Source organism: Aegilops tauschii, chromosome 6 (assembly GCF_002575655.3).
Source record: "Aegilops tauschii subsp. strangulata cultivar AL8/78 chromosome 6, Aet v6.0, whole genome shotgun sequence".
Classification (NCBI taxonomy): domain Eukaryota; kingdom Viridiplantae; phylum Streptophyta; class Magnoliopsida; order Poales; family Poaceae; genus Aegilops; species Aegilops tauschii.
Window position 1 is genome coordinate 57,595,482 of NC_053040.3, and position 72,089 is coordinate 57,667,570.

At 47.4% G+C, this 72,089-nt stretch overlaps 1 protein-coding gene across 1 annotated transcript; it reads left to right on the forward strand.

Moving 5' to 3' along the window:
* The first annotated feature begins 26,335 nt into the window (after window positions 1–26,335).
* LOC109756424 (protein FAR1-RELATED SEQUENCE 5-like) lies at window positions 26,336–37,649 on the forward strand. Its single transcript, XM_020315264.1, has 3 exons — window positions 26,336–26,363; window positions 27,430–27,852; window positions 36,613–37,649. The coding sequence occupies exons 1-3, from the start codon at window positions 26,336–26,338 to the stop codon at window positions 37,647–37,649; spliced, it is 1,488 nt and encodes a 495-aa protein (XP_020170853.1).
* The last annotated feature ends 34,440 nt before the right edge of the window (window positions 37,650–72,089 follow it).

Below are 72,089 nucleotides of genomic sequence, written 5' to 3' on the forward strand. Positions count from 1 at the left end.
CGGCCAGGGCTTGACGCCATGCCGGAGTCTGTGGTCCCATGGCAGGCTCGGTGTCCACTGCAACGTCCTTGCCGGCGGCTCCTGGGAGCTCGGCGGGAAAGTACTTGCCGGGGCCTAACTTTCTGCGCTTGTTCTGCTCCGTCGATGGTTCAATGGATGGTTGAGTTAACTAAAGCACAAAAGTACCTGGCTCCACAGGTAGTTTGAGCGCAGCGCGTTTTGACAGGTAATCGGCGGTGTTGTTCTCCACTCGGGGAACATGCTCCGCTTGTATACCGTCAAAACGCTCCTCCAGCTTCCTCACCTCATTCACATAGGCCTCCATCAACGGGCTTTGATAGTCTTTGTTAACTTGCTTGACGACAAGCTGCGAATCACCCCTAACGATGAGCTTCTTGATTCCGAGGTCTGCCGCGATCCTGAGACCGGCGAGCAACCCCTCGTACTCAGCAGTGTTGTTTGTCGACATCTCTCTGGGAAAGTGCATCTGGACTACGTATTTGAGGTGCTCTCCGGTGGGTGCCACGAGTAGCACACCAGCACCGGCGCCTTGCAGCGAGAAAGCCCTGTCAAATTACATAATCCAGTCGCGACTTGTTTCCTTGTCGGGGAGAGTGGTCTCCTGGATCTCTTGATCGGGCGTTGAGGTCCACTCCGCAATGAACTCTGCCAAGACTCTGCTCTGGATTGTCGAAGTACTTTTGTCGTGGTTTTGTCACGGCAGATGTCCTAGAGAAAGGACTTAGGCATGGAGCCATCGCTACGGGTTAGCTTAAAGGGGTTAAAGCGGACAAGGGACGCAAAAGAGTTTTATACTAGTTCGGCCCCTTACGATGAAGGTAAAAGCCTACGTCTAGTTGTGATGGAATTGATGGGGTTTCGATGACTAGGGAGCGAATACGCTTTGCCTGAGTCTCGAGTTGTTGTTTTCTGTTCTCCTTGAACCGCCGCTGGGTCGTCCCCTTATATACATGGGTTGAGGCCGGCTCATAATCGTGTCCGGCTCGGTCTCTGCTACTTCTATCTTACAACACAAGTTTACATATCAACGCCGGTTTATGTCTACAGGCCTTAAACCGGCTTTGGGCCCTGGGCTTTCATAAAGCGTCGCCATCTGTCTTCATGGACTTCAGATACAGATGAACTACTTATGGGGTTAGCCCGGCCTCTCCTGGCCGGTTTATGCCCAGTGGTAATATCCCCAACATTAGGCCCCAGATTGATTTGAACTGGTTCATGTCAATCCTTAATACTTAAGAAAACTTCTTCTTCAACATCTTCACATAATCTTGTAAACCGCCGTGACATCATCTTCTAGGACCATGATAAACCGCCGTGACGTCACATGTTTCTTTTAAAACTGTGTATAATCCACCTTCATTAATGAGCCTCCGACAATCGAGGCGACAGCTCCGCCTCATATCCAAAAATTCGGCTCCTCGATTTTCGCGCCTGACGTTTATCTTTCTGCCCTTATAAATAGGGTCAGGGGTCTTTCCATTTTCCCCCTCGTGCCTCTTCGCGTCATCGTCATCCTCGCGACGCCTGAACCTTCGACCTCGGCCGCCGCCGTCAACCTTCGACTGCTGCACCAACCTTGGCCGCTGCATCGACCTGAACGTACCAGAGCTCCTCCGCGCGCCGCCGCTGCTCAACAGCCTCAATAAGTCTCCCCTTTCTCTTACCATAGATCTGCACTTAGGGTTTCTGTCGTTCATCAGTGTTCGTCGCCGCCCTTCTTTATCCTTATTTATATCCATGGATTAGATCCAAAAACCACATAGATCTCGCGCGTTAGTAGTTTTAGCACCTGTTTGATATCCAACTCATCTCAACTTGGTGAACTTTTAGTACGCTGGAAATTAGGTCAGAATATATTTTGTTTTTCCAACGCGCGGTAGATCTGAAATTACCATAGCAAGATGTGAAACTTGTTTCTTCCTTCACTTACACACTTTGAATACCAGATTGGGCAGTTTAACTTCACAGAAAAAATGATGACCCGGTAGATACCATTAGTCCCCTGTTGAACCGTCAATGCATTGCACCGTTCCCATTGTCAAACTCTGGTTTATGAATAACCAAATCCGGTTTATCAATATGCTTGTATCCTTATACCGATGTATAGTTGTCCACTGTAAATCTTAAACCGGCAATAATCATGTTTCAGATCCTTCATTGCCATGGCCAAGCAAGTCTATGAATGCAATTGGGCTCCTTCTCGAGTAACCGAAGAACAGTTAAACAATCTTGTTAAAACGGGCGCTTTAGCCAAGAAAGATGTCATCCACTGGAGGGTCCCTGGCCCAGAAAATTCTCCTACACCCAAGGATGGAGAGGTAGTCGTGTTTGTTGATCATCTCGGACGAGGTTTTAGCCCTCCCGGTTCAAAATATTTCCGAGATGTACTAGCCAATTTTCAGCTGCGCCCTCAAGACATCGGTCCCAATTCTGTGACCAACATCTGCCGATTCCAAGTCTTCTGTGAGGTTTATCTGCAAGAGGAACCTACTATCGAACTGTTTAGGGATTTCTTTCACTTAAACTGTCGCACAGAGTTCTCGGATGGACCCAACATGGAACTGGGCGGAATGGCGGTTCAGAAAAGGAAAGAAGTCACCTTCCCTCATCCCAAACTCCACAGTCACCCCAAAGAGTGGAACCAGACTTGGTTTTATTGCACGGATACATCTCCACCTGATGAAAACCCCCTGCCGGGTTACCGCCCTGAACGCCTAAGCAACACACATCCTTTTCCTCAGAGGTTGACTGCAAGAGAAAGGGCCAACTATGCTCCTCAATTATCAAAGCTTAGAGCCTTCATGGCAAACGGTTTGACAGGAGTTGATCTTGCCCGTTGTTGGATAAGCTGGAGTATTCTTCCCTTAAGCCGGCGCTCCGGTTTGATGTGTGAGTATACAGGGAGTTTGAAGGATGCTCAGCAGCACATTGACATTCAGCTTACAGATGCAGAAGTCACTGAGGCTGTAAAAAAGATACTGAACGAACCGGAGGCTGTTTGTGCCCAAACCGGACTACTCCCTTTCTGCACCTTCAACAAACCACCAGCTGTAAGAATCATATAATCTTTTTATTTGAAGTTGCTTCTGTCCAAATATTTTTTGAAACTGTGATTATTTCTGACAGGGTGATGATCCGTTCTGGAACAAGAAACCATCACAAGACAAACCGGCGAAGCCGCAAGACAAACCGGTCAAGCCAGTTCGTCCAAAGACCAAGGTTGCTAAAAAACCTGCCAAGAGAAGGACCACTGCATCCTCTGATCCACCAGCTGATGACGATGTGGGTAATCCGGAACCAGAGGTAGAACTTGACTCTCTTGGTTCATTTTTCGTACATCTCATTGACAATGATTATTATCAGGACGACGCTGAAGGCAGTCATGCTGAGGACATAGAGGTAACCATTCTTTCCTCCGATTCAGATCCTCTGCCAACATCAAAAATCCGTCAAGCAAACCGGAAAGTACAATTTTCTCACCCTCTTGCTTACTTGGACCCAAACTTTCTTTTGAAGACGCAGTAGCACGAGGCTCACCGTACAACCCGGCACAGCGGCCAGGTAGTTACCTTCGCCGGTTTACCGAACAGTCCGGTTCGGAAATGCCGATCAGAGGTCTCTTATCCCATTGATACTTCATGCCCAAAAGCAGGTTGTTTCCGTTAGCCTCTTAACCCGTCTGATTCAAATTATCAGGGTACTTCTCACTCATCCTCTGGCGAGTCATCGGCCACACAGCTTCCACCACTCAAAACAGTTCCTAGGTGAGCTATGCACGTGTCTTTATTCTTGATGTGTTATCTTTACATACTGTACTGATCCTTATGTCTATCTTTTCTAAGCGCCAAGCCAAGACCCAGCAAGAAGGCTCGGTTAAGCAAACCGGCTGATGATAATGTAGCTGCTGAACCGGAAACAACTCCAGATCCGGAAGAAACCGACGCTGACGCCATGCTTAACGATCCGCCGCCTCAAGACCATGACTTCCTTGCCGAACAAGTGCAAGTTGACGCTACAAGCCATGCAGACCGGCCAACCAGCCCTGTCCGAACTGATGATAAACCGGCCAGTCCAGTTAAGGATACTGACAAACCGCCTACTTCAATGAAGGCTGCTGATGACAAAGATGATGACATTATGATTACTGGCACTGGCCACACCACTCCTGGCAATCCTGTCGCTTTGTCAAAACATACTGCCAAGGATGAGCTCTCTGCTATCGGCAAAGGCAAATGGAATGTCGATTTATCAAGCTACGCCCATCTCAATGCTCAAGACATTCACTCTGGCTTCTTGAACCGTCTGTATACCAGCCGTGACTATGAAGCTAGTTTGGTAAACTTGATGAAGGAGCAATATGAGGTAACTACTATTTTTCTCTTTTGTCCAATTGCAGTTTATCAACTCCTAGTAGCCCCCAAGTAACGGTTTATGATATCAATCTAAACCGGGACTTTTGTCATAACTTAACTTTGCATATTTAGCCTCCAGGGACTGGATTACCTTTTTAAGATGAACCGGTTCCTTAAAATTTGCCATACTGCTCTTTCACCGGTATAGCCCCCAAGGGCCGGTTTAACTTTATAAAGATGAACCGGGACTGTAGAAGAATTACCATACCAACAGTTTTTTTGAGCAAACACACATTAGCCCCCAAGTGCCAAGATTAATACTTGTATTGTGCTTGGGACTTGTAGAAATTTCTGATAAGGAGCAAATATGCATTAGCCCCCAAGTATCAAGGGCATAACTTGTTATGAGCTTGGTACTTCAAATATGTACTGTTAACTCATTATGTATATGTCTCTTTATAGGCTGAACTGAGCAAGAAGGAAAGTCAAACCGCTGATCTACAAGAGAACATCAAGTCCCAACAGGCCGAAACTTCCAAAGCAAAAGATGAGCTGACGAGCGCCTTAGCCGCTATGGAAAAACTAAAGGAGAGCTTCGCCAAGGAGTGGGCGGATTGGAACACAGAGAAATCCGCTTTGCGGAAAAGAGCTGAAGACACAGAAGCAGCCCTCAAACCGGTGGTAGACGAGCTGACTGGTGTAAAGCGGCAAGTACATGCTATGACTGCTGCTGTGTTTGGTAAGCATCCTTGCTTTATAGTTTCAACATATCTTCCCATGTGTGGCTGGTTTACTGACATTTATAATGATGTAGGAACTTGCATTAGCCATATGGGCTCTGATGTACAGAAGAAGCTGAAAGCGGCCTATACTCTGATAGAGCAGCTGTATACCGGCGTGCAGTGGATCATCTCTATCGCTTCACACAATAAACCTCCTCCAACATTGATCAAGGACACCTTAGAAAGGCAATCCATGCTCCCTGCCCGGGTTGAAGAACTAAAGAAAGCTACGGCAAAGGCCGGAGCTCTGACCGCTCTAACCTGGGCAAAGGCGTGGGTGCCTGATCTTGATCCGGTGGACGTGGCTAAAGGCTTCCCAAGCTTAAAAGAAGACGGATCAGAATTTGGCCAGGAGGACCTCCGCGCCATAAACCGGGAAGTACGTCCACTGGCTTGTCAATTGGCTGAAGAAGTTGATATCTCATACTATCAGGCAAGTTATGATGATAAGAACAGACAGGTTGCGGCGCCAATTCCAGAAGCGCAAAATCTGATCCCTCCAATCCGTAAGCACACTTATGCCCCTGATATTGAACCGTCAACCCTTATAAGCGACGAAGCTGTGTTCCAAGCTTTAACTGGGATCGACGGGACAACTGTTGACTTCGAGTCGCTGGGTAGAGACGAAGAAGATGAACCGGTGCAAGATGATCCGCAGCCGTCAGGTCAAGCTGATAAGCAATCATAATCCGGGGGGCGGTTTAGTCTTCCACTTGCTGCAATGCTTATTGAGAAACAATTATCCCTTTGGGCACTAAAACGCCTTGTAATAGGCTAGATAAAACACTTGGTCTATTATGCCTTCGTGCATATTTATCTGCGACTGATGCGTGTTAATCCGCCATGCTTAAGATACAATGTTTGTAATCCGTAGCTATTTATTCAAGTTGTTCCTGCAGATAAGAAGCTTAAAGCGCCCTGGCGGTTTACCACCGGGCGGGTCATGATACCCAAATATATACATGACCAAGGTTTATAACCAAGGTTGTAAAAGATAACCAAATATGGAAATATATGATACCTGTGACCTTTAGGCATAGTGTTGGCTGACCAACTTTGTAATGAGGGTAATAACCCTAATCCGGAGTAAAAGTAACTCCTGTTATATGATGCCGGTTTACAATAAAACCGCTCCGGGTTGTGATAAACACCGGTTTATTCCATACTAGTGACTTTGAGTCAAAACCAGACCGGGTTGATAGTCTCCGGATTATAACTTGATCGTGTACTGACAACTTGTAGTTGACAGCCTAACCGGGTTGATAAACGCCAGTTTGAAAACATCACCAATCTTATCAAAAGAAAGAGAAACTTAGCAAAAGGCAAATAAAACCGTTGTAGTCGAGGCTTTTCACGGGCTGCCAGGCCCTAAATTCGACAGCAAAAAATCTCCAAATAACATTGTGAGCTGTGCTCAGTGGGTGCCTATGTTTGAGCTGTTGTTTTACAACACTCTCTTTGGCCCCGGATTGATGTGGCTTTGAGCCGATCAAGAGGTGTGACTGTGGTTCGGATAAGACCAAGCCCCCAAGTGATGCTGTGGCATTGCACCGATCAAGAGGTGTAGCTATGGTTCGGGTAGGACCAAGCCCCCAAGTGATGTTGTGGCATTGCGCCGATCAAGAGGTGTAGCTATGGTTCGGATACAACAAAGCCCCCAAGTGATGATGTGGCATTGCGCCGATCAAGAGGTGTAGCTATGGTTCGGATATGACCAAGCCCCCAAGTGATGCTGTGGCATTGCGCCGATCAAGAGGTGTAGCTATGGTTTGGATACGACCAAGCCCCCAAGTGATCTAATATGAAGCTTTGAGAAGCTAAATCAAGGGGTAAACCGGACGCCGCTTCGTAAGCTCCATGTAACCACACATGATGTAAGAAAAACAACAGATACCCCGCTTTAGCTGAGGTTCCGGTTTATTATATTGATCATAATATATACAATGTCATAATATGTACATAAGCAGAGCCTATAGCTCAAGTATAGTAAGGCCGAAGATGAGCAATATTCCACGGCCGGTTGGTCTCCTCCTCCGATTTATGTGAGTCTTTGCACTCTCGAACATCGATTAGGTAGTACGACCCGTTGTGTAGATTCTTGCTGACCACAAAGGGTCCTTCCCAAGGGGGGGGGGTAGCTTGTGTATATCCGTCTGATCCTGTATGAGCTGAAGCACCAAATCACCTTCTTGAAAAGTTCTGGTTCTAACCCGGCGGCTATGATAACGACGCAGATCTTGCTGATAAATCGCCGAACGGGCTGCCGCCATGTCACGTTCCTCATCTAATAGGTCAAGAGCTTCCTGTCGTGCCTTCTCGTTGTCAGCTTCAACATATGCCGCTACACGAGGCGAGTCATGACGGATGTCACTAGGAAGAACTGCTTCCGCTCCATAAACCATGAAGAATGGTGTGTACCCTGTCGATCTGTTGGGTGTGGTATTGATGCTCCACAACACAGAAGGTAACTCCTCAACCCAACAACCCGGCGTCCGTTGCAAAGGAACCATAAGCCGGGGTTTGATACATCTCAAGATCTCTTGATTGGCCCTCTCCGCTTGACCATTGGACTGGGGGGAGCCACTGAGACACGTCAAGCCGGATGTGCTCACGTTGACAGAACTCCTTCATGGCACCCTTTGACAGATTGGTACCATTGTCTGTTATAATGTTGTGTGGAAATCCAAACCGGAAGATCACCTTTTTGATGAATTGAACCGCCGTGGCTGCGTCACACTTACTAACTGGCTCTGCCTCCACCCACTTCGTAAACTTATCAACCGCCACCAAAAGATGGGTCTTCTTGTCCTTGGACCTCTTGAAAGGCCCAACCATATCCAGCCCCCAAGTTGCAAACGGCCAGGTGATTGGAATCATCCTCAATTCTTGAGCTGGTACATGAGCGCGCCTTGAGAATTTCTGACAGCCATCACATCTTTTGACCAAGTCCTCGGCATCAGCATGAGCTGTCAACCAATAGAAACCGTGACGAAACGCCTTGGCCACGAAAGATTTTGAACCAGCATGGTGACCACAATCTCCTTCGTGGATCTCACGCAAAATTTCACGGCCTTCCTCAGGAGACACACAGCGTTGAAACGCCCCTGTCACACTGCAATGATGTAACTCTCCATTGATAATAGTCATGGACTTGGACCGCTGGGTTATCTGCCTGGCCAAAGGTTCATCCTCTGGTAACTCGCCCCGGTTTATATACGCCAGATATGGAACCGTCCAATCCGGGATAACATAAAGAGCCGCCACCAACTGAGCCTCCGGATCAGGAATAGCCAAATCCTCTTCACCAGGGAGCTTGACGGACGGATTATGCAAAACATCCAGGAAGACATTAGGTGGAACCGGTTTACGTTGGGAACCCAGGCGGCTTAAAGCGTCCGCTGCTTCATTCTTCTGCCGGTCCACATGATCCACCTGATAACCTTTAAGGTGACCTGCAACAATATCCACCTCATGACGATATGCTGCCATTAGTGGGTCCTTGGAATCCCAAGTGCCGGACACTTGTTAAGCCACCAAATCCGAGTCACCGAAGCACTTAACTCGGCATAGGTTCATCTCCTTAGCCATCCGAAGACCATGGAGTAAAGCCTCATATTCAGCTGCATTGTTAGTGCAAGGGAACATTAAACGGAGGACATAACAAAACTTATCACCTCGTGGGGAAGTTAATACGACTCCGGCCCCCGAGCCCTCCAATTGCCTGGACCCATCAAAATGAATAGTCCAATAAGTGTGATCCGCTTCTCCTCTGGCGCTTGTAATTCTGTCCAATCATTGATGAAATCCACAAGTGCCTGAGATTTGATCGCCATTCGGGGTATGTATTTCAACCCGTGAGGCCCGAGCTCGATAGCCCACTTAGCAATCCGACCAGTTGCTTCCCTGTTCTGGATTATATCCCCCAAAGGAGCGGAGCTGACCACCGTGATGGGATGACCTTGGAAATACTGCTTAAGCTTCCGGCTTGCCATGAAAACCCCATACACCAATTTTTGCCAATGCGGGTACCTCTGCTTGGACTCAATAAGTACTTCACTGATATAGTAAACCGGCCGCTGAACCGGATATTCCTTTCCTGCCTCCTTGCACTCCACCACAATAGCCACACTAACAGCCCGAGCGTTAGCTGCCACATATAGCAACAATGGTTCTTTGTCCACTCGAGCAGCGAGAATTGGCGGATTAGCCAGCTGCCGCTTTAAGTCCTCAAATGCTTCATTAGCGGGGTCACTCCAGACGAAGTTATCCGTTTTCTTCAGCATCTGATATAAAGGGATGGCCTTCTCGCCAAGGCGACTGACAAACCGGCTCAACGCGGCAATCCGGCCTGCTAGGCGTTGAACATCATTGATACACTTCAGTTTAGCCAAGGAGGTGATGGCTTTGATCTTTTCCGGATTAGCTTCAATGCCCCTGTTAGACACCAAAAAGCCCAAGAGCTTGCCTGTAGGTACACCAAAGACACTTGGCCGGATTAAGCGTCATTTTATAAACCCGCAGGTTATCAAAGGTTTCCTTCAAGTCATCAATCAATGTATCTTTCTTCCTTGATTTTACCACAATATCATCCACATAGGCGTGAACATTGCGGCCGATCTGTTTATGCAGACAATTCTGCACACACCGTTGATAAGTCGCCTGGGCACTCTTGAGCCCAAAGGGCATGGACACATAGCAGAAGGCTCCAAAGGGAGTTATGAAGGTTGTCTTCTCCTGGTCCTTAACTGCCATTTTGATCTAATGATAACCAGATGCATCCAAAAAGCTTAAACGCTCGCAACCCGCCGTAGCATCAATAATTTGATCAATACGGGGAAGGGCAAAAGGATCTGCTAGACAAGCTTTGTTGAGGTCTGTGTAATCCACACACATACGCCAAGTGCCATCCTTCTTGAGGACCAGCACCGGATTAGCCAACCACTCAGGATGGAATACTTCAACGATAAATCCAGCTGCCAAGAGCCTGGCTACTTCTTCTCCAATAGCTTTGCGCCTTTCTTCATTAAACCAGCGGAGAAACTGCTTGACCGGTTTATACTTGGGATCAACATTGAGAGTGTGCTCAGCGAGTTCTCTCGGTACACCTGGCATGTCAGAAGGCTTCCATGCAAAGATGTCCCGATTCTCACGGATGAACTCGATGAGCGCGCTTTCCTATTTCGGATCCAAGTTAGCGCTGATGCTAAACTGCTTGGACGAATCGCCAGGCACGAAGTCAACAAGCTTAGTCTCATCAGTCGATTTAAACTTCAGGGCCGTATCATGCTCTGTAGTTGGTTTCTTCAACGAAGTCATATCTGCCGGATCAACATTATCCTTGTAAAACTTCAACTCTTCTGTTGCACAAACCGACTCAGCATAAGCCGCATCACCTTCTTCACACTCCAGAGCAATCTTGCGGCTCCCATGCACGGTTATAGTTCCCTTGTGACCCGGCATCTTGAGCTGCAGATAGACATAACAAGGTCGTGCCATAAACTTAGCATAAGCTGGCCGTCCAAATAGGGCATGATACGGGCTGCTGATTTTCACCACTTCAAAAGTCAAGGTTTCTGATCTCGAGTCATGCTCATCTCCAAAAGCCACCTCCAGAGCTATCTTACCAACAGGATATGCCGACTTACCAGGCACCACACCATGGTACACCGTATTGGGCGGTTTAAGATTTTTATCTGTTAACCCCATGCGATGGAAAGTTTCATAATAAAGGATATTGATACTACTCCCTCCATCCATGAGTACCTTAGTGAACTTATAACCTCCCACCTGAGGTGCCACCACCAGAGCCAGATGACCCAGATTGTCAACCCGGGGTGGATGATCTTCTCTACTCCACACAATCGGCTGCTCGGACCAACGCAGATAACGGGGCATCGCTGGTTCAACGGCATTCACCGCCCTTTTATGAAGCTTCTGATCGCGCTTGTCCAAGCTTGTGGTGAAGACATGATACTGTCCGCTATTCAACTGCTTCGGGTTGCTCTGGTAACCCGACTGTTGCTGTTGTTGATTGCCCTGATGATTATAGCCACCTTGGTTACCCTGATTACTTTGATTGTTATGTCCACCCTGATTACCGTGGAAGCCTGAACCGGAATTTCCTCCGCCATAACCCGGCCCATGAGAGCCGGGGCCCGAACCGCCTCCTGGTCCATGATCATACCGGAAAGAATCAGAATTTTTGAACTCTTGCATGATGTAACAATCTTTCCAGAGGTGCGTGGATAGGTCCTCCTTCGTCCCATGCTTTGGACAGGGCTGGTTCAACAGATAAGACAAACGGTCCGGATTAGGACTTGGCCTTCCACCGCGCTAGGGCGGTTTACCCTTACGCCGCTGGCCCTTGTCATGTGTATTAGTGTTAGCCACAAATTCAAAACCGTGGTCCGCCTTACGCTTGCCGCTGTTTCCATGACCCGCCGGCTTGTGGTGCTGCCCCTTGGCGTTGCCGCTCTTCTTTCCCTTCCCTGTCTTATCATCGTCAAACTCGGGATCCTTGGTACTGTCAGAGTCGGCATATTTCACCAGTGCAGCCATGAGGGTTCCCATGTCATTACAATGATGTTTGAGCCGTCCCAACTTCAACTTCAGGGGTTCAAACCGGCAATTGCCTTCCAATGTTAAAACTGCGGTGTCAGCGTTGATGCGGTCCGATGAATGCAAAATCTCCGAAACCCGGCGCACCCAATGGGTTGTTGACTCTCCTTCCTCCTGGACACAGGCAGCTAAGTCCACAATTGACATGGGCTGCTTGCATGTATCCTTGAAATTCTGAATAAACCGGGCTCTCAACTCGGCCCATGACCTGATAGAATTAGCCGGTAAGCTCTTTAACCAAGTGCGGGCTGTCCCTTCTAGCATCATGGTGAAGTATTTTGCACATGCAGCATCATCCACATCCAGCATCTCCATGGCCATCTCATAGCTTTCGACCCATGTTTCGGGGGATAAATCGGCGGTGTAATTCGGCACCTTGCGCGGGCCCTTGACATCCTTGGGCAGGCGCACATTGCGCAACGCTGGGACAAGACATGGCACTCCCAAAGAACTAGAGATAACTCTTGGTTCCACCTATGTGGTTGGACGAACCGGAGTAAGCTGACGGGCTTCATGTTGCGCCTCTAACTCGGCCTCTCTGCGTGCCCGAGCCCGGTCCACCACCTCCTGAGCATCACCAGCACCACCCGCCGGGTTATTGCCACGGGGCGGATCACGGTTCCGCGCATTGCTTGACACTGCCGGTTCATCCATACGCCTGCTGTAACTCCGGCTTGGACGGGGAGTGGAATGAATCCGATCGCGACTATATGAATAAGCCTCCTGTTAAACCAAGGCTGTCTGAAGAAGCTCCTTAACCCGACGCGTCTCGACCGCCGCTGGAGAATCGCCTTCGATCGGGATGGCCGCCAGCCGTGAAGCGGCAGCGACAATGTTTTCCATCGGGTTAGAGTAATGACCCGGCGGCGTGGGGACATGCGGTGTTACAATGTTGTTCTGACAAGGCGGATCTGCCAAACATGGCTGAACCGGCGCCCCTGCTCCAGGTGCCTCCGCCCGGTTTACCACCGGCGGATTACTGGTCCCTGCTCCTAGGGTGTTAAAGAGATTTCTAGCATCATAAACTGGCGGCAGGCGAGATCGGTGCCTCCTCTTCAAGACTTCGTTCGACGCACTCTGATCCAGCATAATCCGGTAAGCTTGTGCATCCAAAGCGTCCCGCTCCATGGCTATCCTGGTATCCTCAGCTGCTAAGTCGGCTTTGGCCTGGGTGATCTGATCTTTCACTTTCGCTATTTTCGCATTGTGTGCATCCTGATCTGCCGGGTTAACCTCCACTATCAGCGTTGCCAACGCGTCAAACAAATCAGATAGAACCTGAGATGGCGGTTGCACAGGGCCTCCTGCCCTGGCCGCTGCCGCCGCTGCCGATCCGGAAATCATCGCCGATGCGGTCGAAGAGTGGAGCGCCGGTTGCGTGCCGGCCATGAAGATCGCAACCCGGTTTGGCAGATCAAAGGGGTCCAGAATACTGTCGCCATCGGAACAGCCCCCAATCCGGCCATCTTGTAACTGATATAACGACTCGGTTTCTCCGGTCGATGACTCGTCGCCGGAATAAACGACGGTCTCACCACCAGATTCCGATCTATCCTCAGATTCCCCTCCATGGATAACTCCCACGAAGGCATGCTTCATGACAGGCTTGACCCGAGCAGATCTCGCACGCTGAGCCGTTTCGACGAGGTCGGTGCAGATGTCCGGCTCAGGGCCCGGTTCGCCGATCTTGCCAATGAAAACGTGTATGCCACCAAAGGGGACCCGGTACCCGTACTCGATTGAGCCGGCCTCGGGGCCCCAGCCTGCATCGTCGATGTAGAGCTTGCCGCGACGACTCTTGGTCATCCGGCCCACATCATAACCCTTGAGTCCTTCGAAGTTGCCCTCCAAGAACTTGAAACCATCGTGCGATGGCCCCACGGTGGGCGCCAACTGTCGTGGTTTTGTCACGGCAGATGTCCTAGAGAAAGGACTTAGTCGTGGAGCCATCGCTACGGGTTAGCTTAAAGGGGTTAAAGCGGACAAGGGACGCAAGAGAGTTTATACTAGTTCGGCCCCTTACGATGAAGGTAAAAGCCTACGTCTAGTTGTGATGGAATTGATGGGGTTTCGATGACGAGGGAGCGAATACGCTTTGCCTGAGTCTCGAGTTGTTGTTTTCTATTCTCCTTGAACCGCCGCCGGGTCGTCCCCTTATATACATGGGTTGACGCCCGTCGGTTTACAGAATCCCGACGCCGGCTCATAATCGTGTCTGGCTCGGTCTCTGCTACTTCTATCTTACAACACAAGTTTACATATCAACGCCGGTTTATGTCTACAGGCCTTAAACCGGCTTTGGGCCCGGGGCTTTCATAAAGCGTCTCCGTCTGTCTTCATGGACTTCAGATACAAATGAACTACTTATGGGGTTAGCCCGGCCTCTCCTAGCCGGTTTACGCCCAGTGGTAATATCCCCAACAACTTTCAAACTTCAAACCAAAGATCGACAGTTCCAGGGCCCACCCCACGATCCTCCCAGTCACGTCTGGGTTATGCAGTATCCGTTGCAACGGGAGGCGGGTGACGACGGTGATTTCGTGGGCTTGGAAGTAATGACGCAGCTTCCTCGAGGCCATAAGGAGGCCGAAGATCAATTTTTGCACACTGGAGTACCTTGACCTAGCCCCCTGCAAGAGGGAGCTGACGAAGTAAACCGGGTGTTGCATCATTTTCTTCTTCTGCACCACTTCATTTTGTCGCGCGGGCCCCGTCCTGATGGCGTCAGGCTCTGCCGGGGGCCTTGCCTTGCCGGCACCAGGCCCTACCGGGGGGCCCTGGCTCGCCATCCGCCAGTCCTGCCATTGCCACTGCCTCTTCATTGACCTCCCTCTATGCCACTAGCACGGCGCTGACCACTTGATTCGTTGCCGCTAGGTACAGCAGCAATGGCTCTTGTGGTTTAGGCGCAACTAGTATCGGCGTAGAGGAGAGGTATTTCTTCAAATCCTGTAGCGCTGCTTCGGCCTCTGGGGTCCATCCATTGGTCCCGTCTTTTCCAAGATTTTGAAAAAGGGGAGGGCGCGCTCGGCAGACTTGGAGATGAATCTGCTCATGGCGGCAACGCAGCCAGTGAGCCGACGCACATCCTTGATCTGCTTGGGCGCCTCAATTTGCTCGATAGCCTTGATCTTGTCTGGGTTTGCCTCGATCCCACGCTGTGACACAAAGAACCCGAGAAGTTTGCTGGACGGAACACCGAAGACACACTTCTCAGGGTTCAACTTGAGGTTGATCTTGTGCAGGTTCGCAAACATCTCTTCTAAGTCTTGTATGAGTGTTGCCCTGTCCTTGGTTTTGACCACTATGTCATCCATATAAGCTTCCATATTTCTATGTAGCTAGGGCTCAAAACCAATTTGGACCGCTCTTGCAAATGTTGAGCCAGCACTCTTCAACCCGAAAGGCATTCACAAAAAGCAAAATGTACCACATGGGGTGATGAACGCTGTCTTCTCTTCATCTTCTCTTGCCATGAAGATCTGGTGGTATCCCGAGTAAGCGTCAAGGAACAATAACAGGTCACACCCGACCGTGGAGTCAACAATCTGGTCGATGCACGGTAATGGGAAAGGGTCCTTTGGACAGGCCTTATTGATATCTGTGTAATCAATACACAGTCTCCACTTCCCATTTGCCTTGCGCACCACCACCGGATTGGCCAACCACGTCAGATGTAGTACCCCTCTCACCAAACCTACCGCTTCCAACTTCCTGATCTCCTCTGTGATGAACTCTTGCCGTTCTAGAGCCTGCTTCCTGACCTTCTGCTTGATGGGCCGCGCATGAGGGCAGACAGCAAGATCGTGCTCAATCACCTCCCTGGGAACACCGGGGATGTCAGATGCTTGCCATGCAAACACATCGACATTCGCCCGCAGGAAGGTGACGAGTGCGCCTTCCTATTTGCTATCGAGGGTGGAGCTTATGGTGAAAGCCCCTCCCGTGCCATCCTCCTTGACGGACACCTTCTTGGTCTCTGGTGGTGCGGCTCTGGATTTCTTGCTCTTGTCGGTGGAGCTCTCTGGCACGTCCTCGACGGGAGCACTACACTCCGAAGAGGTGCGCTTGCCGGAGTGGGTGCAAGGGGTCTTGCCGGTCTTCTTCCCTCCCGGGGCTTCAGCGGCAATAGCAAGTGCCTTGGCTGCAGCCGCTGCAACTGCTTCCCGGTAGAGTTGATCGGCGTAGATTAGCGCGTCCTTCTTGTCGGAGGGGACGCTGATGATGGTCATCGGCCCAGGCATCTTCAGCGTGTTGTAAGCGTAATGCGACGCCGCCATGAACTTGGCTAGTGCCGGGCGGCCGAGGATCCCGTTGTAGGGCAAGGGGATCTCGGCTACATCGAAGACAATCCTCTCTGTCCCGTAGTTCATCTCGCCTCCAAACGTCACAGGCAGCATGACCTTACCCTTCGGCTGGCTCCTTCCTGGGTTGACCCCTTGAAACGTGCCCGTTTCCTCGAGGTCTCCATCAGGAATTTGCAGCCTTTTAATCACAACGGGCGAGATCAAGTTCAGACCGGCCCCGCCGTCAATCAGCATCTTGGTCACCTTGAGGTTGCGTATTGTTGGTGAAACCAACAACGACAAACACCCGACTACAGTTGTGCGATCAGGGTGGTCCTCGGTGTCAAAGATGATAGGCGTGCTGGACCACTTCAGCGGCTTCTGAGCGTCGAACAACGGCTCCGCTGCTGTGATCTCACGCGCCCACTACTTGAGCTGGTGGTGAGAAGTATGCAGTGAGGCGCCACCATCGACGCACATGGCCTTCGTAGCCTTCTGGAACTCATGCTCGCCGGACTCATCGTCCTCGTCATGCTCGTCATCTTCCTGCTTCTTGTCGTGGCCCCGAGCGGGCCTCTCTTGCTGGTTATCCTTGCCGCGGCGGCCTCCTTGGCTGCCACGCTTCTTGCCGGATCCTTCGGCACCATCCTGACCCTTCTCCTTGTCCCGCCTCTCATACTCGGCTCTTTCCTTTTCAGCGAGCAGCTCAACTTGTCAGCAGTTCTGGAGGTCATGGCCCTTGGTGCGGTGGATCTTGCAATACTGCTTGTCGGAGCCTCCTGGCTTGTCGGCAGCCGCCAAGGCCCGGCAAGCGGCGCACCCGGCAATCTCCTTGCCGGGGTTGTCTGCCTTGGCCTTCTTGGCAGCGCTGGTGTCGTTGGATCCCTCGACAGCAAGCACGGCCTTGCCCTTGCGCTTCCTGTTGCGACGCCGGCCCCTCTTCGTCGGGGCGGCGGTGTCTTCGTCTGTAGAGTCGGCTTCCGCGCCGGCGTCCTCGCCGGGGTACTTCCTTCCCTCTTCAGCTCGAGCGCATCTATCGGCCAGAACATAAAGTTCGGCCACATCCTTGACCTTGTTCATCGCCAGCTCTTCACGCATCTTGCGGTTGCGCACATTCTGATGGAATGCGCTGATCACGGCGGCAGGATGAACATCTGGGATGTTGTACTGCACCCGGCTGAATCTCTGTATGTACTTGCGCAGGTTTTCACCTTCCTTCTGGGAATGATATGCAAATCGCTTGCCTGGCCATGAGCTTGGTGGCCTCCAGTGAAGGCACCAACGAATTCATGACACAGATCCGACCAAGAAGAAAGGGAGTTCGCCGGCAAGTGCATCAACCATGACATGACATTGGGTTTAAGTGCCAACGGGAAGTAATTGGCGAGCACCTTGTCATCGCGGGCCCTAGCAGCTTGCATAGCAATGGTGTAGATGTTGAGGAACTCTGACGGATGGGTCTTGTCGTTGTACTTCTCGCCGACGTCGGGCTTGAACGTGCGGTGGGAGGGCCACTGGAACTGCCGCAGCTCACGGGTAAAGGCTGGGAAACCCACCTCGTAAGGTAGGCCGCCAGGGCCTCCTGGAGCTGGGTGGTCCATAGTGGGCCCCGCCCACCTATCTGACTGGTGGCGCGCGTCGCGCCGGCGCTCGATGGTTGTTCGAGCGTCTTCATGGGCTCGCTCCCGAAGAACTTGGCGCTGATCGCGGTGGGTCCATGGGTCGGACGACGCTATGGATATATTATCACCAGCGTCATCACGATGGATCGACACCCGCGGTGGCTAGCGTGGGGGAGGAGAGAGCACCGTGGCCGCAGCACCTCCAGTCTTGCCACCACTGGCATGCAGTGGCTCGACGGAGCGTCGGCCCGAGGGCCCCGCTGGCCGCGGCTCATCTTTGTTGGCCACGCCGAAGAGGCTTCGGATGGTGGCTCTCCACTCGTCGAGTTTTTCCGCAGGTGGAGGAAAATCGAGGAGCAACTGCGCGCGCGCCAAGGCTTCTGCTGGCGTGGGTGGCGGTGAAAGCTGCGTGGACCGTGACGCGCTCTGACTTCTAACCATGTTAGAAGGAGCTCTATCATGGCCTTGCGGCTGTGCGCCATTTCCGCCGATGCCTCGGCATGCATGCTGGTCTTCTACGTCCCGCGAATGAGGCACATGACTCTTTCCACGGCGGCGCCCAGGGTCACCAGCGTGTCGACGCTGCTTGTCGCGCACAACCTAGGAGGAGCACGTCATGGGCACCGACGTGGGCGTCTTGGAAGTCGTCGCGCCGCCCGTGGGCGGCACGGCGTCGCCCTTGGAGGGCCCCGTGCCGCCTGCGGGGGGGGGGGCTCCATCTTTGGATTTGGCGGCGGGCGGACCGTCGTCTCGCGCATGAACGACGCTGCTCGCCCGGCTTTGACTGCCGGAGTGATGCGGGTGTTCGCGGGCCGCGCCTCGGCTTCCGTCCGCGACCGCCTCGCCACTCGCCCGCACTGGTACGGGCCGTTCGGCTCCCGACGAGCCGATCGCCGTGATCGTCTTCTTCTTGGGAGCCATGGCGATGAAAAACTGCTAAACTAGCTGCTAGACCAGATTCTCACAACTGCGCCCCCTACCTTGCGCGCCAAATATGTCGGTGGAAACGACACCTATGGGATCACTGGGATCCCTTCTACGGTTGGCGGGCGCGGGGTTGTGCAAAGAGCAGGTCCAGGAGCTAGCACAAAGATCGTTTACCCAGGTTCGGGCCGCGAGGATGCGTAAAACCCTAGTCCTGCTTTGGTGTATGTATTTGAGTGTTCTTGAGTTCTTGAACTAGCTACGGTGCGTGTCTAGCCCAAAAGATCTAAATCCCTCCCCTGGTCGCCTCGGGCCTCCTTTTATAGATAAAAGGGGTTGCCACAGTGGCACACAGGAGGTGGAAAGGTGTACAGTGGATGAGTCGATCCTTTGGCACCGTCGGACAAATGCATTTAATGCGCTGCCGACGTGCCCCTCTTGCTTTATTGGGGAGCAAGGGTCGCACGCTGCCACGCTGGAGCATGCCCAGCTGGTTGAGCTAGCAGCTGCATGGGAGCGGCGGTGTAGTCTTGGTAGACGTGGGTCTGGCCACGGCCCCATAAGTGTCTTCGGCAAGGGCCTTGCCGGGGCCCTGGCAAGGGTCTTGCCGTGGCACCGTGGTCGTCCCCGGCAAGGGTCTTGCCGGGGGTCTCGTGGATTTCCTCGGCTAGGATCCCGCCGAGGATCGTCGTCTTCTGGTCCTCATCTAATCTTGTGTGTTTATGATCTTGACAAAGATCTCCATGCCACCACAGAGGTTCCTCCCGAGCCTTGCTTCCAATGTGGTTGTTGGCGGTGTTGGAACCCTCGGGCTCAAGGGTGGCTCACCCTGCTGGTGTGGGCAAGTTGCCCCGGCAAGGCACTTGCCGGGGCCGCGGAGGCCGCCCCGGCAAGGATCTTGCCGGGGGAGTCCACCTCGCCCTCTTGCTCTTTGTGTCTCTTGGTCTTGGCGTTGCTTTGGTTGCCTTGCGCTTCCGCTTCCCTCTTCTGCCCTGCTCAGTGTGGCCGTGGGCGCGGCTCCGACTGCCCGTGCACAAGTAAAGGGGTAAAAAGGAGTGCCCTTACTTTTGTACACCGACAAACGGAGTAACGCATTACGCAAGATGACATGATGTAGAGGGATAAACTCAAGCAATATGATATAAACCCCATCTTTTTATCCTCGATGGCAAGCATGTTAGTTCCCTTTCTGTCACTGGGATCGAGCACCGCAAGATTGAACCCAAAGCTAGGCACTTCTCCCATTGAAAGAAAGATCAATCTAGTAGGCCAAACTAAACTGATAATTCGAAGAGACTTGCAAAGATATCAAATCATGCATATAAGAATTCAGAGAAGAACCAAATAATATTCATAGATAATCAAATTCATAAACCCACAATTCATCGGATCTCGGCAAACACACCGCAAAAGAGTATTACATTGAATAGATCTCCAAGAACATCGAGGAGAACTTTGTATTGAGAACCAAAGATAGAGAAGAAGCCATGTAGCTAATAACTATGGACCCGAAGGTATGTGGTAAACTACTCACACATCATCGAAGAGGCTATGGTGTTGATGTAGAAGCCCTCTGTGATCGAATCCCCCTCCGGCAGATCGCCGGAAAGGGCCCCAAGATGGGATCTCACGGGTACAGAAGGTTGCGATAGTGGAAAAGTGGTTCCGTAGCTCCCCTGGATGTTTTCAGGGTATAAGAGTATATATAAGCGAAAGAAGCAGGTCGGTGGAGCTACGAGAGGCCCACGAGGGTGGGGGGCGCGCCCTCCTGCCTCGTGGCCGCCTCATTGCGTCTCTGACATCCACTCCAAGTCTCCTGGATTGCGTTTGTTCCAAGAAAGATCCTCGCGAAGGTTTCGTTCCGTTTGGATTCCGTTTGATATTCCTTTTCTGCGAAACACTAAAATAGGCATAAAACAACAATTTGCACTGGGCCTTCGGTTAATAGGTTAGTCCCAAAAATAATATAAAAGAGCAGCCCATTAAACATCCAAAACAGATAATATAATAGCATGGAACAATCAAAAATTATAGATACGTTGGAGACGTATCACCTACCACAGGAAAACCCCTCCTTATTTTGGGAGGAAATCAAATGAGTAAAGGTTTCTGCCGACTCCCCTCAAGGAACCACTCGCTACTCAACTTGAAACCACGGACCTACCTCCTACTTTTGACTTTCTTCTTTGTCCCAATTCATATTGCGAATGTCTTTGTCCATCTATAGATAGAGAGAATATAGGATAGGGGCGCTCAAATAAAATAGGATTATGTATCTAATACTAATAGGTACTAACCGCATTCAAGATTGACTTGACCTCTTATTTTGGATAGGCAGAAATGCTTACGCCCTAGGGGTTTAAAGGGCCCACTCCCTTTGGTTGACGCATCAGGCTCACCACCTTTTGGAGCTCATCCAACAGTCAGTCTACTTAATCATAATCATAATCAATCCGTTGCTATTGCTATCTATCGCCATACCCACAAGAGGGTTATTTATCCAACTCCACGTGCGAAAGCAAGTCCCGCGTCAGCAGTGATTCGAGTTGTTCCTTGAGAGCAGGCTTATGGCATTCCAGGTAAGCATAACAATATGAGAGAAAACTCCGTTCGGCTTATAAGTACTCGATTGAACCAATTGGTTTTTCATTTCCCAGTAGGTCACCTTGGGCCAGCTGCTGACTTTCTAGAAAGAGGCAAGGAAGTCGGTTCAACATAAGGGAAGGAAGCATATTTTAGGTTTACTCCTTCCATGTCTAGTAGGAGTGCGTGCTTCTTATTGCCTTTTGAGCAGTAGTTGTATACATTCCTCACTCGGTCTAATTAATTATCTTTCTCCCTACCCAAATACCAAGGGAGGTTTATGAGTCGTATCCTCCTTACGAGATAACGGAAGTAGCGTTAGTGGGAAGAGTAAGCTCCTTTTCAAGCCTTCTCTTTCGTAACATTTGATTAGTTGCTTAGATGCCCTTAGCAAGAATGATGCAGGAGCAAGAAAGTCTATTTCCTCCGCCTTTCAAGAATCTCGCTATTCAAATAGCACAGTATAAAATGCAATCCATAAGTCATGCTGGTCGATCAATGACAATGATAAGCTCTATAAAAGAAGAGTCTATTGCTCTTCGACACGTTTTATATCTACTTCAGTCATGCTTTATTGGAGTTATCTGACGCCAAGGAGGAAGGAATAGAGATTAGGATCCTAGCCTTGTTCCGTTTGAAGTTCCTAAGAGAGGTTACAAAAGAAAGGGATGCTCAAACCAAGGATCGGGGGTTATACGCTCTTTGCCTAAATTCAATAATAGATGAATTAGAAAACTCAACTGTTCTTTGTGATTCGGTACCACTAGAGATTTGATCACGCAAGGGCTTGATGAAAAAAAGCCCCTGCGTCGCCCTCTTTGGCGACACGAGAGTGATCAAATCTCCTCGTCTTGCTGCCGCCCGAGGCCCTGGCAGTGAAGCCCAGTTGGACTGGTGATGGTGGTGGCGGGGCCTTCCCCTTAATCGATGTCTCTTATCTAGCGTGGATCCCATCGGCAACTACCCACGGGATGCCTTGGCTAGATTAGCGGGAAAACAGCGGTGAGACTATTGTGCTCTTCCACGGGAGGAGGCGTGATGTCGCCGGCGATGGGATGCCCAGATGCGTGGCATGGCGGGGGCTACATGGTGCGCTCGAGGTGGCGGCGCTCCAGTCCTCCAACGTGGCATCTTCTTCAGGCGGCGCGTATCCCTGATCTCGTCGGGACGGGCCTTGGGACTTTGTGACCTGTAGAAATCATATCCTCCAACCGTGGTGGTCCTATGGCGACATTGGTGGACATGGTGGTGCGGCCTGGCTCGTTTTTCTCGAGGGCTGGAGACTGCCGACGAAAGCCAGACATTAACTGGTGTCGGAGCAAACGACGACGACGTTTGTGGGTGTCACTACCTTGCTGAAGGCGTCGACATGTATTTCTTGACTCCCCTCCGTAATACTTCAAGGGAAACCGCAGGTCCGGGTCTCCCTAGATCGGATGATAGCGGCGCTCGGAGTCGTGCTCCCCCTTGGGGGCATCATGTTGGAGTTGGGCCTTGCTGGCATGACTAATGGTTGATGGCTGATACGTTCATTTTGCATCATGTTTTCCTACTATTATTTATAATGTTTTGGGTCATTATTTCACTTAATGGGGTAATTCTAATGACTTTTCTCCTTTATTTTGCAAGTTTCACATGAAGAGGGAAATTGTCGGCATCTGGAAGTCTGGACCTGAAAAAGCTACAACACAGATGGATATTCTCCGGAGCTCAAATGACCTGGAAATTTATGGAGAATTATTTTGAAATTAATAAAAAAATACTGGAAGAAGAATCATCAGGAGGGGCCCCACCAGGGAGTCACAAGCTCGGGTGGCACCCCCTTGGGGCGCACCGTGTGAGCTTGTGACCCCACCAGCAGGCCTCCGTGGCCCCTCTTCTCCTATATGATGTCATTTTTTCTAGAAAAAAATCAGAAGAAGACTTTTGGGACGAAGCGCCGCCGTCTCGAGGCGGAACCTGGGCAGGAGCACATTTGCTCTTGGCGAAGCAATTCTGCCGGGGATACTTCCCTTCGGGAGGGGGAAATCAAAGCCCTTGACATCACCAATGTTCCTCTCATCGTACAAGGACCAATCTTATTCAACATCTTCACCAACACCAACTCATCTCAAATCCTAGTTCATCTCTTATATTCAATATTTGTTCCAAAACCTCATATTGGTACCGGTGGGTTGCTAGTAGTGTTGATTACATCTTGTAGTTGATGCTAGTTGGTTTATTTGGTGGAAGATCATATGTTCAAATACTTCATCATATACAATACCCCTCTGATCTTGAAAATGGATATGATTTGTGAGTTGTTATTTTTGTTCTTGAGGACATGGGAGAAGTCTTGTTATAAGTAATCATGTGAAGTTGGTATCCGTTCAATATTTTGATAATATGTATGTTGGTCTTTCTCTAGTGGTGTCGTGTGAACGTCGACTACATGAAACTTCACCATATTTGGGCCTAGGGGAAGGCATTGGGTGTAATGAGTAGATAATGGGTTGCGAGAGTGACAAAAATTTAAACCCTGGTTTATGAGTAATTCCGTAAGGGGCTGATTTGGATCCATATGTTCCATGTTGTGGCTAGATTTATCTTAATTCTTCTTTCGTAGTTGTGGATGCTTGCGAGAGGGGTATCTTAAGAGGGTTTCTTGTTCAAGTAAGAACAACACCCTAGCATCAGTCCTCCCACATATCAAATTATCAAAATAGTGAATGTGAATCAACTAAACATGATGAACATGACTAGACAAGAATTTTCATGTGTCCTCGAGAACGCTTTGCTTACTATAGGAAGTACTTTGGGCTTGTCCTTTGCTATAAAAAAGATTGTGCCACCTTGCTGCACCTTTGTTAGTATTATTACTTTTTACTTGCTACGAATCAACTTGCTACAAAACTATTTGTCACCGCTACTTTTAGTACTTGTAGAGAATACCTTGCTGAAAACCGCTTGTCATTTTCTTCTGCTCCTCGTTGATTTCGACACTCTTACTTCTCGAAAGAACTATGATTGATTCTCTATACTCTTGTGGGTCATGAGTGGCGGTTCGCCGATTCCTTGCGTGCCGGCAGGTAGTGATGATCCTTCGCTGCGGTGTGGCCTTGCGAACATGGTGCACGATGGAGGTGCCGGGCATGTCAACTGGCGGTGCAGATGGCCGTGTCATGTTAGATGATTTTCACAGCTTGTTGCAGCCATGGCAGTATAATGTAGGCTTTTGGTGTACTGTCTAGGGCCAATGGTCATGTCAGGATTTATCATCGACAAACACTTGCATCAAAGGCATGGAATTGCCAAAGTGTCTCCATGAGATTTTGGCTGTACCATCTCTTCTAGTTAGTCTAGTTGCGACTGGCGGTCGCTTGCATAGTGTATGCATGTTTAGTATGCATGACCGTGTCCATGTCCGGATCACGAGCGCTTGCATCATCTTCATTGGCTCAGCACCTGCTCCGCGTGGATTATCGTTGCTATTTTTTCTCTTTCTCTTTGTTTTATATCCGACTTGCCTTGCATGACTTTGCTGGTTGTCAGTGTGATTTTTGTGTGTGTGTGTGTTCGGCTGTGTGCATATTTTACTATGCAGATGCCGGCTCTGCGCTTTTTGTGTTTGTATCTCATTGATGCTGCATTTTGAGCTAATAAAATCCACCTCAAAATTTGTCCAGATTTTTTTACGAGATTTTTCCTTTTTTTAAGGACACCGATAACTGCCACACGTGTGGTGTATCGGGTGGTTGTGCCGCACGCCTCGTGTGGCATGGAGAAGAACCCGCCCGCACGACCGCGTCCGGGCGCGCGCAGCCACAGCCCGCCGTTCCGGTGTGTGGCAAAACCGCCCACACGTCCGGGCCAAACGACCGCGCTGCCCGCACGACCCAGCACGTCAGCCGTCCCGGGCTCCTTCCGATCCCCAGTCCGCCCTGCCGCCATTGTCTCACACCTCTCGTTCCACTACCTCTGTCGCCTTCCTTCTCTGGTTGCCATGGCAACCAGAGCAGATCCCTATCGCCTTTCGCACTGCTAACCACCCACCCACCCCCACCCCGCCCTCCCAAGACGACGAGCTAAAACAGGTGGATCTCCGATCTCCTTCTGTTTCTCGACCTTCTTTTGTCCAGAAATCTGAATTTGCAAATTTGCCCACGAAGATGGCGACTGGATCCACGCTATCAGGGCAAACACCCCACGAATTTGTGTGTCTTTGCATTTGCCCACCAACATACGCCAGATCTGCCATATACTATGCTAGACTTGTGCCAAGCTTCTGGGTTGGCTTGATGCGAGTAGTTGGTAGCGTAGTGATCACTATAAAATAGGGAGAGAAAGGAGGAATTTGGCATGGGGAGGGAGGAAAAATAATTGCCACTTGTATCTAACGTCAGTTGCCATCTATCGTTGTCCGTAGTTGCCACCATGTTATATTATTTGCTTGCCATCCTATTTTATTTTCTGTTGCCATCGCTTCAAAATGATAGATGGCATCCAGAATTCAGAAAATAAAATGGATGTGCATGTCCTACTTGCCATGAGGTGTTGGTTGCCTATGCAAGAAATGTTATGAGATCGCCGTGTTATCTTCTACATGCAAACAGCAAGAACGCTTTTTGCGGATTGTTGATGCGTTCTTGTTCATGCAGTGACTAAAAGCACAGTGGCAAAAAAGAAAAAGCAGAAGAATGAATCACGAAGATGGCACTGATCCTTGGCTTTCTCAAAGGCCGGAAATGCCACTTTGGGATGCAGCAGAGTACAATCAACTCATTTCTTCAGGGTCATTGCTGCCACTACTAGAGCACTACGCGGGCATCGGTACGATGCATGATAAACAAAGAAGAAACAGTTGCCATGTTCGTGACGATGAAGATGTCATTCTACTTATGTCCTACAATCTATTTTTTAGCAGGTTCTTATGACCAAACCACAATCAGGGGGGCAGCATGGCAAGTTTCGTCACAGGGCGCTAACGCTGACAAATGTACAGGCAACCAACTTCAGCTAGCTAATGTGCCAAATCAAGGTAACGCATACGAAAAAGGAACTTACTGTTGCGGACATGAAATTAAACTTGCAAGGATGGCAAAAGACTCGCGAGTTATATCAGAAAAAATGTAGGACCTTCATGCAGCACGTGGCATCAGGTAGCAACCATGTACCTACCATCAACGTCGTACACAGGTGAGTGCATGAAAGTGAAGTTGTGGACAGTGAGTTAGGAGAAAGGAACATATCTGACAGCTGCAGTTGCCATGCCTAGACAGCTTCGGTTGCCATGGCTGGACAAACTGCAGTTGCCATGCCTGGACAACTGCAGTTGCCATGTATAATCAAATGTGACTGCAATGTCTAAACAACCGTGGATGACAAGTGTGAACAAATCTGTGTGGCATGGTTGGACCACTACATGTGCCATATTGAACAAACTACAGTTGCCATGCAATGACCAACTGCTACCATGATCGCAGGTTGTTATGGTGGAACCACATCGGCAAACATCTCATGGCAAGCTTCACAGTTGCAGGAAAGCGCTATTGCAGATAGACCACATCAAATTGGAATGACAGACCACACAAGATTGGCACATGCGGCACAACAAGGTAAAAAAAGTGAAAACAGAAAACAGTACTGCATTTGCTTTTGTGGGGAATAGCATGTGAAGAAAAGTAGATTTGTAACGGTGGTGGTGGAAAAAACAAACAAAAAATGCTACCAAGTGGTCATGTGCAAAAGAGTCGTATATTGTCTTCGGGATTTGCCAATTGCTATAAGAGTGTGTGCAACATTCATGATTGTTCACATTTGCATATTGAGCTCAAGCCTAGAATACAAGTTTTGATGCTAGAGTATACTGGTTGCCATGTGTTGGCAACAGTAGTTCCCATGTATGTTGGACTGTATCTGCCATTGCTATGTGCTGCAAGTTCTGATGCTGAAAGAAGCTGGTTGCCATGTGTGGGCTACAGTAGTTGCGATGTGTGTTGGACTATTTCTACCATTGCTATATGCTACAAGTTCTGAAGCTAAAAGACGCTGGTTGCCATGTGTTGGCAACGCTAGTTGCCATGTGGTTGCACTGTAGCTGCCATTACTGGAGAATTACAGTTGCCATGCATGGCCATATGCAGATTCACGGATTGTTGTGTGAAATGATGTCATGCAAAATCACATGCAGTTGCTGTACTCTGTTATGATAAACATGACATTCAAGCAAAATCTTACGCTCGTACCTGATTTTTTAATGCAGGACCTTCAACTACAATTAACAGCGGCGCGGGGACATCTACTGCGGGGAGCTCTGAGCGCACGGAAGACGCGTTCCACCAGCCAGCCAACACTCATGCCACAAACAATGCCAAGTCAGTGTCAGAAATGGCAATCGTGCCAGCAATACCGACAAGCACACCTGTGCACACCAGCACAAGCAACACTCAAGCAGGTGAAACAGCCGCCGATACTGAAGTGAATGATGAAACAAATGACGAAGCACAAGGGGATGAAGATGGTGGGCAATCAGAAATCATGGTACCCCAGCCACCGTATCTTGGGCAGAGATTTGATTCGTTTGAAGATGCAAAGGAATTCTACCAGACATATGCAAAGTTCCATGGGTTTGCGGACAACACCGAATACCATAGGAAAATTAAAAAAACTAACGAGTACAGCAGAGGTGAGATGAGGTGCTACTGTTGGGAATCGTAGCAGAATTTTAAAATTTCCTATGCATCACCAAGATCATCTATGGAGTATACTAGCAACGAGGGGAAAGGAGTGCATCTACATACCCTTGTAGATCACGAGCGGAAGCGTTCAAGTGAACGGGGTTGATGGAGTCGTACTCGCCGTGATCCAAATCACCGATGACCGAGTGTCGAACGGACGGCACCTCCGCGTTCAACACACGTACGGAGCAGCGACGTCTCCTCCTTCTTGATCCAGCAAGGGGGGAGGAGAGGTTGATGGAGATCCAGCAGCACGACGGCGTGGTGGTGGAAGTAGCGGGGTCTCGGCAGGGCTTCGCCGAGCTTCTGCGAGAGGGAGAGGTGTTGCAGGGGGAGAGGGAGGCGCCAGGGGCTGTGGTCCTTGCTGCCCTCCCTCCCCCCCACTATTTATAGGACCCCTGGAGGGGGGGCCCTAGAACCCATCTACATGGGGGGGCGGCGGCCAAGGGAAGGGGGAAGGTGGCTTCCCCCACAAGCCAAGGGGGCGCCCCCCACCCCTAGGGTTTCCAACCCTAGGCGCAGGGGGAGGCCCAAGGGGGGCGCCCCAGCCCACTAAGGGCTGGTTCCCTTCCCACTTCAGCCCATGGGGCCCTCCGGGATAGGTGGCCCCACCCGGTGGACCCCCGGGACCCTTCCGGTGGTCCCGGTACAATACCGATAACCCCCGAAACTTTCCAGGTGGCCGAAACTGGACTTCCTATATATAATTCTTCACCTCCGGACCATTCCGGAACTCCTCGTGATGTCCGGGATCTCATCCGGGACTCCGAACAACTTTCGGGTTTCCGCATACTAATATCTCTACAACCCTAGCGTCACCGAACCTTAAGTGTGTAGACTACGGGTCCGGGAGACATGCAGACATGACCGAGACGCCTCTCCGGTCAATAACCAACAGCGGGATCTGGATACCCATGTTGGCTCCCACATGTTCCACGATGATCTCATCAGATGAACCACGATGTCGAGGATTCAATCAATCCCGTATACAATTCCCTTTGTCAATCGGTATGTTACTTGCCCGAGATTCGATCGTCGGTATCCCAATACCTTGTTCAATCTCGTTACCGGGAAGTCTCTTTACTCGTACCGTAATGCATGATCCCGTGGCTAACTCCTTAGTCACATTGAGCTGATTATGATGATGCATTATCGAGTGGGCCCAGAGATACCTCTCCGTCACACGGAGTGACAAATCCCAGTCTCGATCTGTGTCAACCCAACAGACACTTTCAGAGATACCCGTGGTGCACCTTTATAGTCACCCAGTTACGTTGTGACGTTTGGCACACCCAAAGCACTCCTACGGTATCCGGGAGTTACACGATCTCATGGTCTAAGGAAAAGATACTTGACATTGGAAAAGCTCTAGCAAACGAACTACACGATCTTTGCGCTATGCTTAGGATTGTGTCTTGTCCATCACATCATTCTCCTAATGATGTGATCCCGTTATCAATGACATCCAATGTCCATAGTCAGGAAACCATGACTATCTGTTGATCAACGAGCTAGTCAACTAGAGGCTTACTAGGGACACATTGTGGTCTATGTATTCACACATGTATTACGATTTCCGGATAACACAATTATAGCATGAACAATAGACAATTATCATGAACAAAGAAATATAATAATAACCATTTATTATTGCCTCTAGGGCATATTTCCAACAGTCTCCCACTTGCACTAGAGTCAATAATCTAGTTACATTGTGATGAATCGAACACCCGTAGCGTTCTGGTGTTGATCATGTTTTGCTCTAGGGAGAGGTTTAGTCAACGGATCTGCTACATTCAGGTCCGTATGTACTTTACAAATATCTATGTCTCCATTCTGAACACTTTCACGAATGGAGTTGAAGCGACGCTTGATATGCCTGGTCTTCCTGTGAAACCTGGGCTCCTTGGCAAGGGCAATAGCTCCAGTGTTGTCACAGAAGAGAGTCATCGGGCCCGACGCATTGGGAATCACCCCTAGGTCGGTAATGAACTCCTTTATCCAGACTGCTTCCTGTGCTGCCTCTGAGGCCGCCATGTACTCCGCTTCACATGTAGATCCCGCCACGACGCTTTGCTTGCAACTGCACCAGCTTACTGCCCCTCCATTCAAAATATACACGTATCCGGTTTGTGACTTAGAGTCATCCAGATCTGTGTCGAAGCTAGCGTCGATGTAACCCTTTACGACGAGCTCTTCGTCACCTCCATATACGAGAAACATATCCTTAGTCCTTTTCAGGTACTTCAGGATATTCTTGACCGCTGTCCAGTGTTCCATGCCGGGATTACTTTGGTACCTTCCTACCAAACTTACGGCAAGGTTTACATCAGGTCTGGTACACAGCATGGCATACATAATAGACCCTATGGCCGAGGCATAGGGGATGACACTCATCTTTTCTCTATCTTCTGCCGTGGTCGGGCATTGAGCCGTGCTCAACTGCACACCTTGCAATACAGGCAAGAACCCCTTCTTGGACTGATCCATATTGAACTTCTTCAATATCTTGTCAAGGTATGTACTTTGTGAAAGACAAATGAGGCGTCTTGATCTATCTCTATAGATCTTGATGCCTAATATATAAGCAGCTTCTCCAAGGTCCTTCATTGAAAAACACTTATTCAAATAGGCCTTTATACTTTCCAAGAATTCTATATCATTTCCCATCAATAATATTTCATCCACATATAATAAGAGAAATGCTACAGAGCTCCCACTCACTTTCTTGTAAACACAGGCTTCTCCATAAGTCTGTGTAAACCCAAACGCTTTGATCATCTCATCAAAGCGAATGTTCCAACTCCGAGATGCTTGCACCAACCCATAGATTGAGCGCTGGAGCTTGCATACTTTGTTAGCATTCTTAGGATCGACAAAACCTTCCGGCTGCATCATATACAATTCTTCCTTAAGGAAGCCGTTAAGGAATGCCGTTTTGACGTCCATCTGCCATATCTCATAATCATAGTATGCGGCAATTGCTAACATGATTCGGACGGACTTCAGCTTCGCTACAGGTGAGAAAGTCTCATCGTAGTCAACCCCTTGAACTTGTCGATAACCCTTAGCGACAAGTCGAGCCTTATAGATGGTCACATTACCATCCGCGTCTGTCTTCTTCTTAAAGATCCATTTGTTTTCTATGGCTCGCCGATCATCGGGCAAGTCAGTCAAAGTCCATACTTCGTTTTCATACAAGGATCCTATCTCGGATTTCATGGCTTCTAGCCATTTGTCGGAATCCGGGCCCGCCATCGCTTCTTCATAGTTCGAAGGTTCACCGTTGTCTAACAACATGATTTCCAGGACAGGGTTGCCGTACCATTCTGGTGCGGAACGTGTCCTTCTGGACCTACGAAGTTCAGCAGTAACTTGATCCGAAGCTTCATGATCATCATCATTAACTTCCTCCCCAGTCAGTGTAGGCACCACAGGAATATCTTCCCGCGCTGCGCTACTTTCCGGTTCGGAAGGGGTGACTATCACCTCATCAAGTTCCACTTTCCTCCCACTTAATTCTTTCAAGAGAAACTCTTTCTCCAGAAAGGACCCGTTCTTGGCAACGAAGATCTTGCCTTCGGATCTGAGGTAGAAGGTATACCCAATAGTTTCCTTAGGGTATCCTATGAAGACGCATTTTTCCGACTTGGGTTCGAGCTTTTCAGGTTGAAGTTTCTTGACATAAGCATCGCATCCCCAAACTTTTAGAAACGATAGCTTAGGTTTCTTCCCAAACCATAATTCATACGGTGTCGTCTCAACGGATTTCGACGGAGCCCTATTTAAAGTGAATGCGGCAGTCTCTAAAGCATAGCCCCAAAATGAGAGAGGTAGATCGGTAAGAGACATCATAGATCGCACCATATCTAATAGAGTGCGATTACGACGTTCGGACACACCATTTCGCTGAGGTGTTCCAGGCGGCGTGAGTTGTGAAACGATTCCACATTTCCTTAAGTGTGTGCCAAATTCGTGACTTCAATATTCTCCACCACGATCTGATCGTAAGAATTTTATTTTTCTATCACGTTGATTCTCAACCTCATTCTGAAATTCCTTGAACTTTTCAAAGGTTTCAGACTTGTGTTTCATTAGGTAGACATACCCATATCTACTTAAGTCATCAGTGAGAGTGAGAACATAACGATATCCTCCGCGAGCCTCAACACTCATTGGACCGCACACATCGGTATGTATGATTTCCAATAAATTGGTTGCTCGCTCCATTGTTCCGGAGAACGGAGTCTTGGTCATCTTACCCATGAGGCATGGTTCGCACGTGTCAAATGATTCGTAATCAAGAGACTCCAAAAGTCCATCTGCATGGAGCTTCTTCATGCGTTTGACACCAATGTGACCAAGGCGGCAGTGCCACAAGTATGTGGGACTATCGTTATCAACTTTACATCTTTTGGTATTCACACTATGAATATGTGTAACATCACGTTCGAGATTCATCAAGAATAAACCATTGACCAGCGGGGCATGACCATAAAACATATCTCTCATATAAATAGAACAACCATTATTCTCGGATTTAAATGAGTAGCCATCTCGAATTAAACGAGATCCAGATACAATGTTCATGCTCAAAGCTAGCACTAAATAACAATTATCGAGGTTTAAAACTAATCTCGTAGGTAAATGCAGAGGCAGCGTGCCGACGGCGATCACATCGACCTTGGAACCATTCCCGACGCGCATCGTCACCTCGTCCTTCGCCAGTCTCCGCTTATTCCGCAGCTCCTGTTTTGAGTTACAAATATGAGCAACCGCACCGGTATCAAATACCCAGGAGCTACTACGAGTACTGGTAAGGTACACATCAATTACATGTATATCACATATACCTTTGGTGGTGCCGGCCTTCTTGTCCGCTAAGTATTTGGGGCAGTTCCGCTTCCAATGACCACTTCCCTTGCAATAAAAGCACTCAGTCTCAGGCTTGGGTCCATTCTTCGACTTCTTCCTGGCAACTGGCTTACCGGGCGCGGCAACTCCCTTGCCGTCCTTCTTGAAGTTCTTCTTACCCTTGCCTTTCTTGAACTTAGTGGTTTTATTCACCATCAACACTTGATGTTCCTTTCTGATCTCCACCTCCGCTGATTTCAGCATTGAATATACCTCGGGAATGGTCTTTTCCATCCCCTGCATATTGAAGTTCATCACAAAGCTCTTGTAGCTCGGTGGAAGCGACTGAAGGATTCTATCAATGACCGCGTCATCCGGGAGATTAACTCCCAGCTGAAACAAGCGGTTGTGTAACCCAGACATTCTGAGTATGTGCTCACTAACAGAACTATTTTCCTCCATTTTACAGCTGAAGAACTTGTCGGAGACTTCATATCTCTCGACCCGGGCATGAGCTTGGAAAACCATTTTCAGCTCTTCGAACATCTCATATGCGCCATGTTTCTCAAAACGCTTTTGGAGACCCGGTTCTAAGCTGTAAAGCATGCCGCACTGAACGAGGGAGTAATCATCAGCACGTGATTGCCAAGCGTTCATAACGTCTTGGTTCTCTGGATTGCTGCTTCACCTAGCGGTGCTTCTAGGACATAATCTTTCTTGGCAGCTATGAGGATGATCCTCAGGTTCCGGACCCAGTCCGTATAGTTGCTGCCATCATCTTTCAGCTTGGTTTTATCTAGGAACGCGTTGAAGTTGAGGACAACGTGGGCCATTTGATTTACAAGACATATTGTAAAGATTTTAGACTAAGTTCATGATAATTAAGTTCATATAATCAAATTATTCAATGAACTCCCACTCAGATAGACATCCCTCTAGTCATCTAAGTGAAACATGATCCGAGTTAACTAGGCCGTGTCCGATCATCACGTGAGACGGACTAGTCAAGATCGGTGAACATCTCCATGTTGATCGTATCTTCTATACGACTCATGCTCGACCTTTCGGTCCTCCGTGTTCCGAGGCCATGTCTGTACATGCTAGGCTCGTCAAGTCAACCTAAGTGTATTGCGTGTGTGTCGAGGCCATGTCTGTACATGCTAGGCTCGTCAACACCCGTTGTATGCGAACGTTAGAATCTATCACACCCGATCATCACGTGGTGCTTCGAAACAACGAACCTTCGCAACGGTGCACAGTTAGGGGAAACACTTTCTTGAAATTATTATAAGGGATCATCTTACTTACTACCATCGTTCTAAGCAAATAAGATGCAAAAACATGATAAACATCACATGCAATCAAATAGTGACATGATATGGCCAATATCATTTTGCTCCTTTGATCTCCATCTTCGGGGCGCCATGATCATCTTCGTCACCGGCATGACACCATGATCTCCATCATCATGATCTCCATCATCGTGTCTCCATGAAGTTGTCACGCCAACGATTACTTCTACTTCTATGGCTAACGCGTTTAGCAATAAAGTAAAGTAATTTACATGGCGTTATTCAATGACACGCAGGTCATACAAAAAATAAAGACAACTCCTATGGCTCCTGCCGGTTGTCATACTCATCGACATGAAAGTCGTGATTCCTATTACAAGAATATGATCAATCTCATACATCACATATATCATTCATCACATCTTCTGGCCATATCACATCACATAGCACATGCTGCAAAAACAAGTTAGACGTCCTCTAATTGTTGTTGCAAGTTTTTTACGTGGCTTGTATAGGTTTCTAGCAAGAACGTTTCTTACCTACGTAAAACCACAACGTGATATGCCAATTTCTATTTACCCTTCATAAGGACCCTTTTCATCGAATCCGTTCCGACTAAAGTGGGAGAGACAGACACCCGCCAGCCACCTTATGCAACTAGTGCATGTCAGTCGGTGGAACCAGTCTCACGTAAGCGTACGTGTAAGGTCGGTCCGGGCCGCTTCATCCCACGATGCCGCCGAAACAAGATAAGCCTAGTAGCGGCAAGAAGAATTGGCAACATCTACGCCCACAACTGCTTTGTGCTCTACTCGTGCATAGTAACTACGCATAGGCCTGGCTCATGATGCCACTGTTGGGAATCGTAGCAGAATTTTAAAATTTCCTACGCATCACCAAGATCATCTATGGAGTATACTAGCAACAAGGGGAAAGAAGTGCATCTACATACCCTTGTAGATCGCGAGCGGAAGCGTTCAAGTGAACGGGGTTGATGGAGTCGTACTCGCCGTGATCCAAATCACCGATGACCGAGTGCCGAACGGACGGCACCTCCGCGTTCAACACACGTACGGAGCAGCGACGTCTCCTCCTTCTTGATCCAGCAAGGGGGAAGGAGAGGTTGATGGAGATCCAGCAGCACGACGGCGTGGTGGTGGAAGTAGCGGGGTCTCGGCAGGGCTTCGCCGAGCTTCTGCGAGAGGGAGAGGTGTTGCAGGGGGAGAGGGAGGCGCCAGGGGCTGTGGTCCTTGCTGCCCTCCCTCCCCCCCCCCCATTATTTATAGGACCCCTGGAGGGGGGGCGCCGGCCCTAGAACCCATCTACATGGGGGGCGGCGGCCAAGGGAAGGGGGAAGGTGGCTTCCCCCACAAGCCAAGGGGGGGCGCCCCCCACCCCTAGGGTTTCCAACCCTAGGCGCAGGGGGAGGCCCAAGGGGGGCGCCCCAGCCCACTAAGGGCTGGTTACCTTCCCACTTCAGCCCATGGGGCCCTCCGGGATAGGTGGCCCCACCCGGTGGACCCCCGGGACCCTTCCGGTGGTCCCGGTACAATACCGATAACCCCCGAAACTTTCCCGGTGGCCGAAACTGGACTTCCTATATATAATTCTTCACCTCCGGACCATTCCGGAACTCCTCATGACGTCCGGGATCTCATCCGGGACTCCGGACAACTTTCGGGTTTGCGCATACTAATATCTCTACAACCCTAGCGTCACCGAACCTTAAGTGTGTAGACCCTACGGGTCCGGGAGACATGCAGACATGACCGAGACGCCTCTCCGGTCAATAACCAACAGCGGGATCTGGATACCCATGTTGGCTCCCACATGTTCCATGATGATCTCATCGGATGAACCACGATGTCGAGGATTCAATCAATCCCGTATACAATTCCCTTTGTCAATCGGTATGTTACTTGCCCGAGATTCGATCGTCGGTATCCCAATACCTTGTTCAATCTCGTTACCGGCAAGTCTCTTTACTCGTACCGTAATGCATGATCCCGTGGCTAACTCCTTAGTCACATTGACCTCATTATGATGATGCATTACCGAGTGGGCCCAGAGATACCTCTCCGTCACACGGAGTGACAAATCCCAGTCTCGATCCGTGTCAACCCAACAGACACTTTCAGAGATACCCGTAGTGCACCTTTATAGTCACCCAGTTACATTGTGACGTTTGGCACACCCAAAGCACTCCTACGGTATCCGGGAGTTACACGATCTCATGGTATAAGGAAAAGATACTTGACATTGGAAAAGCTCTAGCAAACGAACTACACAATCTTTGCGCTATGCTTAGGATTGGGTCTTGTCCATCACATCATTCTCCTAATGATGTGATCCTGTTATCAATGACATCCAATGTCCATAGTCAGGAAACCATGACTATCTGTTGATCAACGAGCTAGTCAACTAGAGGCTTACTAGGGACACATTGTGGTCTATGTATTCACACATGTATTACGATTTCCGGATAACACAATTATAGCATGAACAATAGACAATTATCATGAACAAAGAAATATAATAATAACCATTTATTATTGCCTCTAGGGCATATTTCCAACAGCTACAAGGCACGAAGAAACAAGAAGGGCAAAGGTGATGTGCCTGTCGTTCCGGAACGAAAGAGAGGTATCATTGTCAAGACGGAATGCCCTATCCGGTGTAAGCTGAACGTAGATGGAGCACAGTGGGTGGTCACTGAATATTTTGATGAGCACAACCATGAGCTAATAAAGAAGTTTGACCTGGTAAAATTTCTGACCGCCCACAAAGGATTCACCCCCCTCGAGAAGAAATTCATAAAGCTGCTACATGATTGTAACGTCGGTCCATCAAGAATGGTGCAGATACTCTCCCTCATCCACGGCAAAAAGGGGTCTCTGAGTAGCATGCCCTACCTACCAGCAGACGTCACAAACCTAAAGGCAAAGTACCGTAGAGAAAGCAAGTTGGCTGACATAGAAGCCACCATAGCCTACTTCGATGAGAAAGCGAAAGAAGATCAAGATTTCTTCTACAGGATAAGATTGGACGATGAGGACCGTGTCAGGAACATGTATTGGGTGGATGGTGCTGCAAGAAGAGCCTACAAACATTTCCGAGACTGCATTTCATTTGACGCGACATATCTCACTAATATGTACAAGATGCCATGCGCTCCATTCATAGGAATAAATAACCACAATCAGTCATTGCAGTTCGGATGCGGGCTCGTTCGGAACGAAGACACGGATGGGTACGTTTGGCTGTTCAAGACCTTCTTGGAGTGCATGGGTGGACTTGCTCTGATGATCATAATAACAGACCAGGATTTTAGCATGCGTGCAGACATAGAGGAGGTCTTTCCGTTGGCAGTGCATAGGCACTGTAGGTGGCACATTATAAAGAAGGCTGAGGAGACACTAGGACCGTTCTTTGCTGACCGTCCAGACCTGCACAGGGCATTCGATCTATGCGTGGACCACAGCTTGACGGTGGAGGAGTTTGAAAGGAGCCGGATGGCTATGATAGAAACATATCAAGTCCAAGACCACGAGACGCTTGCTAGCTTGTGGGAGAAGCGAATGTACTGGGTGCCGGCCTAGTTCATGCAGTGCTTCTTCCCGTTTCTGCAGACTACACAGCGCAGTGAGGGGTTCAATGCTGTTTTGAAGCGGTACGTGAGCCCTGGCAACTCATTGCTACAGTTTGCCAAGCAGTACACCGCTTTGCAACAAAAAATACTTATTTGAAAATGATGATTGTGTTAAAAAGTAGCCATTAGGTACAGAGTAACCATGATATGTAGTTGCCGTGCTTAATGAACTACAGTTTGCCATGCTTAATGAACTGCAGTTTGCCACGTTTACTCAACTGTAGCTACCATGTTTGCTTAACTGCAGTTGCCATGTTTGATGAACTGCAGTTGCCATGTTTAATGAACTGTAGTTTCCGTATTTAATGAAATGTAATTCCACTGGCCATGATGGTATGGAATGCAAATGCCAAATTGAAGTTGTTATGTAGTTGCCATGTTTAAATGAACTGCAGTTGCCATGTTTAAATGAACTGCAGTTGCCATGTTTAATGAACTGCAGTTGCCATGTTTACTCAACTGCAGTTGCTATGTTTAATGAGCTGTAGTTGCCATGTTTGAACGAATTCTAATTCCATTGGCCACAACAAACAAAAGGTGCTACAAAAAACTTCACACAAGAGTTTAACAAAAACCACACAAAACTTGCAGATTCCAGGAAGAAATAAAGCGTGCCAGCATGTACACGGCTTTCCAGGTGGACGAACATACGTTCAAGGTGTGTTCTATCATGGGCATGTCGGATTCAGAACCTGAAGACCTAGACATGGGCAGGAACTACTTTGTGAAGGCATCGATAAGCGAAGGCGAATACTACTGCCAATGCTGCAAATTCAACGGGACGGGATTGTGTGATGTCACATTCTAAAAGTAATGGACTTGAACGCGGTGACACGAATGCCCCGCCATTTCATAAGGCGGCGATGGACTTGGGATGCTGACGACGCATTGGCGCCGCAAACATCAAACGCAGTTTTCGCCGTGCATGATGAGAGGCCAGAGTCAACCATGGAAGCCGTGAGGCACGTTGTGTTGACAAAGTACTATGCTGAACTAATTGATGAAGCGTGCAAGAGTGATGAGACAGCAAGGGTCGCAGAAAAACACAAGAAGGCCCTCAAAAGAGAGCTTGATGAGATCAAGAAGAGGAAAGCTGAGGAAGCCTTACACAGGTTCCCCCGCACATCAAGTGTGCCTTCGTCCACAGGGCCATCATCTGAAAACTCGGAGGTAGGATCTGGAACAGCAAGCACACAAACACAGGTTAGGAACCCGCCCCGTTCCATCACAAAAGGGCGTCCAAAAGAGATAAGATACAAATCGGGATTGGAGATTCAAGCAAAACACAAGAAACCAAAGAAAGGGACGGGCAATCCGCAAACAACATTGGAGCACTTTGACTTGGTCCATGGTGACATTTTTTTTGTAATCTAGATGTTCTAAATTCTGTAAAAACTGGAGAATGACTCTTCAGGTGCATCGGAATCTGAAGTAAAAATGCCATGAAGGAATAGCTACAGTTGCCACGTGTATGGCACTGAATTTGCCATGTTACTTGAACTGAATCTGCCATGCAATTTCTACTGAATTTGCCATACCATTTCTACTAAATCTGCCATGCCATTTCTACTGAATTTGCCATGTTATTTTTACTGAATTTGCCATGTTATTTTTTACTGAATCTGCCATGTTAGTTGTACTGAACATGCCATGTTAGTTGTACTGAATCTTCACCGCGTAGATTTCCATGTTCAGTCAGCGCATTTTAGTCACACATATTGTATTGTGGTGCAAACTATGGGAAACAAGTTGAAACGGTCTCGTGCAGCAACCGCACAGGTTACTGCTCTGTGATCAAACTACCATGCTAGCTGGTACAGTTACTAGTGCAAAAAAACCCAAAAAGCCAAACAAGAAAGAACGATAACTTTCACTAACCATGACTGATCAACTACATTTGCCATGTTTTCAGACATCAAGGACGCATTCAAAACACCATGCTGGTACTACCAACCCACAAGCACATAATAATACTGAAAACACATAAACGTATCTGCTGTCACACTTAAGTAGGTTCACATCCACACATATATTACAAACTATTCAAATGTCACTCACACGCCACCACTGTATACTAGGCTACGGGGAGATGCAGTCATAGCATATTACACGGACATAGTTTTGAAAAAACAAGGTAATACCTTACATTCCTCGGCAACAGAATGTAAGGTAGGCGTTCGGTCAGGAGCACCACGTGATCACTTGTACTTCTTGGCGGCTTTCTTCACAGCTTCCTCTATGAACTCACGTGCGTTGGACCGCGTGTTGAAATCTTCATTCATCAACCAGTTCCATGTGTAAATTTTGCGGAGCTCGACGACCATTGCAGCTGTGATGACAGGAACCCGTCGACCTTCCCACTTTGCAAGGTATTCCAACGTGTGGAAGCCGCAGTCGTGCCTAAACAAGAAAAGAGTCAGGTTAACTCACAAGAACATAGAGAAAAATCATAAACTTCAATTCAGAGGTGACAAAAAGAGAGGGTGAGCATTGGTTTGGAGGACACATGAAGAAAAGATGGGAAAATACCGGTTTCCTTGCTTCGTAGTCACCACGTACTCAATTGGAAATTGTCTCATCTGGACCTTGAGTTTTCATAGTGACGGTTCCATGTCTCTTTGAGGTTGTTGATGAAGTATTCAGCATGCGTAGTAAGGTCTGCATCAGCTTTCGAACGCATTGAATCAAGCACCTCAAAACGTTGGTTCTTCAGGTCAAGGCAGATCGCATAGTGGTGACCACACTTGTCGTGTGGGTCGTGTGGTGCAAGCTCCTGGAACATCGGGAACAAGACCTGCAAACAAAAATGAAGGAAAGAAAGAAGCAGAGCTCACATTAAGAACAGAAATGATGTAGTTGGGAAAATGACATGTAAAGATATCACCGGTTACACTAACAGGCACATGAGTGACTATGAAAGCATCAAGGGTCCAAGAAAAGTGGACCAACGTATAATGTTTAGTTGTAGTGGGTAATTAAAAGAAGTTGCCGTCCATGTATGAACAAAGTTGCCATGTATTTTAGTTTGAAGTTGCCACATAGGTTGTATTAAGAAAGCAAAACAGAAGTCATTTTACATGGCAGCTGTTGCCACATGAAACAGCTGTCACAAAACAGGGTGTAGCCCACATCTGAAGCATAGCTACTGGCAAAAAATAACATGGGAGGAAAAAAATGTGCAAAAAAGGAAGGAGTACTCACACATTTCTTCATTGTGAGCTTGAAATCACCATGTGCAGCAAAATGCTTCCTCAGGATTTTGTGGTGGAAGTCACCATCCCATATTTTGCACGTCACAGTGTACTGCATGATTGTTTTGTCGGGAGACATATCCATATGCCTGTTGATGAAGTCAATCCCACATGCAACTATATTCTTCGACATTTTACCGAGTGGCCTCACAGACTCGGCAAGATCACCCAGGTCAACGTACGTCGCATCACATTGTATGATCTTGGTTCTGTCCAAACATGAGCTGTATGAAAATGATATAACATGAAAGAATCATGTCTACTAAGTGAAAAAAATAAATAAAACGTAAACGGAGCATATCTAGAAATATCAAAAGGATGAATAGTAAAAAAGAGCAAAGCAAATGAGAGGTTTATGTGGGTGTGGTCATTACGCTTTCAGCTCCTTCATGTGATTGTTGTTGGACCTCGCATTTTCAAAGAGCTTGACAATTTCGTACAGCTGGTTCTGATCCTTTGTGGCCTTGACTTCCGGCTCATAATCATCCGCGGGTGGCACGTGAACTACCCTACACTGCCTCACAGAACCAAGGGTGGCACTTCTAATGGTATCCTCAGATACGGACTCAGCAGGCACATTGGAACTTGATTGGCCCTGACCTCGTGAGGACCTCCTCTGCAATGCTGCCTCCTCAATCCTGCGGTAAGCTTCATCAAGTGATGGCGTAATCTCCTTAGGGGTGGTTGCACGGATCAAAAAAGTGGGTTAGGAATCCTTGGAAAACAAAACAAATCTAGTTTGAAAGAAAGGTTGCAGAAATATGAGATGTAGGCACAGAAAGTAGGGAGTTTCCATGTGCAGGCAACTCTAGTTGCCATGTGCAATGCATTGTAGTTGCCATGTGACAACAACTACAGTTGCCATGATGTATCAACTGCAGTTGCCATGTGCTTGCAGAATGGAAAAATGGAGTATGGCAACAGAAAAATGTAGGTGACAGCGTGCAAGCAAATCCAGTTGCCATGTCCATCAGATAACATTTGCCATCACAAGTGAGAACCCAAAAAAATGCTTGGAACAAAAGTCAGACTAAAAAGATGTATACACGAATATGATAAACGCATAAAGAAATGTCCCTTGCACAACCGGCTCTGCGAACTTCACAGCCTTCTTGCCCTCGACCATTGGCTACGCCATCATTGGGGCCATGCCTGCCGGGAAAGCAAATGCAACTGGTGAAGGATCTTGCACCACTGGTTCATCTTGACTGCGATCAATGCCAAGGCTAAAGCTCGGTGGGGTGAAGGCCATTGGGTGCCTCTCCTGCCTACTGGCCGGACCGCGAACAGCTTGCTGGGCAGAATCCAAGGGTGAAAGATCAACAAACATTTCGGCATCGGCCGCTACGGAATATCAGGCTTATTCGTAGGACGGGGCGTGCTGTCAGCGGTATCAGTCGCAGCTTTCTTGAAATCTTCTTGTTTGGGCTGTAGGGGACACCTATGTTGACTGGGAGCTTAGAAGTGCGCAGATTTAAGCTGGGGTTATCCACTGCGGGTAAAGACGCAGTCTGCTCGGCACGTTCACCTCCGTCAGTCGTGCCCGGCTTGCCACCTAGGTCGGTTGTACTCCGGTCTTCCATTCTCTCCATAACATTGCTTCTGGCAGGTGGTGGGAATAGTGTGGACGCAGGCACATAACCAGAGTCATCTCTGCTGCTCCTAGCTACAGCCGGCGCGTTGGGTGTGTCTGCAGATTGCTTGCAGGGGCTACGACGCCTAGGTGGAAGACCAGCTCGCGTAACGGTCACCTTGGAAACCTCTGGAGCACCAGAAGCTGGAGCTGTTGTGCCAAGAGTCTCACCTATGGATGGCATATCATTATGAACTATCGCCTCAGCCCCTTCTTTCGTGGACGAAGAAGTGCCACCACCCACGCGCTTGGAATCCGTGTCAGATGAGCGGGAATCTTCCTTGCTTAGGTTGATCTTGGGGGCGTCCACTTCAACACTTGCTGATCGGGTCGCATGGCTCACAGCAGCATCCTTCATTGCGAGCAGAGTGGGCAATATTTCAGCAGTCCTGGCAGATACCGACTCGTCACTCCCAGATGTACGGATGCCTGCTGTCGTAGCCTGCACATCTGCAACCGGCGGAGATGGTCGGCCGCTTACATCAGAGCTAGTGGGAACAGTGGATGGTGCAGCAGCAGGTTTGTGCACTGGCGCCTCATGAACGTCTGAGTTGCCACCTGTCGACAGCTTTGAGTGTATGCGTTCGAGTGGGTCTCTGGGGTTCTGCTTCGTCACGCGTGTGGTAGTCTTCTTCACCCTGAAAAAAAAATAAAACACACGAACATTGTTAGATGAACAGATGATAGTTGCCATGTAGGTGGAATAAGAGTTGCCATGTGGCCCAGTTAGCAGTTGCCATGCATAACAAGCAGCAGTTGCCATGGTAGACATCTTTAAAAATGTAAGAAATGTGTGATGTGCCAGGACTGCCATTTCAAAACTAGGTGTGGATGAGTGCACAAACAGATGGAAAAGCTGGTAGTTGCCATGTAGGTGGAATAAGAGTTGCCATTTTGCCTGGTTAGCAGTTGCCATGCAAAACAAGTAGGAGTTGCCATGTAGTAAGAAGAAATAGAGCATGGGAGAAACAGCAGTTGCGATGTGGAATGATGGCAGTAGCCCATGTGGCAAGCTGAACAGCTGCATTGAAAGGCAAAAATATAGCAATATGGCAATGAAGAAAGAACAGGGATAACCTACTTCTTGACTGTCCTCCTCAAATCTGGCAACACGACAGGATCACCGGTGTTGGACGTCGACGTACAAGGAGATGACCTAGTGGAATGCGTGTCACCAGCAATAGGGGCACCCTTGTTCAATCGAGCAGAAACACGGGTTGGCGTTGGTGCTTGTTTCTTCATAACTGCTCGTCCACCAGCTGTCGCCTCACTGCACATATAAGAAAGAGGCAAAAAAAGGTGCCAAGTGTCAGACACGAAAATCATTGCCACGCTTAGCAAAAACAAATGGAAAAAGGGGGTCAGTCTGTTCGAAAGGATAGACAAAACAAAACACTAAAATAGAAGTCGAACCTCCTCCTAGCAGCTAAGGGATCGGTCCTAGGTCTCTTGACAGGAGAGCCCTGCCCAACCTCCTCTGGATCCCTCCCCCTCTTTGAGGACGACACCCCCTTGCCTCTCGCAGCTGTCTGTTCTTTGACTTTCTCCGGTGAGGGGACATCTGGTACACCCTTGCCCTTCTTACCACCTGCACGAACGTCGACATGTTCATCATAGTCGGTGTCATGTTGCACGTTCTCCATGTCATCGTCGTCGTCCTTGTCGAGAGCAGCATCTCCATCTAGTTCATCTTGTGTGTCGGGAAGCTCCTGCGAGCTGTTGTAGTCATACCGACCACGGCAACCAGTTGGCCGATGTGTCCTTTCTGCAACGAATGGAGTGAACTGCCTCGCAACCGCGTCGCTGTCAGAGCCATTCAGGGACGTCCAACCCTCAACCAACTTCCCGAGCAAGCTGGTCATTCCGGATGCAAACTGCCCAATTAGATGCTCAACAGGTGCCCTCGCATGTGCGCGAAACAAGAAGCAGCAGTAACCAACCGTATTAAAGTCACGTGCACAAGATCAAAATAAACCAAACACAACCATAGATATATATCCTTGATTACCTCAATAGGACAAGACGGAGCTGAGTGCACGTCCATCCACTTCCCAAAGTTGTGAGGCCCACCAAACACGTTGTAGTCTATAGCATGCTTGGCCATCAGCTGGAAAAAACCAAAAAAATAGCTAGCATGTAAAGATAGAAAACAATGGACACTAACTAACAGTTCATGTATGGCAACAAAAAAGAGGTATAGGATAGAAGTTTCAAAATGAATGGAAAAGTTGCCATGTGGCGTAAGACATGGATACCATGCGCAGACAGCCATGGCTAACAAGGTAGTCATCTCTTGTTAGCCACGGACGGTTGCCGTATGGGGATTTTTTCATATGTTATGCAGCGTCAAAAATGAAAGAATGTCGTGCAAAGAAAGAAGCCAGAACTAACCTGCAGTTTCCCGTATTTCGTATCAGTTATCTTGTCCGCGGCAAGCACCGCCTTGACAGCATCGTAAGTCCACGCAAAAACAGCAAACTTGTGTGGAGGCGGCGGGCCTCCTATCCTAGTAAAGTCCACAGTGGACAGATCAAGACGATCGACGTACATGAGCTGATGTACAACAATTTAAAAAGAAAAAATATGAGTTGCCATCATGGTATTTTGCAAAAAAGAAGCTAACGCATGATCCGCCAATCATCAAGTTGGAGGGCATGAAGAAGGAAAGAGTTGCCATGTATTTCTGTTAGTTGCCATGTATTTCTGCTAGTTGCCATCTAGTTATGTTGGCAGTTGCCATCTTGTTATGGTGGCAGTTGCCACAATGTCACCATCATGGTTGCCATGCATGCTCAAGGAGCTAGGAGTGTTTGGAAAAAGAGTAGTACAAAAATACCATTAAATGGAGCCAACAACCCTTCTGGTACATCTTGTTTGAGAATGCATCATGCAGGAAGTTCGCAATGAACTTACACCAATTCATGTTCTTCACTTCTTTCAGTTTTGCCTGCACGACACAAATTTCAGGACAAGAAGTTGCTGCATCAGAAATCAAAATGGGAAAACATCAAAAAACTGGCAGTGACTAACTTACAGATGACATAGGAGTCAAAAGATTGAAGGAAAATGAAGGAGTAGAGATAGAGCATTCACCAGGATGGGGAAGCATTTGTTGCTTGGGCGAAGAGATGTGGTCGGCGCAAAAACAGCTGAGATCAGGTACATGAGTAGCTTCATCTTGAAAACCTCGCCATGGGTTGTCATGCCCTCCAGTGAATTTGCCAGCACGGTCGTGTTCGGCATGGATGTCAACCCAGGAAACAAACGAGCAAACAACATTTCCTCAGTCGTATTATTGACCTCATACGGGACTTTGATCTCTCCACGGGGCACACCCAACGTGCAGAACACAGATTCCTCGTCTAATGGCAGTCTTCCACGTCCCGGAATCACAAATTCCCTGGAGGCGGGCTCGTAAATCTCACCAAGCCAGTCGCATACAGGATTCACTAGATTCTTGCACCGAACATCCATCAGAGTCTGCATCCCCAACTCAGCAGCAGCTCCCTTCTGCTTGTCGATGAATCCCTCGGTCAATATAGTCAGGCATTCCTGTGAAGCCCTATTGCGATTACGTTTCTTCTTCTGCAAAACAGAGAAATGATCATTTGTTGCCATGTTTCACCATCATGAAGGTTTAGACCCTATCAGACGATTCCAAACTCAACATGACATTCAAAACATATGGGGGGAGTGGGGCTGGGGGGTGGACAGTTACCTCATCGCCGTCTGTTGTCCGTCTAGTTGCGCGATTCTGCCGCGGTAACTCCATGAAATCATCATCATTGTCTTGATGATCACCGCGAGCCATTCTGCTGATGTAAGAACAAAGCAAAAATGTCAGGGTGAAAATGAAAGTATGAAGTAAGCAATTGCCACCCAACAGAATGTACTTGCCACAAAGGCTCAATTGAAAGTGGCAAAAAGTACTAGGTTGCCATATATTGTGGTAACATATAATGTGGCAACATATAATGTGGTAACTCACACTCTGTCCTCATACAAAAAATGAGTTATCACATATTCAAAGGCGAATGTACTAGGTTGAAATTGCCATGTTAAAAATGCAAGACAATTCAAAAAGCGTTCAAAACATCTACTCAACAACATGTAATGTGGCAACTCACAAACTGGCCTCATATTAAAAAATGAGTTGACATGTAGTACAGCCAAAATATGTTCAGATATCACAAGTCAGTATGGGCAAACACAAAAAGTGAGTATATTGTACAGAGAATTTGCCACATTATCCTGCCTATATCATGGCAACAGCCTTAGTGTGGTAACAGAAATACTTGCCACATAGAATCATACTGTGCGGCAACTGACACATTTGATCAGGAAATTAGTTGCCATCTAGTGCACATAGTTGCTGAAACTGCCATGACTACCTATTTACTACACTTTATCAGGCCTACAGCATGGCAACAGCCATATTGTGTGCACACAAAAAGTTGCCGCATGGAAAACATATTTGTGGCAACTGACACAGTTGATCAGGGAATTAGTTGCCATGCAGTGCAGATAGTTACTGAAACTATCATGTCTACCTTCTTACTGCACTTTGAAAAACAACTACCTCGATCTAGGGTTCATTGGCAACTATCATAACCTGAAATTCGTCAACAAAAAACTTCCTGCACTGCTCGCAAAATAGCATTTCGAGACAGTACGTAACTATGAACACCCACACCCCCTACGATTGTCCAACGATAAATGTGGCAACTAAACACATTGGCTTCATTAAAAATCTACAGTTCATAAGGCAATTTAACAAAATGTTGAAGTTGCCATGTTAACGCAAAAGAAACTAGAAACAAAAAGGGACACATGCTACAATGCACAAACATATAATGTGGCAACTGACACCCTGTCCTGATATAAAAATGAGTTGCCATATCTTCACAGGCAAGTGTGGTAGGTTCAAATTGCCATGTTAAAAGTCCAGGAAACTCAAAAAGTGCATAAAAAACATCCACCACACAGCATGTAATCTGGCAACACACACCCTGACCTCGTATTAAAAACGAGTTGCCATGTATGTTCATATATCACAAGTCAGAAGGCAAAACGCAAATTCAGTTTACAATACAATGAATTTACCCCATTATGCTGCCTACAGCATGGCAACAGCCATTGTGTGTTCACAAAATTAGTTGCCACATGGCAAGCATGTTTGTGGCAACTGACATGGTTGATCACGAAATTAGTTGCCTTCCAGTGCATACAGTTCCTGGAACTACTATGGCTGCCTTTGTAATTCACTTTGAAACACAGCTACCTAGATCTAGGGTTCAATCCCAACTATCAAACCCTGAAATTAACCAACAAAAAACTTCCTGCACCAATGGCAACAACATTTCAGGGCAATGCATGACTAACAACTACAAAAACGCCGGCTCAAATCGAACCGCAACACCCGGATGTGGTTGCGGACATGGCGAGCCACACCGGCATCACTGCCACCGCGGCGGCGACGAACCTGCGCAATGCCATCCTAAACGGCAAACACGGGACTCCGCCGCCGACGGGAACGCCGGAGCACCGCGATTACGCCGTAATCACTATGAATCTCGAGCGGAGAAATCCACCGCGGAGGGGAGAGGGGGAAATGTAGGGAGGAATGTCAGCGCGGGGAGGAGCATTACCTTCAAGCTGCGGGCACTCCAGCGTAGACTCTCTGGTCCGGCGAGCCTCACCGACGGCCGCGAATGCCGTTGACTCTTCCGCCTCCGCCGCCTCCTCCTCCTATCGGCTTCTCCTCCAATCGAATGAACTGCTGCGGATGGTGAGTTGGGTGAGTAGAGAAGTGGGGGGGGTAAATGGAACCGCGCACGATGGGGGTGTGAAGTATGCCGTGCTAGACGGCAACCACATTCGGGCGACGCGTGCGGGCGCAACCGCAGTCCCACCGCACGCCCCCGAGTGGCAACCGTTGACCGCGGAGAGGAAACCGGCGTGCGGGCGACCCCTCTTACACACCACACAATCGACTTGTCCTACGTGGCACACGAAATCAGCCAGATCGTGTCAAGATTCGTGCAGTAGCTACTGGACGGCAACGGATGCGTGTGTGCGAGTTGGCTAACGCCCACCCGTGTGAGCGTTTCACTTTTCGTTTTTTAATACGAGGGGGTCCAGACTGCAGAATATGAGGAGGCTGACGCCACGGCGGCCAGATGACAGGTGAAAGGAAATACTTGGAGGAGTCCCTGTGGGACACGAGAGAGGTCGATACATGGCGTGAAATTCTTCTGGGAAGAGCCTAACCCTTCGAAAGACCGCCGTCTCTCCGATCCATTGCATCCTCTGTCTTCGCCGACCGACCCAATCGTGAAGAGCAGAGCTCGGCTTGCTCGCTACTGCCGCGGCGGCGTGATGAGCGACCACTACGAGACGCTAGGGCTCGGCCGCAACGCCAGCAAGGCCGACATCAAGGCCGCCTTCTTCCGCCTCGCCCACCGCTACCACCCCGACCACCACGCCGACGCCGCCGCCCGAGCCGAAGCCGACCGCCGCTTCCGCCAGGTCAAAGAAGCCTACGATGTGCTCTACAACCAACGCCGCCGCGCCGAGTACGATTCCTCCTTCCGCTCCTCCTCCTCCTGCTCGGGCTCGAGTGGCCACGGGCGCCGTCACGGCGGGAACTCTTCATCGTCGTCGTCTTCGAGTAAGCACGGCAACCGGCAGGGAGGGGGTACTTCAGGCTCATCTTCCTCCTCCTCCTCGTCTTCGAATGACCACGGGAACCGACACAAAGGTGGTGGTGCCTCAGGCTCAGGCTCATCTTCCTCCTCGTCCTCCTCAAGCGACCATGGGAACCGGCAGGAAGGTGGCAGTGGCACTTCAGGCTCAAGTTCATCCTCCTCCTCCTCGTCTTCGAGTGACCAACACAAAGGTGGCACCTCAGGCTCAGGCTCATCCTCCTCCTCGTCGTCTTCAAGTGGCCACACGAACCGGCAGGGAGGTGGCACCTCCTCCTCCTCATCGTCTGCGAATGACCACGGGCACCGTCACGGACACAGCGGCACCACCTCGTCGGGTTCGAGGGGCCCTTTTTGGCCGAGAGGCGGACCTAAAGTCCGTAGTGTGATCTTCGGGTAAGTGACTTGGTTTCTTGGGGTTTATATCGCGTGGTGAGAGATCCAGCTGCAGGATCAGACGAGTTTCTGTAATTTTCATCCCTGAAACTGATTTAGTGCTTGACTGCTGGTGGCTCACCATTATAGCAATGTACGTGCTGCAGCGCAATTTTAGGTATTTCTATGATCGGAGGAACTGCAATGGCAAAGGAAAGCTGGGAGCGAAATCCGGACTGGATGGAACAAGAATTGGAAATGGTGAAGATAGAGTTCTGGACGAGGAAGAGGCAGTTTGAAAATATGAAACGAAAGTGGGAAAAGAACAATCCCTTGGTAAGTACACATATATAGGCGGGGGTTCAGATACATAATTTTCTTCTGTCCCATATAATAATTAATATAAGATGTTATTATAACTTGTAATAACATCTTATATTATGGAACGGAGGGAGTACACATATATTTCGTCTAATTACCACTGCTAGTATCCACACATGAGTTCCCTTCAGTTTGGTTAATTAACTACTTGCTCTTCGAAACACAAATTTGCCATGTTAATTTTGTTTGTCTATCATGGGATCATATTCATATATATCCCTGGATTTGGTGGGATGACATTGCAATGTGGTGTTAGTAGTGTGATGAACTAATCGTGTGCGTTGCACTGCGTCCTGTGCAGAAACCATGGATGGAGTCGAAAGAGAAGGAGATAAAGTCAGAGTTCGAGATGAGGAGGCAACAGTGGGAAAATATGAAACAAGAATGGGAAAAGAACTATCCCTGGGTGAGTACATGCATATATACCTTTGCCTCCCTTGTTTTCCAAATAAAAGTACTACTCCCTCCATTTTTATATACAAGGCCACTATGGAATATATATTTTGCATCTATACAATGCCACCAACAGTAATCGAGGCAAAGTTAATAATATTTTCTCGCACTAACAACCTGTTTAATACTTGCATGCATGCAGTCATAATGACATTCAGCTATTTCCTCCACTCAGTTTCTTTGCATGCATGCGGAGTATTAATGATCCCAGTAAACAAGAAAAAAAGTTGACTTGTAAACTAGGCATTAAATTTTACATTGGTACCTATAATCCGAATTTGTGGCCTTGTATACAAAAATGGAGGGGTACTTCATATTTCGTCTAATTACCTCTGTTTAGTATCGTATGAACATATGAGTTCACTTTGGTTTGGTTAATTTACTTTCTGCTCTTCAAAACACACTTTTTTGCGGGTTAAAACACACGCTTGCCATGTTAATTTTGGAGCTTTTTTAAGCTCTAATTTTCTTTGTCCATCATATTCAGATATCCTTGGATTTGGTAGGACGACGTTGCATTTTGCTATTAGTACTAGTACTAGTAATGTGATGAACTAATAGTGTGCGTTGCGCTGAGTGCTGTGCAGAAATCAAGGATGGATCCGAGATAGGAGGAGGAAAAGAAGAACTGGTGGACGGACATCATCTTTAGATCTTGACTTCAGGCATACAGCTAGTACACTTCAGAGTCTCCATGTCAGGCGTTCATGTTATTTTACTTTTTTGAGGGAACCTGAGGAGATTTCTTCCTACTATATTTTTATAAATATAAACTACTCCCTCTGTTCTTTTTTATAAGACGTTTGGACAGCTGACATTGAACTGTTTTGGGCATTGTCTGAATTGTCTAAACTTCTTATAAAAATGAATAGAGGGAGCAGAAAAATTATCTGTGCGTTGCAGTTGCAACGAAGGATACACTGTTGAAGTGCCATCATGGTTGGTTGGTTGTGAAGCGGGACTGCTGTAAAATAAGCCGATTTCTTGGCAGCTTCAAAAGGCTTGTTACAGCAAAAATCCATTAGTTCTAGGGCATATTTAGTTAGTTTCATATATTAATGGGAAACGTTTATACGCGGTCGACCGGCTAAGTTTTCCGCCGGTTCGCATCGCTCACTCACGCACACGCTCGTCTGCAGGTGGGCCCTGCATCAAACGATCCAAATCCCCTTTACCTTATCTCTTCAGGGCCGATGAGATCCACTCATTTCTTCCTCGTGAACGAACACATCTACTCTGGTCCACGAGCTCCGTTCCCCCCTCTCCCTCCATCTATAGGCGCTTGCTCTCCCCTACCGGCGACAAGCTGTGCCGGCCAGCCATGGCAGCTCGTCAAGTAGCTAGTGCTCCTTCGCCATGGCAGCACGTCAGTCCCAGCGCCACACGCAGCACCCTCTCCCTCTTTTTCTGCCCTCGAGGGTTCATCGAGTCCTTGCTCCTCCGAGAACCCCCCCCCCCCCCCGGACCGCACCGGTGCTGATGCTGCCGACGACGACCACCCGCTGCTGCTACCACGCTGTAGTACAAGCTCCAGACCAAGTGGGCGGACGAGATGCTGGAACCGGCCTTAGTGGAAGCTACAATCGGCGGCAATTTTTGCTGTAATTGAGGGTGTTTTCTGCTGGAACCAGCTTCAAATTTTGCTACCACCGTATATATTTTTTGCTACCACCATAGAGATGTTCTTTGCTACTACTGTTTTTTAATTTTTGCTTTTTTGCTGGATCCATCTCTTTTTGCTGAAACCGCTTCCAATTTTTTTGCTACCACTGTCCTTATTTTTTGTTGTCACTGCCTTTGATTTTTGCAACCAACTCGTCTCTTTGATTTTTTGCTGGATCCATCTTTTTGCTGGAACCAACAAATTTTTTTGCTACATCCAGCTTTGATTTTTGCTACCATGGATGGCCGGCGAGCACGGCTGCACCGTTGGCCGGCATGCACAGGCAGCCAAGGATGGGCACCTGCAGCGGCGAGCACGGAGTCCCCCATAGATGGGAGTTGCTGGTCAACGCAGAGCCAAATGCAAAAGGGAGAAGATGATTAGGGGAAATTAACGGTTCGAGGTAGCCTAATCCTACGGCCGGGGGCCGACCAGCCGAAATTTTCGGCCGGTGCGCCGGCGCCTAACAGTCGCCTATATTAATCTCTCCTGTCCTGATATCAAAACATCCTTGCATGGTTATAACAAAGACAGGAAACAGTAGCATGCCAATATTAATACAACAACCATCTTTGTACATACATGATTCAGTTTTCCAACAATTGATGTGTGTGTATTTAGTCGATGCGTTGATGCTTAGAAGTCCATGACTTTGTTATGGCCGCAAAGGAAGCGGGCAAGGCCGAACTCAGTGTTGCTTTTTTTAGACAATCTCGTTAAGCTTTATTCATACCAATTGAACAGTTACAGGTAGGAAAATAAGATCACCAGGTTGCCCAAGCCAGACATGACGGCCGAACCCTAGTGTTAAGCGTGCTTAGCAAGATTGTGAGCCTCAGTATTCGAGCTCCTAAACTCGTGGACTCAGTATTACTGGGACGCGGTGCTAGAGTTCCGGTAGGAGCAGTTCTTGCTCGGCATGAGGCCCACTATCAGCGACCCTGCCCGCGCAGCCACTGCTCTTTCTTCCAAAATGACTTCGTGCCCTATTATTGGCTGACGAGCAAAAAAAAAATTCTGAGAATTGAAGATATATTGCATAACTTTTTTTTGAGTAGAATGTATAGGACAACTTAACCTAAATGTCTGCCATTGAACATGTGTGTGGAAATTAAATGGGTTGCACCCAGTGTGGCCCATTTTTCACATGTTAGTTCGTTTTTAATAATTTTAAAATTATTTAAATAATAACCACAATAACAGAAATTAGATTTGAATATTCGTGTGTTAGAAAAAGTATACATACAAGTAAAGTAACATACCTTAAAATATTCACGTATTATTTTAAAACGTATTAATATAATTAAAATATATTTTAAAACGTATTAATATAATTAAAATAATATTTATTAATTATGAACATTTTTAGAATTTTAACAATTTTTCACATATATCAAAGCTAATAACATGATTTAAAATGTTTATACAATTAAATAAATGTTCATATAATTTTAATATATCCATATTTTTAATAAACTATTCATGTATTCATTTGAGGATGTCAGGTGGGCTAAAAATATCCAACCAACTATGTATAATTTCGAAAATAGATTGATGTTGTATAAAATCCAAAGTCATTTTTGTGTGCAAACAAATGGCAATCAAGGTGCCCCCACAAATAAAAGACAATTAAAGTGGGCATCATTCAAAAACTCTCCCTCACTGATCTCCAATTTTTCACAATTCAGATGACCAAACCACAAAAAAAAAGCACCCGAAAACATAAAGAAATTCCTAGTCACACCGCATATTTCGAAACTAGCACTACCTAGATTTAATAATCACCCTCTAGACTAAAATAAAATAAAGAAAACAATTAAATAATGAACCCCAGCAACATTTACCCCTCCCTATTAATTAATCCGTTCACCAACCAAAAAATATGAATAGAATCCCTATTTTTAAAATTCCACCTATTTGCAATAAATATTTCCTTTGTTTAGATTGGAAAACCCTATTTGACGCATTGCGTGTCAAATAGTAGGCGATACGCACAGATGAGGCGACGACCTAGCAAGCGACTTGGGCTGGCTCAACTGTAGCGTATGTACAGCATTCAGGTTCTGGTTTGGGAACCTTCTAGAGGATTCCACACTGTTGTTTTTGTTTTGGGAACCTTCTACAACTTCCTGAACCGGTTTTCATTTTTAATTTCTATTTTTATTTTTTATTTTACTCTCCTTTTTATTTTTTTCTGTTTCTTTTTGTTTTCTTTTCATTTTATTTTTCTTTAATTTTTCATTTTCACGTTTACTTTTTTCAACAAATTTTCTGGAATTTAAAAATGTTCGTATTTCAACAAATTTGTTCACTTTTGTACCTTTTCTTCCTGTTTTAAAATTTTGTTCAGAAATTCTAAAAATGTTGTAATACTTCAAAAAAATCACTTGTTTTAGAAAAATTTTGAAATTCAAAAAAGAATAAATTTCTGAAAATGTTTATGTTCTTTAATTCTGTTCGCAAATTCAGAAAATGTTCATGGGTTGCACAAAATGTTCTTGTTTTTTCTAAATCACAAACTATACAAATGTTCATGTTTCAAAAATTTGTTCGCAAGTCCAAAACATGTTCGGGAAATTACATAAAGTATTCACGTTTTGCAAAAGTTGTTCATTTTTTAGAAAAATGTTGCGTTTTTTCAAAAATATCTTCTCTTTACAGAATTTGTTCACAAATTCAAAAATAATTCACATTTTCATATTATTTTCGCGAATTGACCAAAAAAATAGGAGAATTTATGTAAAATACTCATAATTTCAGAAAATGTTACAATTTTTCAATTTTGTTCCTATATTTTAAAAAAGGTTCGCATTTTGAAAAAGTTGTTCGGAGTTTTGAAAATTGTTCTCATTTTCCATTTATCCATTTTTTACAAAAAAATATATTCCAAAAAATGTTTGAGTCTTTAAAAGTTGGTGAGCAAATTTGGAAATGTTCGTTTTTGTACATATATTTACTTTTGTGAAAAACTAAACCACGTTCAAATTTCAAAAAAATCAAAATTTTGAAAATTTTAGGGAATTCTAATAATGCTCCCAATTTAAAAAATGTTCATCGTTTGAAAATAGGTTCACAAATTCAAATAACGTTGTGTAATTTAAAAATGTTTCCACTAACAAATTTTGTTCACAAATTTAGAAAAAATTCATATTTTGAAAATTTGTTCCCAAATTCAGAAAATGTTTGGGTAATTTCAAAAATGTTTGCACTTTTCGTTTTTGTTCACAAATGCAAAAAATGTTCAGGAATTTCCAAAAATGTACCAGCTTTCTAAATTCTTCACAAATTCAGAAAATGTCATGTTTCGTAATTTTGTTCGCAAATTTAAAAAATATTTTGGCAATTTCGAAATTGTTCATACTTTGTAAAAATAGTTCGTAATTTCGAAAAAAAATATTATTTCAATTTTTTTCGTGTTTTTGAGAAATTGTTTGTGTTTCTCTTGAAATTTTTCGTAAATTTCAAAAAATGATATTTGTTCCTTTTTTTAGAAAAATGCTTGCAAATACGCAAAAAATGTTCACATTTCTGTGCAATGTTTGAGGTGTTAGACACATATTCCTAATAAGAATTAAGGTCTCTAGTGACCTAGTTCAGTAGTAGGAGGTCATGTGTTCGATCCCTCACTCGTGCTTCAGTTTTTGGGATTTTTTGTGAATATTTAAGTTTTTACCGTTGTGGTTTAGTTCTTTTAGGATTGCGCTGCTAGTTTGGCACAAAAGCTAATTTGGCGCAGCGGCTAACCCAGCTTGTGCCTTGCTACGAAGTCAGGGGATTGAACCACAGCGCTAGCGCTGATTTTTTTCCGTGTTTTCCCACCTCACAAACGCAAAATGGGCCGGCCCATGTGAGCTACACCCTGTGCGAACCGTCGACTTTTTGATGCAAAGAGCGTCACACAGGAGCTCCCGTTTAGATTATCATTATCATTTTGTATTTATTGAAAGCCCAATTCCATCTCTTTTTATTTCCTCTCTGCATTTCTGGGCTATCTTGTGTATTTCCTTCCCCTCTCTCTCTCTCTCTCTCTCTCTCTCTTATGCTGTTGAGTTCCTTGCTGGTCGGCCGGCTCACCGTAGAACTGCACCAGTTGGTGGCTCATGGGACTAAGCAAGAGATCGTTCTGATATCTAAATCAAGTTTGAACATCGGGTTGGAGATTTTTGTTCAAATTTCCTTCTCCTGTTGTTGCTACCCGCTTTTGATCGTGGTGCTCGTGTGGAGAAGCGGAATGGTCTCTATCTGATCTCTGCGTGCCGGCGAGGAGAAATGTAGGCATTGGCCTGGAGACAGTGATGGAGACTCCGCAATGGTCCAAAGCTCTGTGTTGTTCTTGATCATGTCAAGGATGACAAAGGAAGGGGTCAACTTGTGGTGTAAGACCCTTGCTGATGTAGGGTAGAACCCTAGATGCCCGATCTTTCACGATTGGAGCGGATCCCGCGAAGAACACGAGGGGAAAACACGAGGGGAAACACGAGAGGAAACACTCAAACCAATAAGATTCGATTACACATGTGCTAGATCCTCGAAACACAAAGAGATACACGATCCACAATCAACAAAGGGGGATACAAGAGGTAACTAGTTCATCTCTGCGAGGAGGTCTTGAGGGGTCTTCCCATGAAGGGGTCTTGAATCCAAGGTGGATCTTCTCCGTAGAGGTTGCGGTCTCTCTCGATGGAGTAGATCCGGATGGATGCGCAAAGCTCTATCTCAAATGAGCTAAACCTATGCTAACCCTAGAATGGAGGAGGGGGATGAGTATATATAGTGGAAGCCACGAAGGGGTAAGTGAGGGGCGAAAGGGTACATGGGCCTCGGCCCGAGTCTCTGCGCGCAGCCAGGCCGGAAGGTCCGGGCGCCGGAGGTTTTGGGAAGGTCCGGGTAGGTTCCGGGCTATCCAGAGAGTTGGCACACTCTCGGACGGCTTCGGTGCGTCGGGGCCGGAAGTTCCGGGTGCGGGAAGTTCCGGGCAGGAGGCCGGAAGTTCCGGGCTCTCCAGAAGCTTGTCCATGCTTCTTCTTCCTTCTCTTCCATGCTTCCCTCGCGGATGGTGTAGTTGTTCCTTAGCGCTTGCACTCCTCCTCGACATTCGTGAAGCTCTGACAATACCTATGCATGCACGATGGAGGCTCAAGTAGTATACCATCCTCGAAGGGGTCAAGTGAGCATGTGTAAAGGAGAGGATTCACCTTTATGTATGTGAAGTAGATGTCGCACATGTCACTTGTCGAATGAACTCTTGACATGGTGATGTCCGTAGGATGCTCCGCATCATCCCCCCACCCCTTGGGAAAGATCCAACCTCGGATCGAAAACCAAATCACCATGGGAAAGAGATGGTGTCGCAATGTAGAAGTGGACGATCACCAAGCACTCATCATCTTGAAGCTCGAAATAGGCACTGTCCAATGTCACACCGTCGTGTGGTTCCTTCAAAAGGAGCAAGGACAAAAAACACTTGGAAAAACAAATGTGGTTAGAGTTAGTGCAAAACCAATCATTCAAGAGGTGATTCACCCAACAAGTGTTGTCATCAAGCATAGTATATGGTGTGACAAAGGATTGTGGCATGTCATGGAAGCATATAAATTGAGCACAATAAAGGACATCATGGAAACAATCATGCAAATGGGAGGTAGAGATGCTAATATGTTTGACAAGAGAACAGGCATCTACCTCAAGATCATAGCAAACATGCATAAAGCGCTCGAGAAATGGTCGATGGTAGGCATAAGAATCATTCACAACACCAAATAGAATGAAGTGTCTAAACACATGGGTCAAGTGCAAGACAATCCAAGCATAACATGCATAGGGTGTAGTGAATATAGTATGGCACTCAACACAATAGAAAGAGCAATTTTTAATCATGTGTGAGGTAATCAAGCCAATCATGTGACAAGCAATGGGACATGGCATATGTGAAGAAACTAAATTGTGGAAACCACACATGTGATAGGAGCAAGTAATCCAAGATTTGGATGCAACATACAAGGCATATATATCATGAGGCATGGCAATGTGACAATGATGAGCTGAAGCACGATCTCTAGCATGTGTGCAATATGTCAAGGTGCAAGCAACACATGAAGTATGATCCACAATATGCATGCTCATGGTTTGCGGGTTCTCAAAAGAGAAGGATATCACCTTGAAAGCATGTCCTTGTGCGTCCTTCACAATGCCGAAGTACAAGCAAATGCGATGTAGAATCGTCGTGGTAGAATGTGGTTTGCTCTCAAGAGCTCGAATGGTCAACTCACGTGAAGTGGAAGTCGATACGAAGAAAGATCCTATACATACACACAACAAAGCAAAGAACGTATGTGCATGGTAGATAAACGCATCATCCATCATGATGGTTCTCTTCTCTTGCACATAACCATTAGGAGCACAAGTGCATGAATAATATGATGCAACAATGGCGATATTCATAGCACTAGGTATATGGTGCAAAGAAGCAATACAAGCATGCTTCACAAGAAATATGTCAAAATCTCCAAATATATGCGAGAATTCTATGGGGGCAATCTCATTGGCATGAATAAAAGCATTGTTGCACTCAATACGTGGAAAATCATCTAGCATGAGAGAGGCAACACATGAACATAGATGACAAGAAGCAATAACAATCATGTGCAAAGCATGTAGCATGATCTATCTTTTCATTAACTATGGGTTCCTTTTCTCTAAGGTTCTTTAAAGTAACTCCTACCTTAGATCCATATTGAGTAATCTGATTATGAATCTTTTTATCCAAATTTTCAATCAACTCTACGGTAGCAATTTTATTCTCAATAATATCAAGCCTTTTCATCACATGTTCCAAGGTTAAAACAGTTCCATTTATCAAAAGAGGTGGTGGGCCTACAAATCTATCATAGGATTGTAAGAATCAAAAGTATGGCTCCCCAAGAAATCCCCCCCGATAATGGTATCTAGAACATATCTATTCCAAGGAGTAACACCCACATAAAATTGCGAAGAAGAATGGCAGTAGATTGCTTTCGAGTAGATCTATTCTAAGCATTGCCAATTCTATACCAAGCATCTTTTAAATTTTCTCCCTCCCTTTGTTTAAAATTGAGGACTTCATTATCGGCAGTGCTAACAATGATGGGAGGACTAGCCATGAAAGCAAGACAAGCGATCTAACGCATGAGCAAACAAAAAACAAACGAAGAAGACGAACGAAAGAGGGGCGAAGAAAAAGGCAAATCTTTTTGAAAATCGTTTTAGAAGTGGGGGAGAGGAAAACGAGAGACAAATGGCGAATAATGTAATGCAAGAGATGAGAGTTTTATGATGGGTACTTGGTATGTCTTGACTTGGCGTAGATCTCCCCGGAAACGGCGCCAGAAAATCTTCGTGCTACTTCTTGAGTTTGCGTTAGTTTTTTCCCTTGAAGAGGAAAGGGTGATGCAGCAAAGTAGAGAAAAGTATTTCCCGCAGTTAGAGAACCAGGTATCAATCTAGTAGGACACAACGCACAAATAACCAATACATGCACAACAATCAAACAACTTGCACCCAACGCGATAAAGGGGTTGTCAATCCCTTCATGATTACTTGCAAAAGTGAGATCTGATAGAGATAGATAAATAAAGCTAAACAAAAGATACAATATTTTTGGTGTTTTTGGTTTATAGATCGGAAAATAAAAGATTGCAAAATAGTAGATCGGAAACTTATATGATGGAAAATAGACCCGGGGGCCATAGGTTTCACTAAAGGCTTGATGCGGCTTGAAGCTACGTCGGTATTTCCCCAAAGCGGAAGGGATGATGCAGCACAGCGGCGGTAGGTATTTCCCTCAGTTATGAGACCAAGGTTATCGAACCAGTAGGAGAACCAAGCAACACAATGTAAATAGCCCCTGCACACAGATAATAAATCCTCGCAACCCGACATGTAAAAGGGGTTGTCAATCCCTTTCGGGTAGTGATGGTAGCTGGAACTACATCGGTATTTCCCTCGAGAGGGAGGGATGATGTAGCACAGCGAAGGTAGGTATTTCCCTCAGTTATGAAACCAAGGTATCGAACCAGTAGGAGAACCAAGCAACACAACGTAAGCAGCACCTGCACACAAATAACAACACCTCGCAACCCAACGTGTTAAACGGGTTGTCAATTGTGACGCCCCCGATTCAATCGTACACTAATCATACACGCAAATGTGTACGATCAAGATCGAGGACTCACGGGAAGATATCACAACACACCTCTAGACACAAATTAAAATTAAACAAGCTTTATATTACAAGCCAGGGGCCTCGAAGGCTCGAATACATAAGCTCGAAAACACAAGAGTCAGCGGAAGCAATAATATCTGAGTACAGACATAAGTTAAACAAGATTGCCTTAAGAAGGCTAGCACAAAAGTAGCAACGATCGAAAAGGCAAGGCCTCCTGCCTGGGACCTCCTAACTACTCCTCGAAGCCGAACTCCACGTAGAATCATCCTCGGGATCTCTAGCTCCTGGACTCCAGCATCTGGTTGCGACAACCAGGTAGAAAGGAAAGGGGGAAAGAGGGAGAAAAGCAACCATGAGTACTCATCCAAAGTACTCGCAAGCAAGGAGCTACACTACATATGCATGGGTATATGTGTAAAGGGCCATATCGGTGGACTGAACTGCAGAATGCCAGAATAAGAGGGGGATAGCTAATCCTGTCGAAGACTACGCTTCTGGCCACCTCCATCTTGCAGCATGTAGGAGAGAGTAGATGGTAAGTTCACCAAGTAGCATCGTATAGCATAAACCTACCCGGCGATCCCCTCCTCGCCGCCCTGTTAGAGAGCGATCACCGGGTTATATCTGGCACTTGGAAGGGTGTGTTTTATTAAGTATCCGGTTCTAGTTGTCATAAGGTCAAGGTACAACTCTGGGTCGTCCTTTTACCGAGGGACACGGCTATTCGAATAGATAAACTTCCCTGCAGGGGAGCACCACATTTCCCAACACGCTCGATCCCATTTGGCCGAACACACTTTCCTGGGTCATGCCCGGCCTCGAAAGATCAACACGTCGCAGCCCCACCTAGGCTCAACAGAGAGGTCAGCACGCCGGTCTAAATCCTATGCGCGCAGGGGTCTGGGCCCATCGCCCATTGCACACCTGCACGTTCCGTACGCGGCCGGAAGCAGACCTAGCCCCCTTAATACAAGCGCGAGCTTACGGTCCAATGCGGCGCGCGCCACTCAGTCGCTGACGTCAAAAAGAGCTTCGGCTGATACCACGACGCCGAGTGCCCATAACTGTTCCCGCGTAGTTGGTTAGTGCGTATAGACCAAATGGCCAGACTCAGATCAAATACCAAGATCCCGTTAAGCGTGTTAAGTATCCGCGAACGCCGACGGGGGCCAGGCCCACCTCTCTCCTAGGTGGTCTCAACCTGCCCTGTCGCTCTGCCACAAAGTAACAGTCGGGGGCCGTCAGGAACCCAGGCCCACCTCTACCGGGATGGAGCCACCTGTCCTTTCAGCCCCCTCATCAGAATCACTTGCGGGTACTCAACGAGCTGACCCGACTTTAGTCACCACATGTGTCATGTATATAAAGTATATAGTATATACCCATGATCACCTCCCGAAGTGATCACGGCCTAGTAGTATAGCATGGCAGACGGACAAGAGTGTAGGGCCACTGATGGAACACTAGCATCCTATACTAAGCATTAGGATAGCAGGTAAGGGTAACAACGGTAGCAACAATGACAGACTATGCAGCAGAATAGGATTAACCGAAAGCAGTAACATGCTACACTACTCTAATGCAAGCTGTATAGAGAAGAATAGGCGATATCTGGTGATCAAGGGGGGGGGGGCTTGCCTGGTTGCTCTGGCAAGGAGGGGTCATCGTCGACGTAGTCGATCACAGGGGCGGCATCGGTCTCGGGGTCTACCGGAGAGAAAAGGGGGAAGAAACAATAAATATAAAAGCAAGCATAGCATCACAAAGCATAACATGGCAATATGCTGTGCTGGGGGTGACCTAACGTATGGCTACACGACAAAGGTGAAGGGGGAATTCAACCGTGAATGATTTCCCGGTTCCGGACCTGTGTCAGACAGATGACCGGAGGGGGGAATGTTCCATGCTCAGGTAGTTAGAGGCATCTGACAGGTAAACGGACCGCGTATTCGGATTCGTTGGATTTTTCTGAGCAATTTTCATGTATAAAGTTTTTCCATCCGAGCTACGCTTTATTTTCTATGATTTTCTAAAGTTTTAATAGTTTTCTAAAATTATTTAAATTAATAGAATTAGCAGAAAAGGGACATGACTTCAGCATGACGTGTGGGTGACATCAGCAGTCAACACAGGTCGGCTGACCAGGTCAAACCTGGCCCGTGGGTCCAGCGGGACCCACATGTCAGCCTCTGTTAGCTTAACAGTGGATTAAACTAATCTAACTAAGCAAATTAGGGGTGTGGGCCCCATACGTTAGTGAGTGTTTAGGCTAGTATAGTTACTTGTTTTTATAAAAATGTTTATTAAACTAATTATCAGAGTGGGGGCCCACATGTCTGTGACAGAAGCCGGCCCAGTCAGCGTTGACCTCGGTCAACTGGTCAAAGTGGGGCACCTGGGCCCACCAGTCAGTGGCCCAGGCGGTGCCACGCGGGTGCCACGTCGGTGACGTCACCGGAATCACACCGGCGACCATTCCCGTGGCCGAAGTTCGCCGGACTTGCTCGGATTTCCCGCACGATGCACCATTCCGCGCGTTTTCGGTGGCGTTCGAACGAGAAGATCGTCCCGCGTCGATCAAGAGTGATCCCAGGTGCGGGGGTGGCCGGAGTGGAGCAAAACGACGACCGCGGGCGGCGCCAGAATACGGGCATCTCCGAAAACCATGCTACGGGTTGCGTTCTAGCTAACAAACAGCGCTAGCGGGCTCTACGGACCTCCAGCAACTCGACGGATGCCACGGCTTGGCTCGGAGATGGACGGGGTGAGCGCAACGAGCTCGCGGACGAGGCTACATGCGGCAATGGCGACGGAGGCACCGCAAGCCATCTACGGTGCATGAGGAGGAACCAGAGGAAGGAGGAGGGTGCAGAGGCTTACGGCGCGGCACACGGAGGCCCTCGAGTGAATGGGAGCGCAGAGGGGAGGCAGAATCGATCGCGGCAGACGACGGCGACCGAGGTTGGGGAAAAGCTTGACCCGGCCGCTGGAGGGTACTCCAGCTCGTCCTGAAGCGCAGGGTCGATGAGGACGACGTAGAGGGAGCTCGGGGACTCGGCGACATAACGAATGGTGGTCGGGGCCACGCCTACGGCGAGGCTTCGGCGGCGATCTCGCTCAGGCGAGGGGTGAGCAGAGAGAGAGAGAGAGCGGCCGAGATGGAGAGGGGAGTGGGTGGAGGTAGGTGGGGGGGCCTCGGTGGAGGCCTTATCCACCCAGTAGCGCCGTCGGCGAGCTGGCTCGGCGGCGACGGTGGGTGCACCTTGGTCGCTTGAACAGAGAATGGGGGAGAAGGAGGAGGCCGTGGTGGGCTGGGCTCTAGGCACTATGCACTTAGGCCAGTGCACAGTGGCCTTTTTCTATTTTCTTTTTACAGAAAAAATGTTATGCATTATTTGAGCTGCCAAAAGGAGTTCTGTAAAATGTGGGACTTGGCCAAATAAATACATTACAATATTTGGCACCTGCCACAAAAAGTTTGGGAGGAGTTTGAATTGTTTTGGATTTTTCACAAATGGAAAAGCATTAAAAAAATGCTGATTTGGAACTGCATTAATTCCAGGGGAAATTAGCTATCTCAAATGATGTTGAATCACTCATGACATTTAGTTAGTGAAAAATTGCAACCCAGCGAACATTTTTGTTTTACTGTTTGGAGAAATAATTTATTTGACTTTATTTTAAAATTGAATTTGAATTGGTTTCGAATCAAAGTGAGATTAGCAACAATAATAGTGATGACTTGGCATCATTAGTAGGGGATTACTGTAGCTTGATTATCCGGGTGTTACAATTCTCCTCCACTACAAGAAATCTCGTCCCGAGATTTAAGAGGTGGAGTAAGGGGGAAGCTATAAGGACGAATGTCTGAAAGGATGAGAATCCGGAAGTTATCTCAAGAAAGGAGATTTTAGAAGCACCAGGACGTATCGAGAGTGCTATACGGAGATTCAACAAGTTTTAACCAGGTAGGCATCCAGCTGATGCCTAGAATAGGTGATGAAGGGGTTCAGAGCAAAGAAGAATAATGTTGCCTCTGATACCGAAATGAAACATGGTGAGGAAGTTAGCTCGTGTATTACATACGAAGCCGAGTGCCAAGAATATTTTGGAATCAAGTTTGTACAGGAGAGTCAGGTTTCGATCCTGTGGAACTGTGGGTTATGGGCCCACCATGTGGGTTAAGGGGTAGAAAGGGGGATGGCATCTTGCATGGTCATGATAGTAAGGCATGTCAGAGAAAAATCTGTCAGTTATGTTGGAAACAACGTTGGTACCAAGGGCGAGGGACGAAGAGAACCATTTTCCTGCTCGTTGAAACGAGGCGGACCAATAGGCAAAGTTCTCGTCCATCGGTGGTTACCGGAATGTCAACAACTATAGTAACAGGGTCTTACTGACACGGTTCTACACCAAGGTGTTTACATAAGCAGAAAAAATATTACTGCTTAGATCATATAGATCACAAGAAAGGTTAAACAAAACAATGGGAAGGAAAAGGCGATTATCAGATTAAACAGAACAATGGAAATGAAAATGTGTTTAAACACATATTTCAAGGGTATATCCTTCCCAAGGACAAGCAGAGCATGATATCCACGACAGGATATAATGTAGAAAACTCTTTAGGTAAGGGGAGAGAAATTTCATGACATTACCCATACAGCGGTGTTTGGATAGTTGATCAGGAAACATTTAGCATTGGGCTTCAAATGTTCCTGTTGAAAATCGGAGTACCATAGGCATGCTTCGAGATAGCATTGACATGGTCATCAGGTGAAGATCAGACTTTGGAAACACAAAGGATCCATCAGGAATAACTTTTAGAATAAGTCTTACAATTTCCTCATGGAAAGAATGGATAACCTTGCTAAAAATGAAAACTATAACAATGGGTCCTCCGGCCCGGTGCGCTAGGCAAGACATCACCTTGCTGGGCTATACAAAGTCCAATGTTACGGCTTTTGGAAAATTTCCCAACCATCATATTTGGCCGATATTCAGTTCTGATTGGTGTCAGGATACCTCAGACTCATGATGCGTGAGAAGGAAGGGGTGCAACACAATTTTACGAGATGGAGTTGCAAGATTCTCGGGAAATGAATTATGGAAGCAAGTTCCGAATCATGAGTTCATCATTTAACTAAGGAGAGGACGAGGAGGTGGTCGATGAACTCAGCGACAATTCATTGAGATTTTCAAAAGATGGATTTCCACACTTATGTGAACAAGGAGATAACATTTGTCAAATCAAATGATGTAATGAGGTATGCTCGAGGAAGCCATACACAGTTAAACATTGGTTCAAAGGTGCACCCGAAATATGGACTTAGGTATCATGATCAATGTTAGTATGGTGATTCGATAACCAATGGTCTAAGAATGAAATATCGACCATTAACTTCAAAGCAATAGGGTTGCTAGAAGTTTTGAAGACGCACATCATAGTTCAATTGTCGGTTTTCCGGTTAGAAACAACACGGGGACCAAGGAATGAACGGATATGGCAAGAAGTATCACCTGTATCAAGATCTCTTAAGAGGTGGTGAAATTCTCACGACTTTCTTGACATAGAAGATGGTAATACTCCAAGGTAAAGAAGAACAAATGTTGGGTAGCAAGGATCTCAAGGTATAACGCAAAACACGAACAATTTGTGTTAAACGGAAGGCAATAAAGTGGTCGATGATAACACACATCATCGAGATCAAGGATGGTATTTCTCAACAAGAATTCAACTGATATGTTGGAAGAGCTCAGAATGTTAACGAGCACGACACAATTGTCGAGAGATTTCAGGAAGATGTAATCGATCGGCGATGACATCAAGTCAAAGGAATGATGAAGCGAAAAGTTATCGGAACCACGGATGCGACACAAGCTCAAAATCAAGCTTGTTGTTCAAGGTGAATTGATAAAATGAGGAAGGTCGACGTAAGCCTCGCTCATCGTTGAAAGTTGTGCTCCGGGAATAAGGACCATGTACCACAGTTAAATTAGCATGATAATGATATAGCCGATCAGGCTAGCAATGATGTGACGTAGTACCACTCCAATTAAGAATTTTCAAGAGGTAGTGAAATGACACAATATCATCGAGATAACATGAGGCAATACTTGAAGGTAGATCAAATTAGAGGTTGGACAGATGAAATGATCTGCAGAAGACAAGTATTTCAACTTGTCCGGGAAATGGAATTAAGGAGAAACTATGGTCGGAACCACGGTTATGAATGATCAAACCACCGATACAAGATGAACTTATAACAAGGGGTAATCATTTTTACGAGCAGCTTCCACGATAAGTTCTACATCGGGTCCATGGGCATGAACACAAAGGTTCAAGGTCGACTCCCACTTCTTCAATGCATAACCTTTCATTCACTCCTCATTTTCGAAGAAATTGTAGTGCAGAAGATTTATCTGGCGAAGTACCAGAGGAGTAAGTCTCACATCTCTTTTGAGTTCACACGGATTAGGGAAGGCATAAGTTTAACCCGAAGGGGTATCTTAGGAACACCTACCACTAACTTCCAGAGCATATAATATCAGCTCAATAGCATAGCATGGTTGACAATAAGAAGAGGATAGAATTTACCGAAGGCAATATGTATCAGGGGAAGAGCGCACGAGATTTTGAATATGACGGACATTGCTGGATAATAATCCAACAAAGGATTCAGCGGTTCTCAATGGATCTGATGTGAGTATCAGTACTCAATCAGAAGAGGGAAAGAATGCAAAGGCATCAGATTATAGAAACGGCTGAATAATTCGACATTCAAGTTGAAGGGAACTAGGTGGACAATCAATTACAACATGATTGGCCGAGATCCAACTCATGTCCAGAATGACGTATGAGCAGGAAGGTCAAATTTCAGGGTTCAAGACAAAGGATGTTAATGAATATTGCTGGGCATATGGATTTAACCACTATGCAGGCAGACAAGACTTTCGGGAGCACTTGGCTGCAGAGGATCTTTGGGAGATCGAATTGCATTCAAAGAATTTTGTGAGACATATGATCAACTGGGGATGAACGAATCCCCGATAAGTGTGAGGAATTATTCGTAGGGTTATTCAGGTGGAAAAGAGATGCAAGGCAGTCGGAAAAGGATTCTTGAAAGTTAGAGAATACTTTCGGGTATCTTGTAATAACAAGAACAACTAGGGCTGGAAGTATGAACGGCGAGGTACGCAGTTATCCATAAGGATTCAACGGTGTTAAGGGATTGCAAAAGAAATGAACACAAGTTCTCAGGAGTAGATCGGAGAGTATCTTCGAAGTCTTCTCGTGAAGCAGGCAACCATCCGAAATGAAGGCGATCTCCGGGAAAGTCGTTACGAGAACCTAATGTAGTTAGCAAATTCATTTAACCCGAATAGAAGAGAGAAAAGAGTCCCAGAATAAAGATCGAGGAGTAAAAGATGCTACTACCACCCATTTGTGATGTGGGCCCGTAAGCCACACAATCAGTGTTAGTAAAAGTTTTTCAAGGACTAGACTCGACTTCGGCCAAGGAGTTGGAAAGGGGGCTACCTACAGGCAGTCGGCTCTAATACCAACTTGTGACGCCCCCGATTCAATCGTACACTAATCATACACGCAAATATGTACGATCAAGATCGAGGACTCACGGGAAGATATCACAACACAACTCTAGACACAAATTAAAATTAAACAAGCTTTATATTACAAGCCAGGGGCCTCGAAGGCTCGAATACATAAGCTCGAAAACACAAGAGTCAGCGGAAGCAATAATATCTGAGTACAGACATAAGTTAAACAAGATTGCCTTAAGAAGGCTAGCACAAAAGTAGCAACGATCGAAAAGGCAAGGCCTCCTGCCTGGGACCTCCTAACTACTCCTCGAAGCCGAACTCCACGTAGAATCATCCTCGGGATCTCTAGCTCCTGGACTCCAGCATCTGGTTGCGACAACCAGGTAGAAAGGAAAGGGGGGAAAGAGGGAGAAAAGCAACCGTGAGTACTCATCCAAAGAACTCGCAAGCAAGGAGCTACACTACATATGCATGGGTATATGTGTAAAGGGCCATATCGGTGGACTGAACTGCAGAATGCCAGAATAAGAGGGGGATAGCTAATCCTGTCGAAGACTACGCTTCTGGCCACCTCCATCTTGCAGCATGTAGGAGAGAGTAGATGGTAAGTTCACCAAGTAGCATCGTATAGCATAAACCTACCCGGCGATCCCCTCCTCATCGCCCTGTTAGAGAGCGATCACCAGGTTATATCTGGCACTTGGAAGGGTGTGTTTTATTAAGTATCCGGTTCTAGTTGTCATAAGGTCAAGGTACAACTCCGGGTCGTCCTTTTACCGAGGGACACGGCTATTCGAATAGATAAACTTCCCTGCAGGGGTGCACCACATTTCCCAACACGCTCGATCCCATTTGGCCGGACACACTTTCCTGGGTCATGCCCGGCCTCGAAAGATCAACACGTCGCAGCCCCACCTAGGCTCAACAGAGAGGTCAGCACGCCGGTCTAAATCCTATGCGCGCAGGGGTCTGGGCCCATCGCCCATTGCACACCTGCACATTGCGTACGCGGCCGGAAGCAGACCTAGCCCCCTTAATACAAGCGCGAGCTTACGGTCCAATGCGGCGCGCGCCACTCAGTCGCTGACGTCAAAAAGAGCTTCGGCTGATACCACGACGCCGAGTGCCCATAACTGTTCCCGCGTAGTTGGTTAGTGCGTATAGACCAAATGGCCAGACTCAGATCAAATACCAAGATCCCGTTAAGCGTGTTAAGTATCCGCGAACGCCGACGAGGGCCAGGCCCACCTCTCTCCTAGGTGGTCTCAACCTGCCCTGTCGCTCCGCCACAAAGTAACAGTCGGGGGCCGTCAGGAACCCAGGCCCACCTCTACCGGGATGGAGCCACCTGTCCTTTCAGCCCCCTCATCAGAATCACTTGCGGGTACTCAACGAGCTGACCCGACTTTAGTCACCACATGTGTCATGTATATAAAGTATATAGTATATACCCGTGATCACCTCCCGAAGTGATCACGGCCTAGTAGTATAGCATGGCAGACGGACAAGAGTGTAGGGCCACTGATGGAACACTAGCATCCTATACTAAGCATTAGGATAGCAGGTAAGGGTAACAACGGTAGCAACAATGACAGACTATGCAGCAGAATAGGATTAACCGAAAGCAGTAACATGCTACACTACTCTAATGCAAGCTGTATAGAGAAGAATAGGCGATATCTGGTGATCAAGGGGGGGGCTTGCCTGGTTGCTCTGGCAAGGAGGGGTCATCTTCGACGTAGTCGATCACAGGGGCGGCATCGGTCTCGGGGTCTACCTTTCGAAATCGATTTCGAAAAAGAATGGATTCGGTCTTATACATACGCGAGGAAGGTAATCAAAAAAGAGAGAAGACGAGTTCTTCTTGAGAGAAAAGGGGGAAGAAACAATAAATATAAAAGCAAGCATAGCATCACAAAGCATAACATGGTAATATGCTGTGCTGGGGGTGACCTAACGTACGGCTACACGATAAAGGTGAAGGGGGAATTCAACCGTCAATGATTTCCCGGTTCCGGACCTGTGTCAGACAGATGATCGGAGGGGCGAATGTTCCATGCTCAGGTAGTTAGAGGCATCTGACAGGTAAACGGACCGCGGATTCGGATTCGTTGGATTTTTCTGAGCAATTTTCATGTATAAAGTTTTTCCATCCGAGCTACGCTTTATTTTCTATGATTTTCTGAAGTTTTAATAGTTTTCTGAAATTATTTAAATTAATAGAATTAACAGAAAAGGGACATGACTTCAGCATGACATGTGGGTGACGTCAGCAGTCAACACAGGTCGGCTGACCAGGTCAAACCTGGCCCGTGGGTCCAGCGGGACCCACATGTCAGCCTCTGTTAGCTTAACAGTGGATTAAACTAATCTAACTAAGCAAATTAGGGGTGTGGGCCCCATATGTTAGTGAGTGTTTAGGCTAGTACAGTTACTTGTTTTTATAAAAACGGTTATTAAACTAATTATCAGAGTGGGGGCCCACATGTCTGTGACAGAAGCCGGCCCAGTCAGCGTTGACCTCGGTCAACTGGTCAAAGTGAGGCACCTGGGCCCACCAGTCAGTGGCCCAGGCGGTGCCACGTGGGTGCCACGTCGGTGACGTCACCGGAATCACACCGGCGACCATTCCCGCGGCCGAAGTTCGCCGGAGTTGCTTGGATTGCCCGCATAATACACCATTCCGCGCGTTTTCGGTGGCGTTCGAACGAGTAGATCGTCCCGCGTCGATCTAGAGTGATCCCAGGTGCGGGGGTGGCCGGAGTGGAGCAAAACGACGACCGCGGGCGGCGCCAGAATACGGGCATCTCCGAAAACCATGCTACGGGCTGCGTTCTAGCTAACAAACGGCGCTAGCGGGCTCTGTGGAGCTCCAGCAACTCAACGGAGGCCACGGCTTGGCTCGGAGATGGACGGGCTGAGCGCAACGAGCTCGCGGACGAGGCCGCATGCGGCAATGGCGACGGAGGCACCACAAGCCATCTACGGTGCATGAGGAGGAACCAGAGGAAGGAGGAGGGTGCAGAGGCTTACGGCGCGGCACACGGAGGCCCTCGAGTGAATGGGAGCGCAGAGGGGAGGCGGAATCGACCGCAGCAGACGACAGCGACCGAGGTTGGGGAAAAGCTTGACCCGGCCGCTGCAGGGTACTCCAGCTTGTCCTGAAGCGCGGGGTCGATGAGGATGATGTAGAGGGAGCTCGGGGACTCGGCGACTCAACGAACGGTGGTCGGGGCCACGCCTACGGCGAGGCTTCGGCGGCGATCTCGCTCGGGCGTGGGGTGAGCAGAGAGAGAGAGAGGCCGAGATGGAGAGGGGAGTGGGTGGAGGTAGGTGGGGGGGCCTCGGTGGAGGCCTTATCCACCCAGTAGCGCTGTCGGTGAGCTGGCTCGGCGGCGACGGTGGGTGCGCCTCGGTCGCTTGAACAGAGAATGGGGGAGAAGGAGGAGGCCGTGGTGGGCTGGGCTCTAGGCACTGTGCACTTAGGCCAGTGCACATTGGCCTTTTTCTATTTTCTTTTTACAGAAAAAAAATGCTATGCATTATTTGAGCTGCCAAAAGGAGTTCTGTAAAATGTGGGACTTGGCCAAATAAATACATTACAATATTTGGCACCTGCCACAAAAAGTTTGGGAGGAGTTTGAATTGTTTTGGATTTTTCACAAATGGAAAAGCATTAAAAAATGCTGATTTGGAACTGCATTAATTTCCAGGGGAAATTAGCTATCTCAAATGATGTTCAATCACTCATGACATTTAGTTAGTGAAAAATTGCAACCCAGCGAACATTTTTGTTTTACTGTTTGGAGAAATAATTTATTTGACTTTATTTTAAAATTGAATTTGAATTGGTTTCGAATCAAAGTGAGATTAGCAACAATAATAGTGATGACTTGGCATCATTAGTAGGGGATTACTGTAGCTTGATTATCCGGGTGTTACATCAATCCCTTCCGGGGTACGGCGCCTCAACATAGGCAAACGGCCGTGAGGTAAATTGTAGTAGATTGATAGATCGAACGCCAAATAAAATAAATAAAGATAAAACGCAGCAAGGTATTTTTGTATTTTTTTGGTTTATTAGATCTGAATAAAAATTCAAAGGAAAAATAGATCGCAAGGCAAATATATGAGGAAGAAGACCCGGGGGCCGTAGGTTTCACT

What these genes read in the sequence shown, in the direction of transcription:
- LOC109756424 (XM_020315264.1), top strand. Translation starts at nt 26,336, where the DNA reads ATGTACCTACCATCAACGTCGTACACAG. An exon ending in ACCATCAACGTCGTACACAG is followed by an intron (nt 26,364 to 27,429) that starts GTGAGTGCATGA and finishes TTTTTAATGCAG; the next exon opens with GACCTTCAACTACAATTAAC. An exon ending in AACTAACGAGTACAGCAGAG is followed by an intron (nt 27,853 to 36,612) that starts GTGAGATGAGGT and finishes TATTGCCTCTAG; the next exon opens with GGCATATTTCCAACAGCTAC.